This window comes from Microchirus variegatus (genome assembly GCF_963457635.1).
Source record: "Microchirus variegatus genome assembly, chromosome: 21".
Classification (NCBI taxonomy): domain Eukaryota; kingdom Metazoa; phylum Chordata; class Actinopteri; order Pleuronectiformes; family Soleidae; genus Microchirus; species Microchirus variegatus.
The window spans coordinates 5749110-5821198 of record NC_139822.1 but is presented as its reverse complement, the minus strand read 5'-3'; the positions used below and the strand labels follow the sequence as shown (position 1 = coordinate 5821198).

Here is a 72089-nt window from a genome sequence, read left to right as displayed (position 1 = left end):
GAGGATAACAGATGATTAAGCGAGACTGGAGATGAGCTTATGTGGCTGTTCCCCTAAATTAAACACGAACAATCAACACATTTGACTGATTTCTTTGTCTGTCAGCCTCCTACTTCTCACTACAGTACACTTATTCACTACCAGGGTTGAAGTGTATTTGTCACTCAGCTGCTGTCAGATGCAGAGGGAGTGGACAGTGCACATTGTAAGTCAAGAATGCATTTTTTTCAACTGTTTTCATTCTTGAGCAACACATGTATGAAAACTTTCCCACACAAGCTTCTAACAATATAACATAACAAATCTCCTGTGAGAGCAGATCAATTTAAACTCCCCTGAGTTTTAAATCATCCTCAATATATACCTCATGGAGGATTCCTCCAAACCAACCTGTGCACACTGGTAAAAACTAAAAGTGACTCACGAAAGTCTACTCCACATAAAGTGAAATTGCTTGATATATTTGGCTCAAGTCATTTGGGTAAATTTAATGGGGTCTGTAAGAAGTTAAATAGAATTACCACATGGGTCAACACTAAAAGTGATGCTGGTTTGGCTGCAGCGGCTCCGGCATCTGTTTAAAAGCTATGAGCCTGACACAAATGGAGAACTCTGGCTCGCCCTCAGACTCCTCTGGAAAGCACAGTCCACTCCAAACTGCACTCAAACAGGTGGCTGAGCTGTTTCATCCCCATGTAGTGAAACTCCTCATTAGGATTTAGGTCAAGATAATCTGTTGAAGTTTGAGACACAAACAGGATTGTATTTTTTTGCCTCTTTTTTTTTTTGAAGTTTGGAGATAAAGATCACTGAGATTAACTCAGCTTGAATTCAGGGAGTGGTAGTGTCAGGGTAGCGAGGTAACGTCAGTGATCATATCTGCTGTGGAGGATCAAAGCTGAAGAGCTTCAGGCCTAGAGGGACCTCGCTGCTCACCTCGCTTCACCTGTTCTGTCAGGTGTTTATAAGGTAGAGAGTAGAATAGAAGGAGCTTATACCAAGCTGAAGAGGGAAAGCAAGAAAGTGACACACAAACAATCCCCTTCGACCTTTGATACATTTTACACAGCGTTATGGTAATGAATGGTGTCATGCACGCAGTTCCAGATCCACCACCTATGTTAAGTTAATTGCTCTTCAAAAACAACCCTCATTGCCTGTGTGGTATCTCTGGACATGCCATGAATTTTAAAACCATTTATAGATCCTGATTCCCCACTTCCACTTTCAAACACACACCTGAAAGGACGTACCAGTGGTTTAGGTTATGACCACTCAACACAAACCTATACTTTAGTCAAAGCTCTCTTCCAAAGGACAACATTTTAGCACGGTTTCTTACCGTATACAGTCACATTATTGTCTTAGATACACACTAAGAAATAAAAGTATGAGACCGTACCTAAAAAGGTACAAATGCTTTGTCGCTCCAGCTTTACCCTATCGGGGTACAAGCACTGTACCTTTAAAATGTGTACTCGCTTGTTTGTATCTCTAAAGAAACTTTTCTTCACCCCTAGTGACAAAAATGTACCTGTACACACTGAGAAAGGTACAGTGCTTATACCCTGATAGGGTACAACTTGAGCGACAGCAAAAGGTACAGTCTCATACTTTGATTTTGACCGCGCCGCTGACGTTCCGCGGCCAGTGGAAATCCAGGGTTAGTGTGTAAATGAGCAGCAAGCAAGAAGAACAAATCTGCATGCGCCCACTATATAATTAAAGACTATCAAATGACAAATGAGTAAAGAGTAAATAAATATACCATTCAAAAATCCACTGATGCCTGAGAGCCCGTCTGCATTCTGTGTCAAAAGAGTTGCTTTGCATTTCCATTTGTACATACAACTGTGGTTCCATTCATATAGGAGGGTTTGCATCAATGTATTCATTATGTATATGAGTGATGGGTTGTATCTTGAGTAAGGGGTTATTTTCTTCTTCATTGTGTCTTCCTCAATCTAGGAAGGAGCATGATTTCAACTCGACTACAATGACTTCTACGACATGTAGCATGTACGTGTGCATAATATGCATAATAAGTCATCAAGTGTATATTATACACTTGATATATGCATATGGACATGAACAGATGAAGGAACTGATTTCACACAGACTAATAGGTTGTATAAAAAATTGTTCTGGTTTTGCTTTTCCATTAGTGATAGTACCTGGAACCTAACCCTTTTTTTGGTACCTGCTCTCTTGAGGTTCAAAATGATCTGAGCCGATGTGATATCAACAGACTGTCGACCACTGATTGTCAGAGAGTGTCGTCAATGGAAGAGGTGTGAATACGGAGGGGACCGTACCTATGTTCCCCGGGTCCTATGTTCCCCGCTTTGTATGTGACCGGGGAACATAGGACCCTTTCTCTAACCCTAATCCTAACCCTACCCTTTTTCAAAAAAAGTGTCCTATGTTCCCCTGTCACATACAAAGTGGACCTTTTTTGGGAAAAACAGGGAACATAGGACCCGGGGAACATAGGTACGACCCCATACGGAGTCCAACACAAGAATCAAACCAAACAATGCTGAACTGTAAATCAGTTTAAAAAACATGCATTTGTCTCTTTGGTGTATTTAGTGACAGCACTGCCCAAAGCCAGCAATCATGAGCTGAATTACAACCCTTTCAGCTGTATTTCAGTACAGTGACTGTGTCAGACAGTGTCTGTGCTCCGGTCATTGCAGGACGTACTGAACAAATCTGTGAACAAATCTTTTTTAACTCATTGATTGCCAATGACGTCTATAGATGTCAATTCAAATACAACAATTCTCTGTCAATGACGTCTGATGAAAGAAGAGTCTACTCTTTTAGTTTTGGTGTTTACATAGTCATAGAACACACTGTTTGTGGGTCTTGAAAATCAGTCAAAATGCTGTGAAACGCTTGGCAGTACTGCGCTGAAAATGGCTTCCAGCCAATGAGTTTGATTCTAATGATAAAGTTACACCGAAAACAACTGCTTTGCCCGTCACTAACTTGTGTGTTTGTGTTGCGAATGAAACGTCAGTTTTGTGCAGCCTTGCTATGACGACCCCGCGTTGAAGAGGTTCTTTGAAGTAATGGAAAACAACAATGTGCCTGATACCAAACAGAGTACAGTCAAGTTTTCTAGAACTGTATAAAGGAAAATTGCCTTGGGGAAAAATAAACTTCATTTAAATGGAAGTCTAAATAAAATGACCTGCATAGGTCCAGCAGAGAGCAAGGATCACTCACAAAACTATTCAAGAGATGACTGAATTTTCAAAACACAAATCTTTGGCCATTGTCCGTGGGGTTTTCCAAGCAAGAACAGATTTCAGGCGTCCATGTTCACAGATGTGACAATGATGGATCTTTTAAAAACCAGACACAGGTGATAATGTCCTGTGTGATTAATGACCAGTCCCAGTTTTTAGATTTCTAAGATGATAATTATACAATTTTGAGATAAGCAGACCACATTATTTACAAGTTAGAAATTCAATCTCAAAGATAATGACATGTTATTATGTGACTAGATAACTGGATAATAAACTCAAATCAACTCCCCTTTGCTCTATTAATGATCACTCACTTTAAAGTCATTTTGAAACTGAGGTAGCATTTCCTGTGATGATGACAGGAGACATTGGCGTGCAGTGACTCAGCCATTTAACACCAGATAATCGCCAGGTTTAAAAAGCACACATAATTATTTTGTCTCTGTTTAGTTGGGACACTATAATGCTGGTGAGGCTGCAAGATCCCTGGTTTAGTCTTAGTAAAACAGTCATTTGAACATAACGTTACAAGGAAGCACATCCTATTGTGACACATTAAACAAGAATAGTTGTGAAAAAATCTCCACGCTGCTGTAATGGTAGCAAGGGAAACATTATGTTGCAAGTATTTCCGGTTCACACACTTGGAGCCACAGTCTTTGATTTAGACTTGTAATTTATCGCTTGAGTGCCTGATGATCTCCTGTGGGCATGAGCGTAAACTGAGATAGTGATCACAGCATAGCAGCTTTAATGTGCTAACAGATGTCAGCCAAAGGTTTTCACACAGAGTGCTAAGTGTTAAGAAGTCAAGATACCTGGGTCAAAAAGGTAAATTAAAGAGGTCCTGTCGATGTAATTAAGCTTCAGACATTCAGTCTTGTATAAATTAGCTAAAAGTTTTGTTCCAGAAAATGACTTTGGTACACTGTTTTCAATATGACTTGAGTAAAAATACTTGTGCGAGGCACCATGGCATGGAGCTATATGCAGGCAACAAAGAGGTACACATGTGGTGTCTATGTATTATTAAAAATGTAAAAATAAAAGATGTGTGATGGAAGTGGGAAGTTTCTGGGTGTCATACAGTGTTTGATACACTTTAAATGTGACATCAACTCTTTGTTACTGTGTTAAATACCCCACACGAAAACTGGTGTTACATGGTGTTATTAATGATGTAGCACTTTATACATATCACTTACACCATTCACCATTCACCATTTACCAAAGTCTTGCCCATGGACACTATGGTACAAGGACTGGAGGAGCTGGAGTTTCATCCACTCCTGCCCTATTTTGTCTTTCACACAAAATGTGCCTGCTGATGCATGAGGAAACGCCAACTAGGTAATCATCATCTGGATATAATGTACACTCATACCAAGGTTTATCAGTTTACAAATACTCATTGAAAGTCATATTTCTTCCTGTAAGGTAATCATATCAGAGCTGAAATAAATATTTACTCTGTGTGCATCACTTTGTCACCACGTTGAGGTTTTTGTCCTGCCTGGGTTTTGTGTTTTCGAAAATTTAGTATTTCCTGTTTTATTTTGAAAGTTAACGCTCCTCTCATTTCAGACCACTTCCCCTTCCTGTCACCAGCCTGATCACCTTCCTTGATTGCTCCAATTGTTTTCACCTGTTCCCCACCCTCATGTATGTAGTTTCTCCTTCTCCCTTTGCTCAGTGCCAGTGTCTCGTTCAAGGGCTACCCAGAATGCATTGCGTGTTTTCACATAACAAAGATGGCGCCGAAAGCAGCGAAACGTGTACGCTACAAATTAAGTATTTTCTTTGTTAAAAGAGATATGAAAATTATGAAAACCATTGTATTATCTTAGTTTAGGCCCATATTATGGATTACTTACGTCATTGTTGCGTAACATTTATTTTTATTTTACGATCTTTTGTCAATAGCCGGCCGGTGCGCACACGCGATTGTTTGCTATCGTTTACTTTTCAATAAGCCGTGGTGTGTGGTAACTGTCAGCTGAATATGTCCGCGGTTGTGGTATTTGTATGAGTATCATCTTATAACTAACTGACAACCTAATAACTTGACTGACAAACGGATCGTAATAAATAATCGTGACGTAAATGTGTTCTTCTTTTTTGGAGTTGACAGACTGGACGCAGCTTTCGCGTTATTCTGCCCCCTACAGTCTGAAGACATATCTGCATTTAAGGGGCGTCCCATTTCTGAGTGACAAAATAACCCTCAACACTTGGTTTTGAGGGCCGGTTAAGATTAAGGGTTGAGCTTGAGGGTTAAGATAGGAATTGGAATTGGCCCTAAGACTAAGTTTTCATAGCCTGTTTATTTGTCACTCTGTCTGAGAATTGGGAGTGTTTAAATAAAGACTGCCTGAATCATCGTTACTCTGCATCTGAGTCCTCTCTAAACCCAGGCCTGACACACTTGGATTTCCTGCATTAACTCATTCAATCTAATTGACGTTCTATGTACAAATGTTTTTTTTTTTCCATTGTGAAATGCTGTCACAACCTCTAGAAGGCTATTAATCAGTGGCAGTGATCACACGTAATCTCAGTAATTGCTCTGAGGTGGGTGAAGGGTTGCAGCCGTGTCTGTAACCTCACACGACATTTACAGGTTAATCGGCTGTGGAGGCAGTAGGATATAGCCACACCTCCGAATATACAGGAGTTACCACATTACACTGAGCTATGAGGACATGCTGTGTTTGCTCAAACGCTAAGGAAAGAGCATCAGGGTGATCCTATTATTTATGGCTAAGATTAACAATAAGTGCCACTGTTGGTGTGTACATTTATTTTGGGAGAGCAGATGGTTGTAATTTACATCCAAAGATTGTTAGTTTTCCTATCTAAAACTCGCAGTATGTTTGAATTCTTCAACTTTCTGTGTCTTATGCAGAAGCACATCGTATGCTAACCACGTGTGCAACCACCCAACCCCAAATCATAAATGGGGGGGGGGGGGGGGCTTTAAAAGCTCTCCGGAGAGACCCCATCATTGTGCTACTGAAATATATACCCATCAAAAAACCTATTTCTGGTCTGGGTCTCTTGATGTGGTTGACTTTCTATTTTTGCCTCACCCTTGAATCTGAACTGAAATAATATTGTATATCCCGACCCTACTCCAGTTGCAAATTATATGAGGGGAATCATCTGCTGATAGGATGAATCAGAGCAGGGTAACCAGCACAAAGTCAAGCACAAGTCAAAGTGATGTGTCCTCAAACCCCTGTCCCAAGGATGCATCCCAAAGGTTTATTTTTACTCAGTTGTGAATGATTATGGCAGCAAACCACCATATGGCTGTAAGATTGAGTGGTCTTGGTGGAAAATGGGGACGGAAATTACAGAGTGAGAGAGCTGGTGTCACACAGGCCTTTCATTCCTCTTCTTCTCCATGAGCTGATTGAGTAAATACACAAGGTCTCTCTGGGACTGGGAAACGGTGACTGGTCGGGTTTGTGAGGATACTGGTCACAAGAATCACGTACCTCGAGAGGGAAGCCTGCTCTTTTTCAACAGCTTCCTTCTTCACATTACAATCAGTTTAGGGGTCATATCATTATTAAAGTAACACAGTGGAGGAGTTGCTCACGTGTTCCTCCCACAACGGAAGACACCAAACCAGAAGTTACATAGTGCAATACACACAACGCAGACAAGTCCAGGACCTACGGTGTGCTCCTGGACTTTGACCAATAGGATAACAGAGTGCTCTGACGTGGCTTAAAATACAGACATAAACATGGTGAAGAGGAAGAGGGATGATGCTGCTGCTGCTCACTTACCTGCTCAGTTCTCTCTGTCCTCTTCGTGACACCCAGGAACAGGTCCACATTTTTTTCTCAATTTTTTTCCGCGAGCATCGTGGAATTACACTAAAAACTTGAAAAGTAGTGATAGATTTGAAGGCAAATCACCCTTAACTCCACTGTCTTTTTATGTCTCCATGTCATCCTTTGGTTTGGAAAAAGCATTGCTGACTTTTCCTACATGGGCTGAATTTTAATGTCTCCTTTTAAAAACATTTCACAAGACTACATTCTAATGTGACCTAATATTATTTATTAGCTAAAACATGTAGCTGTTACATTTCCACACCTGTGAGCTCCTAAGCACTTTTTTCCACTGGATCATACACAGCACAGCTGAAGAAATGTGCCCGCTGAGTGTTTTGATTAGCAGTAGTTGGAGCTGCTTGTACACTTTCGTCTGCCCAAACTGTCACTGCGCATCAGGTTTCTGGGTCTTTCGGTGATTTAAAAATGCTCATGACTGCGCTGTTTGATGTTGACCATGTTGTACATGGCCTGATAGTCTTCAGGAGTTTGTGGTGGCGCAGGGCATGCCGTACATCATAAATGTTTTTACTTTGCTGCTGTCTATCCACAGAGCTTTTCAAAGAGCGAGTATAAACAGCAGCTCAGGCAAATTTAAAATGAGACGCAATGTTAAATCCAAAACCATATAACCTCAGCGAGCAGGGCTGTCCACAAACGTGAGCTCATTGATTTGACTGTAATTACTGGTACTCTTTGCATTCAGCCATTGTCAACTGTTAATCTGAGCGGAGTTGCCGTAAGGGGACAATGAAGCCCCGCTGCTAAACATCCAGTGAGTGACACTGATGTCAAACACATGTTTCCCCCCACAGCCCGACAGAAATAGACAAGCCTATTTAGAGGACTGGTTTGCATGCAGGCTCCAAGGACTGATGTTTGCAATCTGGGAGCCACAGCGGGTTTTTACATGATCAGTAATTCAAAAAGTGGTCAGCTAGAGAATTCATCCTGTGCCTCTTTGTTTTGCTGTTGCCATGCACTTGTGCTAAAATATCGTTTTGATGCAACTGGCCAGCATTAAGACAGCAGAAACTATGTCGGACTCCTTCCAAGGCCTATCAAATGTCCAGAGGAGCAACAGAAGGGGAAAACACAAATGTTTTCAGTAGCAAGGAGTGAAACCGAAAGGCGTTCTGGTCCACAATCAAAGTCAATTAGTGGGTTCTGATGAATGTGTCAATGTTTATTACAGCTCGTTCTGCCCAGATAACATCCAGATGGAACTTTGTTGGACTTGTAGCTGGTTAAAATAGTCATTTGACCGATGGTGAGCGCTGCTAAAGGTCTGCAATTGTCATTACCCAGAGTGCAAGGTGTCTTTGTGCTCCCAGTGCACTTGCCTTTCTTTCTCCCAAAATAAAGCAAGAACATAAGGTTACTGAAAGCTTCTACAGGTCTTTGAACTTACATCTAACAGCCAGGTGTCCTGTGCTCTCTCACAGAGGACAGACAAGGATTTTACCTTCTATTGTGTTGCAAGAAAAGAGTTCTCAATTTCCAGTCTGCCCCAAGCAATATTTATTTGGAGGGTTTTGTTGAAAGAGAGAAAAGAGACTTAGGTCTTTTAAAGGCTCTCGTTTTTTATGTGTATGATAAAGGAGGACCTCTTCTTTAACAGGAAAACTTCCGTCTCAAACAAACCAGTCACACGTGTATGTTTGTTTGACTTGGGGTTTGCTTTCCAAGAATAGCACCATCACTGACCTTTGTGAAAGGAAATCATCGCACATACAGTAACTCCACGTTCTCACATTGTCCTTGAGCAGTGCAGGGCATGTTGTTACAGTGTTACTCCACAGCCTGGATGAAAAACAAACGTGTAAATATTGAGATTTGAAGAACCACTGGGTGCATATTTAGAAAGCCATAACTCTTGTCTTTGCTTTCAGTTTGGATAAGAGTTAAAGGATGACAAACCTGCAAAACTGACGAAACAAACACAGCCCTGTTGAAAGCAGTGAATGCCTTTTTTTGTTTCAGATGCCATGAAAGTATGCAGGGAAGTTTTTCCAGCAGCAGACAGGGTTATATACTGACTTCCTGTTATTGTCAGTGAACAATTCCTGAACAACATGTAAGGACTGTTGTCTGACTGATTGATACAACTGTTTCAGCTGTGCCTTACATTTCTCCAACATGCAGAAAAGGATGAAAAATGTTTCCTGTGGGCTCAGCAGCAGACACATTACAAAGTAAGTCAAATCAAATGTTCTTTATATGGCACACTACTCCCAAAGTGTGGGCCTCGGACCTCTAATGGGCAGTGATGGTACTGCAGGTGGGCCGTGAAAGGTCTTTCATTCATTCATTCATCGTCTACCACTTTATCCCCCACATGAGGGTTATGGGGCTGGTGCCAATCCTAGCTGCCATAGGGGGAAAGGAAGCCAGAGAACCTGGAGGAAACCCACATACAGTTTTAAACTGCTGTAAAATATGTCCTATAGATTTGAAGAAATACGTATAAGATATAAAGCAAAGTGATTGTGTTTAAATTGTGTTTTATTTTTATTTTATCTGACCTGGTACAGCAAGTGTCACCATATTTGTTGATCCACCTCATTAACATCAATACCTCTCTGTCGCTCAAGAGTAGGGAATCATATTTGTTTCCCTTTAGTTCAGGAATAAAGTGAAGTGGTACTGATAATTAATCTGCCCTGAATATCTGTGTCAACATGAAAACAATAATATATACAGGAATTATTGATCCTAGTCTTGTGTGTGTGATCAGAGTCTTACTTCACAACATATATTATGTCAAGGCCCTTTGCACAGTAAGGCAGAAACTTACAACTACAACTACAATAAGTCATGTGTTGGCATGATCCAGTGAACTAACAGGTGAATAGTATGAGGGTCGCGGGGGTACTGTGCCAATCTCAGCTGACATGGCGATAGTACACTATAATATGGTGTTGGTGTGAATGTTCCTGTTGACATTTAAAAACAATGGTTTTAACAGATTTAAAACTGATCTGTTTTAATGTGTGAGTGAGTTTCTTTCCATCGTGACAAAGTTTTACTTGAGTGTAAATAATCATAATCGTCAGAAATGTGTTGGTGTTGGAATTCATGCATGTGTGCTTATTTAGTCCAGATTCAGGTTGATGATTTGATGTATTTGTGTTGTGAGTGACCAGGATGGACAGGAATAGAAATGCACTTATTCAAGGGACTGTTCAGGTCCAACGGTTTGGAGATAAAGTAAGAGAGTGAAGGTTGAGATGGTTTGGTCACGTGCAGAGGAAGGATAGTGATTATACTGGATAAAGGATGTTGAAGATGGAGCTGCAGGACAGGAGGAACATAGGAAGACCACAGAGAAGGTTCATGGATGTTGAAAGGGACAAGTATTTTAACCCTTGCTTCTCTTGTGTTGTCTAATTTTGTTATCTCTCTTAACTGTTTTTGCTGCTGTAACAAGTGAAGTGCCCCAATCAGGGATATATAAAGTTTATCTTAAGTGCAGGGGGTGGCATCTGTGGGGGCCTTTTCACATCTGTCCCCAAGGGCCCACTTGTTTATAATCTGTTCCTGTCAGAGGCACATTGTGAAATAATGTATAATGAAATAATAATAAACCTGTAGAGCTCGACTTAGTCTACTGGAAGTTAGTTTGTTAATTATATGTCACTTTTCAGTCGTCAACTGATTATCTGGTGACATTATTATCAAAATAAAGTGTTACCAATAATATTAGTCTAAATGAGCTACGTTTGATGTAAATTGTTTTTTGCAGTGGTAGAAGTGGCAGCTTTTACTTTCCTACAGAATATAAGGGCCAATTCCAATTCCTATCTTAACCCTCAATCGTGTTGAGGGTTATTTTGTCACTTAGAAATGGGAAACCCCTTAAATGCAGATACGTCTTCAGACTGTAGGGGGCAGAATAACGCGAAAGCTGCGTCCAGTCTGTCAACTCCAAAAAAGAAGAAGAAGAACACATTTACGTCACGATTATTTATTACGATCCGTTTGTCAGTCAAGTTATTAGGTTGTCAGTTAGTTATAAGATGATACTCATACAAATACCACAACCACAGACATATTCAGCTGACAGTTACCACACACCACGGCTTATTGAAAAGTAAACCATAGCAAACGATCGCTTGTCCGCACCGGCCGACTATTGACAAAAGATCATAAAATAAGTAAATCTTATGCAACAATGATGTCAGTAATCCATAATATGGGCCTAAACTAAGATAATACAATAGTTTTCATATTTTTCATATCTCTATTAACAAAGAAAATACTTAATTTGTAGCGTACTCGTTTCGCTGCTTTCGGCGCCATCTTTGTTATGTGAAAACATGCAATGCATTCTGGGTAGCCCTTGCTCCCAAGGGTGGTCTCGGAAAAATCTAAATATTGAGGGCGATACAGCCCTTAAACTTGCCCCCTCAATTTTTCTGAGAATCGGGACAGCACTTGCACTAGAGGGAGCACGCATTTTTGAGATTGAGTGTTAAGATTGAGGGTTAAGCGAGATCTCTGAAAAAACCCGGTCCGGTTACGTAAACAGCGGTTCTCCTGAACAGCAGATCCTCCTGCTCCGGGCACATCCTGTTGCGTACATTGAACCGCAGAAGAAGAATAACGTCCGTTGTGGAGGTGTTTCACGAGCGACAGTGTCTTCTGACTCTGGGTCTGACTCCGGGTCAAAGTCATAAAAGGGACTGCGGCGGGGAGTCGTGAAGAAGCTATTTTTAAACATTGTTAAAACAATGTTTTGATAATGAGTTAGCCAATCTGAAACACCGGCTGAGGAGAGCGTCAGTAAGGAGAGATTTCTATCGGCTCATTTACAGCAACTAGGAGGTTTTTGACCATAAAAACAAGTTAATGAATGTAAGTAGACCTCCATAACTAACACATATGTACAACAGGACCACTCTATAGGAGCTTCAAGATCTAGCCAATAGCATACACATAGTGGCTAAAAACATAGAACATATCAAAGTGAATATGTTGGAGTGATGGCACACAGTGCTGCTTGAGTGCCTGCAGACTCCTCAGAGGCATGCACAGGGAAACATAACCAGCACTTCACCAAAAAAAAAATATGAAGAGGGAACAATAAACTATTTTACCAAACTATTTTTTTTCTCTCTCTTCTTTTTAAACCTGTGATATATCTGTGGACCTCCCTCTCTACACTGCTGTCAGATATATTAGGGGAAAGGGGACCACCCACAGGTCTTACCCACAGGTCTTACCCACAGGTTGGGATCCACCGTTATAGTACTCCTACTTAGTCTGAAATAACATGGTCTGTGCATTATGAGGGGTTGCAGTACGTGCTCTACTGTACATGCTGATCTCTCAGACTTTGAACCGCGCTGCTGATGGTGAGCCACTTCCAAGGGGAAGACGGAGCAAAAACACTTTAATAGTAGTAAATATTGCAACTTGTTTAGCCTCATGTGCACTTTGACCAACTGATACAAGTAAGTGACGTAATACAAAGACTTTGATGAGGCAGTATGACCAACTGTCACGTACTGCACTGCCATGTATTAACCATACTATCTGAGTCGGATGTGTGGGCGGAAGACACTCCTAGAGAGATTACAACAGCGTCTCAAGGCCCAGCACGTTGTTGAACACTCAGCTATATGCACTTTAAACTAATATTGTTCTAAAGTCTACATAGGAGGATGGAAATTTCCCTCCACTTGAGGAATACCCTGCTGTAAAACCAGCCCGGACCACACACTGAGCTCCTGGTGATTTTCAACCAGTGTAACAACTATTTCAGTTCTGTCTGTGGGAGGAAGTCCTTCTCATTCTGTGGCTTCACCTATAGTCAAGTACCTTTTCTCCACATAACTGCCTCAAAAGTGACTCATTTGCTATTTGTGTTTCACAATTGAGGGTGACGGCCTTCACACAGATTATTACAGGGCACTGTGCATGCCTTAGAGGGGAACGACCGGTCTTGACGTCACGCTCCGATCAGAGTCCTAATGTGACGCCTGAGGATTTCCCTTGGTTGCTAGGTGCCGGGGTTCCGTTTGTAGATCAACACGGGATTCCTCAGGGTGCACCTGTGTTTGACGCTGTCACGCTGTCATACCTCTTTACCTGTTGCTTCATGACCGCTGTTAAAGTAACCATAGTTATTTTCCATTGCCCTTAACAACCAAGATATCTGCCGTAAAATCAGTGACAAACAGTTTAGGGTTGGTATGGCAACCAAACAATCAAGGGGAAAGGTGAAGAGTCACTTTTCACCTGTAGGCATGAGAAGGTCAAAGATGTATAACCAATGTCGTTAAAGCATAAATCACTGGACTACATTAATTTCCTTGATGTTTCTGCGATGCTTTTACTGATAAAACAGTAATTATAATCACAATTTATAACATTATCCAGTGTACTGTATATTACAAACATGTCATTTTCGAAGCTAGAAAATATTTATTTTGAAAATCTATGGAATTAAGAATTTGATTATCCTTTACTGACACTTTAGGTATGTTTTGCTCTTGTGTTGTGGCAGATAATATATAGTTTGAAACCTCTTTGTCTGATTCTCATATCATTGCAACAGCTGCTGACTTTCAGTTGGTTTCCACTTGTGGCTATGGGCTTTTGTTTTTCACACAAAAGATACAAATGCAGGCTTTACATTCCTCTTTTTAATGCCCCACTGCCATGCATTTACCACCGCGTGTGTTCTAACCAGAGCTGTGCTGTGGGAATTTTATGATTTGGAACTCGAGATGCTTAAATTATTAGGTTAGTAACAGTCATAATACTGTACATATGAATAGACAAGCCTATAAAAATGTCAGTCTCGTGGATCTTGATCCAAAACCAGAGCCTCAAGTGAACCCACACAGTTAAACCGGCAGATGTGGATGAGATAAATCTGGTCTGAGCCATTACTAGTCTCATACCTATCATTCAGATCACTGCTGGATAGGACGTGTCTTCACATGACACACAAGGGTGTCGAAGAAGTGTGCGACATTACACAGAAAATAAAACTGTTACAGCTTGCAGATTTCAGATAACGACTGGTTCAACTTAATGGGAACACAACACAGTGTAAGAGTCCTGTGTGGCAAATTGACATTACATTATTTTCATTAGGCAAAGGTTGAAGATAAAATGATTACAATTGAGTAAGTGCAAGTATAAGTATACGATCACCTGAGTGTGTGAATTTTGCTTTTTCATTACCCGGTTTTCCATGTGCTTTCGATTTAGTAGTTGTTCTTAGAAAATAAAAAAAAGTTTATTTTACACATTTTGTTTTAGTTAACTGTTATAATACATTAGCAGTATCAGGCACTAGATCATCATATTTATATGATGCTCTCTCACAACTGCTTTACACTACAATTTTGCCATTCACTCACACTTCCATACAGCACATCTATGGACAGCATGTTTTTTCATACTCATCATAACTCATCGTTCATATACACGCCTGGAATCGAAACCTTCAAACTGAAAGATGACCCGCTCTACCACTGAGGTACCGTCACACAGAACACATCCGATGTGTTTCGGGAAACAGATCAGGTTGTGACAGGCGGGTCAGCTCGATGGAGGCCATTTTCAACTGCCTTGTTATTACAATAGCCCAGAATGGACACATTTTGATGTGAAAGAAAGATGTTTATTGTTCCATGGCTTGAAAAAATTTTTTTTTGATTTTTTATTGTAGAAGAGTTGTATTTCTATCCTACTGGTTTTACGCATAAAATTGTTATAACGTTTCTTTCAAAAGTGATTTTATGACGAGTCAGCTTTTATTTTTCAGATTTTTTTGTGACCTGTCCTTTGATCTGTTCATGTTGCAAAACACTGACGTGATTTTTTTTAATAGACACACCTGATTTGGTGTGGCTTTATTAGATACTGTAGAGAAAACGGCAGTTGGGGAAAAAACAACTCAACTTGGCAGGTGATCTCTCCAACGTCATCAAATTTGCCAAACTCAATCATGACAGGAATGAAAACATGCCCTGCTTTGCTCTTCTTTAAAAGAGGAAATATTCTCCAGTTATTAAAAGCATTTACACTAAGCTTTGCAATATCACCATCTGCATTCATACACTTGAAAACATGAGCGTGGCTGCCAGGAGTTTCTTTCTCACTGGACACTCATTGAGCCAAAATGAAGAGATTGAAGCCCAATTAAGTGAAAACACACACCTGCAATCACAAGAAAAAACATGTGTTTACCTGAAGAATAATATGTACAAGTAGAAAACTAAGCACCTGCTTAGACTGACAGTCCCCTCACAAGTCAAACTGAAGGGATGACCTCATGCAGGACCACTGCAGTCTGCATTGGCACGAACAATGACCCGTCTGTGTTAGTCCATCCTACATTTCTCTTCTAACATGTCTGTGACTGCTGACCACAGCTTGAGTCACATCCTTCCCAGCTCTCCTGCATGTTTACAGAGTACTGGCTTTCAGCTGCCCATGATATCACAGGCCCGCTGTTATTAAGTGTTACACTGTGTGAAAATACCTCCAGGATGGGATGGTAAGAATCCCTCACTAGTCTGCTCAGGCAGGTGACTGTGGATGACACTGCAACTACAGTGACATCATAAAAGAAAAGGCACAAGCAGACTATGGAACAGTTTTCTCTAAATAGACATTTTAATGATTTCAAACAGTGTGGTTACAGAGAGGGAAAAGGGGAAACAGGTGTTGGGCTGGAAAAGGGGGCCATTATGTTTGCCGTGCAATTTGACGTCACAGCATTTACTTTTTTTTCTTTTTTTAGCACAGCTTAATGTCAACGGAGTGAAACTGATGAAGAAACGCACAATAAGCCGAGCCTGTAGGCGTCGCTCTGACGTGTATCAATGCCGTGGAGGTGATGATACAAAACAAAGGAATTTTACTCCTGAATTTACAGTCATCGAACTAATAACACTGAATCAAAGTTCATTAATATGTAACAAATATATACAGATAATCAACAGACCAGAAATGTGGTAGAACAAAGGCTTGTAAAAATATACTGACTCCGTGTGTTATGGACCTGTGTGGCGGTGATAACAGTAACTTTGAGAAATGTCACATTTGCTTACAAACCATTTGACCTACTGTGATAGATTGTGTACAACTCTGCACTGTATTGGTCGGATGTAAACATTACTCCTGCTCTCCTTAGCCTTGCTCAAATTAGGAGCCACACAGTAGTAAAACATCATTACTTTCTCTGTAACATTGCCTATCCAAAGGCTCCTCCTAATATTTGCATTGATTTGAAATAAAACAAATGGAACAAAAAAAAACTAGATAGTGACCATTCTCTGGTCTCATGACTGACACCTGCCATTGATATCACATTAGCAGTTCAGACTCCACCCCTCTGATTTCCACCTGCCTGTTGCGGGCTGAAGCGCAGGCTACTGGGTCCGGAGTTGGTAATCTGAGGAGGAAATGGACAAGCCTTAATCAAATGGACAAAGTGAAGAGGGAATCAGAGAGAAATCGAGTGCAAACGAGGCAGCTGAGAATGAATGGAATACAAAGGAAATGAGATGAGGATGTTTAGCAATTTGTGGCAACATTAGTGAAAAAGAACGACATGCGCAACCTTGGTAATCACAATATGAAGATCAGGGAAGCTTGGTCAAAGTAAGTTCACTTTCTCACATTTTGCAGGACATTGCCACATTGCTTCATGTACTAGTGTATCCCCTTTACATAGTACAAAGTTAGTTCCCACCAAGTTGCACCACATTGCCCAACTGTTTCCTAATACATGCACATATGGGCAATCAGCACAAGAAATAAGCGAACTCTTCACCTACCTCCATTTTGGGTGATGTAACGCACCCACGGCAAGGCCTGATACCCACTCTTTTCAATGATCTTCAGGTATCGAACCTGTCAACAGGAAAGAAGCCAAAACTAACATTATGAACATTATGGATAAAAGAGAAATAAGTGCAGTTTGTGTGTAATAAACCAGCACTTGTGCACTTCTTCAGATTGGCATTAAGGAAAGCCCAAAAAAATATATTTCCACACCCAATGCAATGTTGTACTTAGCAAACAACATGATGCCAGTCAAGTGGTTATTGCCTGTCATGAACTTTTAAGGATAGTAAAATCTGAATGACATAGTACATACAAATGGCTTGGGTGCTGTTCACATGCAGCACCTTCAGTGCATTTGAACTGTAAAGCTGCAGTTATGATTTACATTCGATGTTGCACACATTATATTAAGGCTATAACAATTTATTAATTACAAATTAAAAACTTGCTCTCTGCTTGTTCAGCCTCTGATTAATCGAGTAATCGTTTGGTCCATAAACTGTCAGAAAATGTTGAAAAATGTTGATTGTTTTTCTCAAACCTGGAAATTATGATATTCTCAAATGTCTCGTTTTGTCAATATTTCTTTGTCAAATGGAGCAAAGAAACTAGAAAATATTTACATTTAAGGAGCTGAAAAGTCAGAAAGCTTGATGTAGTTATTAAAAAAACCCCACAGTATATATATATATATATATATATATATGACTACTTTTTCAGAGCCACCTTGCAAACCCACAGATGTCAAGTACTTCATCATCAAAAGATTTCACATAGAGTTGTCCTTACAATTTCTCGCTACTTGATAGTTGTAGTAAGAGTAGTAGTGTTTATGAGGAAGTAGTAGTATCAGTCACATCGAGAAGGAGGAAGCAGTGACAGATTCGAGATACACACAGAGTTAATTTACATAACAGTATGTTTCGAGGCTTGGAAGCAAAAAAAAAATGCACATCAGCATAAATCTAGACAACTTTCACAAGCCATTAACTGATATTTCACCAGAGCTGTTACCACAGAGCTGAATGTCGAGAAAAGAGGATAAAAATACCCCGCTGTCCTGACCAGCACTGAACATGATTGCACATGTTTTTTCCCCACTCAAGTGTGCAAGACGAAGAGCAAAATGTACATATGGGGCAAAGATTTGAAGCATATGTTATATATTTATAGATATTTAGCTTAACTTTACCAAAAAACATTAAGACCCTGTTCAGACCTGGTATTGAGAGCCATAGTGACTGATATGAAGAAATGAGGATAGTTCAGGTGTAACCACAGCCAAATAATATTTACACAGATCAACACATTATTTATTTTCTCTAATGGTTTAAAACATAGGGCAGGGGAATGAACCTTTGTTCATAGGAATCTGACATTAACTGTTTATTTTACATGCGTAAAAACAAACATTAACCATAGTGACAAAGGTCCATCATAGCCTAAAAATGGCATTTGTGTGGTCATCCAGGACACATGCTAATGCCAGATGTGATCAGTCACATTAGACAGTCTGGATCTCTCAAAATGGATCTGTACAAGGCCTGAGACCTTTCTTGTCTGTATTATGTCACTGCAATCTCTATCAGTGTGCGTCTGGAGTACTTTGACAAACAGTCTTATCTGTCTTAATGACATGACCCCCCTCTGTCTAGAGGTATTGCCATGCAACGTCTCCATCATGCTTCTTCCCAGCTGAAAGCAGGGACAGACAGGGCAGGAATGTACGGGTCGAATGGCTGCGGGCCTTTGGTAAGGCCTCGGCACCGGCCGCCTTGTTATTACCTTCCACTACACAGTGAGGTCAGTGGCCACCAGACACATGATGACAAATACATAGACGTGGGATCACCGAGTCTGCCGGCGCAGCATTTCTCCCCGAAGCCAAGAGCCAAACATGCAGTCGGCCTGACCGTGGGTACACAGTCAGCAAAAAGGCATCAAAAGCCATCCTCTGCAAAATATCATTATGGCTTGTAAGATGAGAAGAGGAGAGGAGAATGTTTGTTGTATCTTGTTTGGAAAGTATAGACTACATGTGTGGTCTAGATTTATCAGGCTTTTGGTAGAAGCTATGACCTAAAAGCATCTACCAGCTTGTTTGGGTTCTTTCGACATCACCTAAAGAGAGGAGACTTGAAAATGTAACTATAGCTCTCCTCTTACTGCCACTTGGCCAAAGTGCTGGGTTCCTCCATTTCTAGTTAAATTTACAAGGTGCAGTTACGTGCATCATGCACACTTCACATGTGTGCTCCCCTACACTTAGTGGTGGAGTTAAGAGGGACTTTCTCATGCTTTGATATTTACATGCATCTAATTAAACTTCACAGTCTATTCTCACACATAGAGAGTAGTGTTACTAGCATTAGGGTCTAAAGCCAAGTCTGCTGTAAGTCTGTAATAAGGCTTGACACAAGAGTTTGATGGGAATATGGTTCTTAATAGGTTGCGTTTGTGATGGTGAGAGTGCACCACAGTGTGACTGCTGAGAAAAGGTTTTTTTTGGGAGCAATCTTTCACTTTTTGACTGACAGTCTTGGGAACTTGTGCAATTAAAACATCATGTGTACAGCAAGACATGTAGCATGTGAAAAACAGGGTTATTATGAGTTATATGACTTTTTAAGTTGTTTCAGTAACTGAAATTCGCTGCCACTCAAAAGAGCTCATGAATGTTATCATGTATATACTATATTCAAATGTATATTACACTGTGTAATCATTTAAATGACCCGATGAGCACCGAGTTATACTTGTAATAGATTCATCTTTAAGAATCTCACAATTTTGCTTGGGTCACAATTCAATTAAAAATGAAATCAAAATGACTTCCTATACAAAATTATCCTTTGATTCAGTACATAGAGCTGCTTATTTGAGGGTCTACTCTGCCGTTGTGTGCCAAGAAAAATGATGTTGTCATGATATCGGAGTAAAGTGTATGATTGTTGTAGGAATTTGGTAAAATTTACTATTTGGAAGCAAATCCAACAAAAAACATACAATTATTTTAGTTAAACTAGCAAAAGTATCCTGGGTATTACTAAAACTGAAGCCTTCATTTTCTACTACACTGTAAGGGTGCAGGATTTTTTACATGACTCAATTGTTGGACACCTCTTACTGCTAATGATTAAAAAAAATTCTCACTCCTCTCCCTGGAAGCTGTGAATATTTTGTGCAAAAAGTGTGCACAAATTACACAACAAAACAAAGACGATCTTAAACCAAAACACAAACAAGCAAGTCTAATCTGGATCCACAAATATCCTACCGGATTGTATTTAACCATGGATCAATTACATTTATTTATGTGTGGCAACAGCCACAACTATAACACTCACTGCATATTGATTTCCTATTTTGAAAACTGTTAACATTTTATGCACATAGGCAGAAAAGAAGTGGAGGAGCATTCAAATACTAGGTGTGCATTTGTGATCACCAGAGGTATATGTTAATATCAGGGCTAAAGATGGCCCATCACTTGTTGCACTGTACTTTAATTTCATCAATTCATAAATTGACAAAAAAATATCTAAAAGGAAGGAACAAAAATGACAATTTCCTCCAGCTGCCAAATTATCTAAGAAAAAGACAATTTACATGGAGATGATCAGCCTAATGACAACATTTCAATTAAATGGACTTGTTTCCCTCTCTGAGTGGGTTGCAATATGTCTGACTATTGCAGGAAATGTGGACAAGCTGGAAATGTCAGGTTTGTGTCAGTTGTAAGTGAATCATCTTTAATGTTGATCCCAGTCGTCTTATATACAAACAGAACACTTTAACTTCGAATCACGTTCTCTTTTGTCCAATTTGTTTTCATGGTGTGTTGAAAAGTGTGAGCCTTCATTTTCATGTCTTTTAAAAGAAACTGTAGTCTTGTTTACTTGGAGCAGCATACTTGGAGATGGTGCGAAACCTGTTTTTTAGCTAAATATTTTACTCCTCATTTTAAAAGTGCATGATCTCTGAAAGTATAGCAACTAAAAACAGTAAAAAATGTGTTCTGGTTAATAGAAAACCGATGTTAAATACTAGGAAACACACCAATGAATGCACTATGCACTATTTTTTGCAACTCCTTGTTTTAATACTTCTAAAAAATTTAACGTATGTTAAATAAGGTCAAGTTGATAGAAAACTGACATCAAAACAGTTGAAAAACACTTTCTTGAAACCAATATTGTGATATATTGAAATGTCGTTCGTCAAGCTGACTTGGGAAAAAAATGTTGTGTGTAGTGCTACACATATAACCACAGAACAACTGTGATTATACAGTATTGTGCTGCACATTGTGGTCAGCCAAAGTTTTCATCCAAACATGAAGGAAAAACATCAGCTTCTCTTTCAGCTTCATGGGAATCACTATCAAAATCCAGAGAATCTACTTATCTGTGACCAAGGATGACATTTTCTATCACTGTCATTAACGCGAAGGGAAAAAGGATGATGAGTAGGTGCTTTCTGGTTTGTTCAACAGCAGAGAAAAATAACAAACACTTGACTCTCAGTCCAAGACAAGAGTGCTGCTTTACTGCCCTCTCTGGCCAAATGAGGAGAGGAGTATGAATTGTTTGAATTCCTGCTCTGGGGAGAGTGGACATATGCAAGACTTAGCCGCATGCCATAAATTCTAAATCCATGATGACAAGGAAACAACTGAGAATCACAACATACTCAAACTATGTGTGCATGTAACACTGAAAGATAAGCAACAACAGGTGTCAAGAAGCTGTGAAACATGGATTCCTGAAGGCTTAATCAATAGAAACGATAAACAAGGTTTGTCCTGAGCTAAATCTCTAAAATTAGAATTCTATTTCAACTTAATTCAGTTCTGCGCATACTGCCTGAAACAGTTTCTAGCATCTTACTCTCTGAATTATTTTCTTATCATTGTCTGACAAAGGTCATGTACAGTTTGCGGTACGTACCTGGATGCCCGAGGTGGTGAAGTACGGGATTTCAAACTTGACACTGATTGGTGGTTTCCCCTCCTTGTCTTCAGCTTCCACACTTGGCAGACCAAAGTGGGCTCGCATCAAATACTCTTTCCCACCCTGTGAAGAGTCATAAGAGGAACACTTTAATATGAAACCGGAAATCTACTGTATATCCAGTGTTTTGATGTTTAAAGGGACAGCATGATTTGAGTAGGACTGCAGCATTACTATTTTCATAATAGTAATAGCTTATTACTATTAGGTGTATAGTAATAGGCTATACACCTATTAGACTAAGACATACTTTATTGTCATTCAATTATACTCAGTATACTGAACAAAATGTTGTTTTCCATGGGTGGGTGAGGTATCACAGGTGGTGTTTCTGGCTCAGGACACACAGCGCTCACATGCAGCACTGCAGCCTCCATACCACACAGATATGCAGCTGGTAAGAATGCTCTCTATGGTGCTCCTGTAGAATGTAGTGAGGATGGGTGGGGACTGGAGGGATCTCTTCATACACCGCAGGAAGTGCAGTTCTTCACCAGTGATGCCACGTTCACAGACCAGGTGAGTGTGTTCTTCCTGGAATTGACAATGATCTCTTTGGTCTTATCCACATTCAGGACCAGGTTGTTCTCTCCTCACCAGCCCACCAGCTCCTCTACCTCCTCTCTATAGACCACGTCGTAATTGTCTCTGATGAGGCCCGACACTGTTGTGTCGTCTGCAAATTTCACAATGTGGTTAGTGGCAGACTTGAGGATGCAGTCGTGTGTCATCAGGGTGAACAGTAGGGGCCTCAGAACACAGCCCTGAGGACAGCCCGTGCTAAGGGTGATAACATCAGAGGTGTTCCTTCCGACACACACCGACTGAGGTCTGTCCGTGAGGAAGTCCAGCACCCAGTTGCACAGGTTATTCTGCCAGCCGCTGTGGGATGATTGTATTCTATTAGGTGTGCAGACGAAACCTGTCTTTTTGTTTGGCACCCTGTTCTATAGCAAGCATATCTGCACGACCCCTACTCTAGGGGGATTGGTTCCAGCATCCCCCGCAACTCTCGTGTGGAGAATAAAGCAGTAAACAATGAACTAACGAACGAACAAACAAAAAACTATTTCAGTTTGACTAAAGTATTTGCATGCAAGTCGGATTTGCACACTATCCAGAAGTCAGTTAATTAGTCGCAACTTGTTTGAAGATGTTTCACTCCTTCATTCAACCTGGCATTAAAGCTCCCATAGAGTGGTCCTATCGCACATATATGTGAGTTATGGAGGTGTATTTACATACATTAACTTGTTTTTATGGTCAAAAACCTCCTAATTGCCGGAAACGAGCCGATAGAAATATCTCCTCACTGAAGCTCTCATCAGTCGCGCTGTTTCAGACTGAAATCTCACACCCAGAAGAGAGACTGTGTTTTGATTGGCCAGCCAACGTCAACTTTCCCAATCATCTTGTGATTGGCCAATACCTGGAAGTGACATAATCAGCACACCAGCTCTCAGAAGCGCAGCTCCCCCGTCTGGAACAGTGGATGCACTGCTACTCATTATCAAAACATTGTTTTAACAATGTTCGAAAATGGCTTCGTCACGACTCCCCACTGCAGTCCCTTTTATGACTTTGACCCAGAGTCAGAAGACACTGTCGCTCGTGAAAGACCTCCCCAACGGACGTTCTTCTTCTTTTGCAGTACAATGTATGCAAACAGATGTACCTGGACTAGTGCCCGACCAGGAGGATCTGCTGTTCAGGAGAACCGCCGTTTACGTAACCGGACTGGTTTTTTTTAAGAGATCTCGATGAGCCCGAGATTACAATACATTACAATGTGTTCAGACAGCGATCGAACAGCACTTCACCATCATGTATTTACAACTGGTATTAACATGCGTCTCCAGTGTCCACATCAAGATCTAATTGCTATCCGATCACACTCCTCTTTGCTTTTCAAAGCAGGGGAAGAAGTCGTCCGTGACAAGCGGAAAACTGACAAAAGCAGAGGAGAATGTGCAGTATTGACACTGCTGTCACACGTTAGCTGTACTCGAAGTACCTCTTTACACAATTAATCTTTTTTTTTTTTTCAGACATCATGTGTTTACACCTTCAAACTGTCCAGATATGCACTAATTAAACAGAGCTATTGATAATGTTATTACTAGCAACTGTGCCTTTTCTGCTAACATGCCAAAATGAACACTCAAAAAGGCCCATTTTCTTGCAGCTGTGCATGTTTTTGTGGTTTCAGCAAGTTTTTTTTTATCAATAAATAACAACCACATAATTTCTGAGTCAAGTGAAAAAACAAACTTCTTCCCAGAAACCAAACATTTCGTCATCAATTGTAAAAGTGTGTATGATGCTCATGAGTCATGCTCACAGGGAAGGACTTGATGGACCAGACGATCTCACTGTTTTCGGGGACCCATTTGACGCTGCCCACTGTGGTCTTGAATTTGGGTGAGTCAGCATCTGTTGGCACAGGAATGTGGATCTCGACGTTGTTGGCTGTGGAACGCCTTTTAAACTGACTCTTGGCCTGCCATGAGAAACAAGCAGGGCAAGTTTTAACACCCTGTCCCGCCTCAAAAGGGTTTCTAACAATGGCATAATGACTAAATAAGTATTATTTAATCCAGGGTTAGTCACATGCAACAATAAAACATACAATACCATTACGGTACACTGTACTGTGATGGTTAACACACCGGTCTGTATCTATAATGCACCTGTATCACAGCCCAGTCACATGGAGCTCAACATTGTCTTATTGTGACTATTCAGATAAAACAATACCTCATCTAATGCTGCTACAGATGACATGTCAACCAAAAAAAAAAGATGTTACCAACCTTGATCATGTATTCGATCCGACTGTGGGAGTGCTTCTCAATGACCGATTCAATCCAGATCAAGGGCTTCACCTAACACATAAACAACATGCTTATTTTACTAATAAATTAACTTCAAACAGCTTCTAAATGTGGCATTTAAAATAGCATGTGACACAGTCGCCACCATGTGGATAATTTGCATTATTACACCAATAACCACTGAGAAGTTGAAGGATAAGACCAATTTTGACACCAACAAAAACAATAGTATGTCCAGTAATCAGAGTTTCCTTATGTGCTCTAAGTGTTGTTGAGGAAAACTAGGACAAAATAACAGATTGCGACACATTGAGTAATTGTGCAAGATTTTTCAGACAGTATGTGATATGACCAACAATGACCATTAATGACAATGATGTCTGGGAGTTTAGCCACAAAATAAGATATCTTGTTTGACGTCAATAACGGTTTCTTCTTCTGCTATACAATTAAATTTTTTTCTCCTCTTACCTCATAGCCTTACTGGAAAACCCTATTGTGAAACATTTACCAAAACGCTTGCCTATAGCCTGACACATTAATGATTATATATGATTTTCATTTAATTTCATGAATATGCTTATGGTATATGAAATGCTTGTGGATTAGCTGATGAAGAATCTAAGTATCTTTCTGAAATAGATTCCATCAAACATCGTTTCATAACATTGTTATGCATAGTAATAATGCCAAAAATTAACGATAGGTTAACTGATACGGCAAATTCTTGCTTTTTTATAATTTGCTCGTTCCAGTCGCTCCTCCAGATGGTTTGCAATCAAAGATAAGCCTCCGGTTAGCCTTGAAAGGGGTGCAACTCAGTATCAGGTAAAACTTCAGGCTTTTGTGTTGTTCGTTAAAAAGATTAGTGCAACCGACAGCACAACAAGACATGTTGTGTTGTTCACAATAGCGATTTCTGCAACCGACATGCGCAGTAGAGAGAAGGTGACACGCGCGTGATGTAGGCTGCCAAGGGGTCTATAGGCTAGGACTTTTGTACGTCAATATTTAACCTGGTGTTGTAAAGTTGAAAACATTGTCCAGAAGAAAACAGATATATCCAGACATTACAGTTTGAAATAAATAACAGCTTGAATCCAAAAGTCTGGCTGTCAGGAATATCAGTTTCCCAACAGTGCTTCCCACAGGCTGCTTTGAAATTATATTTAACACAACATGGCTATGAGGTGCAATTAAAGACCATGCACTGTAATGTTCCGTCGTGATTCACCTGTCCAACTGACTATTGCTGATGCATAATAAATTCTGACCCTGGATTTCCACTGACCCCGTGATAGACTGTGTGTATAAAGGAAACAACAACACTTTCATTCTCCGACGTGGAAGAACTGTTGATCTGGTGTCATAAATGATTTTATGTTTCTCCACTTCAACAATCAGTCTCTCGTCGTACATTATGACTTTCCGAGACGCTCTGATTAATTGACTGTTGACCTGGCAGCCCCCGTCACAACATAATGTTGATGTGAAGTTGTGACAGGCTATATGACCTGCGTATTGTGTTTTATTTTGAAAGGGGGGCGGAAATGTTTTACTTTGAGTCTGTGTCGCACTTCCTGTCTGGTGGGATCTGCTCTGTTGAAATTTACGAGGTTCAGCAGCTGCAACGGCAAAAATAGAACTGCTACCTATCGATAGCGCTGCGGCGAGCCCACACCCACACTTACAGCTGATTCCACTGATTACATACATAGGTTATATTTTGTTGAAGATTTTTACTTTTGGTCAAAATAAATATTCATTATCCGCATCTCTCTTGAACATAATTGTTTTTTGTCAAGTCATCTGAGCCAGTCTTGACAGTTACCTAATCAGCTGACTGTTGTGGTTGGAACTGGTCTTACTCCATTTCGATCACATCGTATCATTTTACTCTGGTAAAAAACAAAAGCTAAAAAGTGGAACAGTAGGAGCTTATTATATATTATTATATATATTATTATTTTGTTACTAATTTCTAATGGAAATGCAAAACATATGAACTGTACCAAACTGAACTGTTCCATTCAATGGAAACACTGCTTTAGTGTTACAGATACATCATATTCATTTAGCCTAAGAAGAATGAGGTGGTTTTATCACTGACTTACATGAGTGTTGAGGCGGTACGACATGAGCTCAAACTCGCCATCGGGAGGGATGAAGGAGATCGTGCGGTCGTTCTCAAAGCGAGACAGGCGGACACACTGGTGAAACTTGACATCTTCCAGCTCGACTGATTTACTCTTCCCTCCTTCATGAAAACATTAAACAATTTTTAAAAAGAGAAAAATACCAAAAGGAATGTACAAGCAACAACTGAATTGGGATTAATAGGGTGTGATGTAAATTGCACAAGCAAATAGGCCAGCCTAAATCATCAGCAAAACTACATCAAATGCGGAACTCACGTCCTGTGTTTTCAAACAGAACCTTGTCATTAAGGCCCAGACGCAACTCAGGCATTCCAGACAGGAAGACACGCATCTTAATTGATCCAACGATCTCACTGCGTAACACATTACCATTGGCACTGACCTGGAAAATAGCGATTTACATAGTTAGTTAGTGACTGAGTAATTCATAACCTTAGCTATACTTACCTTTCTTGCATGTCTCACAGCACTTAGTAAAAATTTGAACATGAACACCTCCACCTCTCTCAAAGTCTCACCCTCCAGGGCGGAACGGCAGTGGCCATGTGCATGCGTGATTCATTTGCAGCCTGGACACAGAGTGCAAAGGTTCTCCGCTCTGCTCTGACTATAGGCTTGGACTGCAGAGGTTACTGTGCTTTGGGAGGTGATCCCGGCAACACACGCTGCTTGTTGAGCACAGAAACTGCAGAGTGATACGCGCTTTCACGCGAGAGTCTCCAAACAACACAAAAAGTCGGCAGATTTAGCAACAAAGTCACCATGTTGGCAACACTGCTCTGTCAGAGATGCGCGCGACTCGCAAGCTGTGACAGCGATCGGCGAGGCGCGCGAGAGATGAGAGACAGGTAGCTCTGCGAATTGTTTTTTTGGTCCGAATTTTTTAATTGGTCATACTTTTATCATAATAATATGAGAATTAAATAATGATGAGTTTCAAAACCTGGTGGGTTTATCTTATGTTTTAGAGTGCCATAAGCTTATTAGGAGCAATTTAAGATTACAAAAGAAAAGTGTAAAAATGCAAGAAAGGTAAGTCATTTAACATACATTTTAAGTTCATCCACATGTGAATAGCTATTAATACACACGTTCACACTTGGCATATATTTCCACATGAGTCTCGAGGGATAAAACCGCTCACAAAAAATTAATTCAATGCATGGGGGGTGAAAGGTGATGTTGAAATTGAGCAAATACAACTGAAGCCAAATAACATCAACATAACATGTCCTAGACCACCTGTTTTTTGTTTTTTTTGTCAAGTGTGCACAATGCATCTTGGATGCATTTACACTTGTATTCAGAGCTGTCCACTGATGAACAGATCTCCTAAGACTCAAGGCCAAAGAGAATAACCAATTCAGTTAATCAGGACACAGAAACACACCAAAATCATCTAGTGTGACACTAATATTGTGACACACACATACAGGAAGTACATAAATCATGTGACTGACATTCCTTAAGCAACACAGTGCTTCTAAAACAAGGAGCTCCTACCAGGAGGTTGACTGACTCAATGACGTCCAGGAAAACCTCATTCTTCCTGTACTTGATGCCCTCTGACCTCCAGGAGACAGCATTGGTCACTGTTGCAGGGGGTCGTGGGGCACCGGTGTCTAGCTTGTGCCCCTCCTGGGTTATGTATCTGTAGCGACAAAAATGTAAACACTGATGCAAAACTGGGAAAAAAAATAAAAGGAAATTAACTGTCTGTGATGGTTCCCAGAAATCATCAAAAGAAGAACAGAGACTGTCATGGTTACTGTAGTCAGAGGACATTGGGGGGAAATCCAGAGTTTGCTTGCCATGTTAACCACAGTCCTTAAATTTAAGTCATTTCAGTTCAGTGAAGACAGTAAGCTTCTTATGACTTGGATATATGGAAATAACAGTGACACAAAACAACGAAGCTGGATCAGCATCCGCCAAATGTATAGACTCAAGAAGAAACTAAACATAAGGCTGAAAAAAAAAAAGAATCCAGTAATATACTTGAATAATCACTAAGTACTTTACTCACCCAGTTTTTAGAATACATGTTTGATTAATTCAACCAATTCAATGTAAAATATTTCAGATTTTTGCTCCTCTATGACAGTACAATCACCCGATATCGTACAATAAAATGTGTTTATTTGTGTATTCCCATGTATAATAATTGTTAATTAGGTCTTCATTTGACTGTGTGTGCGTGACTGGGGTACAGTCATTTTATACATTTAAGGACTATTGATTTTAACTTGACATTTTTTTTTATTTTAATGGACCAAAATACCAATCCTGGGCTCACGGTTGGTGTAGTGGTTGGCGCTCTTGCCTTTGCAGCAAGAAAACCCAGGTTTCCCTGGGTTCGAACCCTGGTTGGTACAAGGGCCTTTCTGCAAGGAGTTTGCATGTTGTCCCCATGTGTGCGTGGGTTTTCTCCGGGTTCTCAGGCTTCCTCCCACAGTCCAAAAACATGCGGATTTGGGGATTAGGTAAATTGGTAACTCTAATTTGGCCATAGGTGGGAGATTTTGAGTAAATGGTTGTTTGTCTCTGCATGTGGCCCTGGGATTGACTGGCATACTGTCCAGGGTGTATCTGGACGCCCTATGTCAGTTGAGATAGGTACAGCAACCTCACAACCATCCGGTGGAGGATAAAGTGGTAGATAATGGATGGAAAATACCAATCCTAATCCAAAGTTTATTTAATAATATCAGCAATCAGTGGTATAAGCTGTACACCAGAGAGTTACAGCAGTTTTTAATAATGACTCCATCCACTTTTCAGTGAATTTCAGCATCTTCCATCGAGGTATCATTTTCCATTACTATAGTACCTCCACAACGTGAGCAGAGTCATAATTTTATGCGCAAAACACACAAACTTGTGACTAGTAAAGCAGTTATTCTTGGGGCAGTGAATCATTAGAATCAGTTAATTAAAAAGATTAGTTCACTACTTCCTGCATGACCGAGCACAGACTCCATCTGACACAGTCACTGAACTAAAATACAGTGGAAGGGGTTGTGATGCAGTTCATGATCGCTGGCCTTTGGCAGTGTGGTTGCTAAATACACCAGACTCCTCTATTATATATATTGAGATTTATAAGTTTTTTTTCCCCTAGTAATTTTTCCTTACCCTGGTCGAAGGTCTAAGGACAGAGGATGTTACCAACCCTGTGAAGTCCCGTGAGACAAACTGTGTTTTGTAAACTGTGGGCTATATAGACAAAATTTGATTGATTGACTGAATGAATTTAGAAAGGTCTGTGTTAAATGTTGGAGCTTAACGCATGTTTTCAGGATTTTCAACTTGCGTAGCGCGCAAGTCGTCATAAGACACCATAAGACATGAACTTTTTTAATAACCATAGTTATTTATCTCATCTTATCCATTGGATGACTATTTTATTGTTTGAATCCTTGCGAGTACTTGTCTGTGTCCATGTTAGCTGCACACCTTCTGACTGCGAAGCGCAAACGTGAGCACATCACACTGATATTGGCCTCACTCTACTAGCTACCAGTTCGTTTTAGGACTGATTTAAAAATGATCTTAATTGTTTTTAAATCATTAAACGGGCCGGCACCTCAATATCTGGCTGAACTGCTGCACCTACCCAGCCCAGTCAGCGCACTTAGATCAGCTAATCAGATGCTGTTAGATGTCCCAAAAACAAAGCTGAAGTTGGACTCCCATTGTTTTTTTGCTTCTTATATCTTTTACAATGCTCTGTATCATTTTTAAATGTTATGTTTTTATGCTTTTTATTTATTTTTAATTTTTTTTGTATTTTATTTGATGTCATTCTGTACAGCACTTTGGTCAACCTCGGTTGTTTTTAAATGTGCTCTATAAATAAACTTTGAGTTGAGAGGCTCAAGGTCTGTGTGTAATATGGAAAGGCTTCCTCCTTTTTACGGTAAAACAAATCTACAAACAGGTACAAACAAAGTCACCCTAAACTGCCAAGGTAATACAGTTAACTGCATTGAGGCTGTGGCTGAGAGGAAACTCACTCTTGCAGAATCTTGCTGTCCGTGGTCTGTGGATAACCAAAGTCCATCAGCTCGTCCATCAGTTCATAAATGATGACGAAGTTATCTCTAATGCTCTCCTCCTCCAACTCTTTGAAATATTCTGAAAAAACCTGAACACAAATGTTGATGTATAAGCCCATTTGTCAGATTCTGTCAATGTACAGACCAAACCCAGTAAAGCATTAAATCTTACCTGAACAATTTTGTACAAGAAGGAAAAGACCAGCGAGACGCTCGCATTTTTCTTGGATGTTGCAACCACTGATGTTTGGTGTGTTAAGAATTTAGACAATATGAGTTTAAAGTCACAAAAATATGTAAACAGTAATAATAACAATAAGAAGAAGAAGAATGCACCAGGTGTTGAAAGGTTGCCTACAGTTACAAGAAAGGATACAGTAGAGGTTATTGTGTTTGATCCACATGAAACGGACTCCTCCGTGGGCCAGGATCGGGGAGAGTGTCCCCTCCTCCTCTTTGTCCATCAAAAGGGTCATGAAGTGTTCAATCTCTGACATATCCACATCTCCTCTGTAATTCCGGCACACCAGCACCTAAAAAGGAACAAAAAGTATACATGAGGCTAACAATCGCAAAGTTACCCCATGTTAGCAACAGCTGTATTACCTTTGGAAGGACTGGATGCCAGGGCCTGCACGAGAATGCAGCTTTAACCTCAACCTGAACTCCGAGTTGACTAATTCTGAAATGAGTAATCCAACTCAACTCTTAATAAATTCTGAGTATACTGACTCTTGAGATGAGGACATCTGAAGTAACTGAGTACAAGTTTATTATCAGTAATCAGAATAAGAATCAAAAATACTTAATTGATCTCCAGGGAAAAATTGCTTTTGTTACAGCTACTCAAACCAAGAACAGAAAATAACAGAAATACAAAGCTTATACTAATATATAAGGTAGGATACGCTTAAAACATATTATCGCATATGGACCATGTATTGCATACCATGCCTTTAAACTACATTAATTATTATATGCCTTTACATTCACTGTAATGATGAGCACTCAGAAAGACACAATATCTACATGAATATCCCAACAATGGCCAACAATCACACCACGCGAATTGATTATTGATAGATTGGTGTCTAATAAGTCCAAACATCACACAAATATTATGGTGTAATAACAGTGTAAATGCATCATACATGCTTCAGTGTGTGGGAACAACATGACAGTCATCTCCATGTCCTGCATGCAGCAATGTCTCCCACAGGTCTGTGGAATCTAGCTACAAAGAAGTGGTTGGTTGGATGCTGAGACATATTTAAATCCTCCTGAGCAATAACTTATATGCCGAATTTACCCAAGGGCGATCGGGACTGAAAGCAAGTTGCATGTATATAACACAGTAATTATTTTTGCAGATACGTAAAAATCAGTGAAAGTTGATCATTTCAACGAGGGTTTTGGTATTTGCTCAACATTTCCTGCTGCTAGCTGCTGACATCACCTGTCGGCCACTCAGCGGCCTTATCTTTTTTCCACGTTCCCCTTTTGTACGACACGTTCCCTTTTGTTTCGATCAAATGCACAGGTTTAATTTACAAGACAAATGTTCAATCACAGCGTATCAGCCCGCACTGACACTGACATGTTAGCTGCGTTGCCACATCATAATCTGTCAATGAGGAATGTGTTCGCTAGGCTAACGCTAGCTTAGCAACGTAGTAGCATATCCCGTTATCTTACCTTTCCTTTTAAGTCCAAAACATATACAGCACTCGCAGACATCTTGAACTAATTTCTACGAGCTAGATCAGCTCGCCTTTAATACTGCACAGTTTTATAATACGTAAATGAACTCTGAAAACTGATTTCAATTCATAATACTGAATGGGGCAAAGCGACTCTTCCCGTTTTGCTGCACCAACCCGCCCTCAGACGAGCGCCCTCTAGGACGAGGAGGAATAAGTGCAAGAGAAATGTACACAATTCTTCAGGAAATGCTTTCTTTTTGTTGCATTTTGTTGCAGACCAGAAGCGGCAACAGCGTATTACTGCCATCCTCAGGTCATTTATAGACCTCAGTTTTAGTGTTCAATCAATTTAAGTTAAACATTTTATGCAAAGAAGAAAATGAACAGACATTTTTTTTTTTTTTTTTTTTTCAAGGTGGCTCATGCTGTGCATTGACTATGAGTTCAGCTTCTGATTGCTCTGCTTTCATTTTCAGTGTGGTAACCCTATAACTCTACACACATTCACCCACCAGCAAGAATAGAATAGACTAGAACTTTATTGTCCAGCATCGTTACACATGACACCTAATTAAAACAAAAGTCCTTCTGCCTTTCTATCATCTCAAACCATTCTCCTCTCTGGCACCAACAAGGCATTTTTAAAAGCCTTTGAAATGGCTGTGAATGAAAATCCCAGTCGAGCAGCAGTTTCTGAAAAAGTAAGACCAGCCCGTTTGACAACCATGAGACATTCAAAGTTATTTAAATCACCTTTTTTTTTTTTTCAATTCTGATGGCAAGTTTGAACTTCAGCAGGTCGTGTTTACATGACAGCGTAACATTCCTGAGATGCTGCCGTGTGATTGGATACATTGCTGTATTACCATACACATACCAAGTTAGACACTTTGTTTAATGCAGTTAAATAAATTGGATCACCTTTTTCCAGCCTTAGGGCTATTTGAGCTGCAGGGAATTGTGGTAAATAATGTGTTTGATATTTTCTCAGCTTGGGAGCAAATACATTATAGATTATTTTCAGTACAAAATAATTGATCATTTAATTTTATGAGGGTAGTTTATGCTGTTGACAACTTTGTTTTTGTCCTGTAGCTTCCTCTACTGGAGAAGTGCTGGCAGCAATTTATAATTTCTTTATGTGGCAACTGCCCTTGCAACATGATGATCGCCACACTATAGTCTCAAAAAATCAACTGGGAGCAATAGTTGTTGATTCCCTGTTGCAAAATGTGAGGTGTATAACTGTGTTTAGATACTCTAGTATTTAAAAAAATATTATTTTCCCCAGTGTTTTTGTTCTAAATGTTATTTGTTTTAATCATTCTTTCAGCATTTTCTGCATGCACTTCTACTTTTTAACATGTGCCTTGCCTTTCCTAGTGAATCATAATCAAAGCACTCGGAGAGCGCAGACCTCCGCCAAGGCAGCTCAGCCGCCCCCACTGCGGATCATGCCCAAAATGCTATCACTTGTTCCTGGTCCCATTGTGGACATTTCCTGAAGATGTAATCGAAATCTGTCAATTACCAGTGGCGTGCACAGTATATGGACCTCTTCACAATTCCTGTCACCGAGATTGGCAGTTTCTATACGTCACTCATAATTTCCTCTAAGGACACTCTTTGGGACACTGTCTGCAACTTTAACAGCACCCTTTTTAATTGATAAAGAACCCTTAGGAAACAAAGTCGCAAGGGCACGTTATTGGGCCTTTCAGCACAGCGCAGTTGACTCTTCAGTAGTGTATATTTTTAGATATGTGAATCAGCATTACATCAACTTATTTTTCTGGAGTTGATTCTGTTTGTCATAGATACAAATGGGCTGATTTAAGGAGTTAAATATAACAGACTGCAATACACTTCAGTCCATTCTGCTCAGCATTTATGTGTAGCTGGGGATCACTGGGTGTAGTAATTTCGATGGTGCCTGCAGCTTCCGGCATGTGTCGTCGTGTGCAGGACCTTTGCTGGTAAAGTTGTACAGCAAATATGTGGGCACTTGCTGTTTAAAATGGCCGACTTCCTGTTGGGTCAACGGCGTGTCCCTAAACATGTCCAGGGAAGTTCCCTTGTCTCACATATCATCGATCATCGTTTCGTGCAGACCGGTCAATGTATGGCACAGTTACATTTAACTTCCTGTTTTGAGCGTTGCATATCCTGTAGTGAGGTCACCTTTTACAGACATGTTCAGGACTGGAGTTTTTTTTCAGAATTTTATTTATTTTTTTTTTTTAAAAACACAAAACTGCATACATATTTTCTGGATGTGTTCCAGTAAAGTGAAATAGAAATAAGTATCCTCTATTGTCGTTATAGCATTGCTAAAACAACAAATCTATTGGCCTAAGACTTCTGCACAGTACTGTATTTGATGAATCAGATGTGTATTGGAGTTGCAAGGGTATAGTGTATTTATTTGTTTATTTCCAACATGATGATATCATTTTCTTTAATATGTTTAAATCAGTTTTCCTCCATTGGGGGCTGGTGGTCCCGAGCAGCCTTATGCCTTGGGCCACCTGTGGAGAAGCAACATGTTTATCTGGCCCGACCCCTTATTTACATTAAAGCGGACCTAGACCGGGAGTTCCAATTAACACTGTTTTTTAGTGTGTATCTGCGTCATTACCTTGTTTAAGAAGCCCTGAAGGTGCAAAACAAACAGTTCAGCCACTGCTGAGAACGCTGTGTTTATGTAATCTCAGGCTCAGCGAGATCTCTGAAAAAACCCGGTCCGGTTACGTAAACACCGGTTCTCCGGAACAGCAGATCGTCCTGCTCCGGGCACTAGTCCGGGCACATCCGATTGCGTACATTGAACCGCAGAAGAAGAATAACGTCCGTTGTGGAGGTGTTTCACGTCACCAGTCATAAAAGGGACTGTGGCAGGGAGTCGTGAAGAAGCTATTTTTAAACATTGCTAAAACAATGTTTTGATAATGAGTAGCAGTGCATCCACCGTTCCAGAGGGGGGAGCTGCACTTCTGAGAGCGGGTGTACTTCCGGGTACTGGCCAATCACAAGACTCTGGCCGTTTCTCAATATCCATACTTATGCGTACTCCCGTACTTGTGAAAACGTCATCAGCCTCAGTCCAAGTTCTGTTCCATTTCTCAAGAACGCAAGCAGCGAGTACGGTTCTCATACCCGGAAGTGTTCTCGCTCCGCCCATTTTACCAAGTATGCATCGGGTGGTGACTTGAGCGTACTTGGGAAAGCCATATATCCCAGAATGCATTTTGGCGGAACATAGCAGGATAAAATACTAATTTAAACCAGAAATAAATATTTTTCTGTGTCCCGGAACGCAGTTTTAAATTTATTCATTTAGAACCCAAACATGTGGTTTGTGTAATAAGATATGACGTATTTATAGTATGACAGCAGTACTGTAGGAGGTTATCAGCTCCGCCTCTGCGGACGCTCGGTGCGCACAGTGCCCGGCACAGAGCAGCGTTACCTCGGCCTGTCCTGATGAAATATTTAATATTTTAATATTCAATCCTTAACATGGTGTAAGTCAAGTCAATATTCCTAGTGACCCTTCATGCTATGACCTCATTATAAACATAGTAAACAACAGAAATGAAACTCAACAATAATAGTGTCACCTGTAATAGATTAACTCCCTTTCATCATACCTATACCACACAAATACAATTTCTTTCTTTTTAAATTGTATATTTATATTGGCAGTACATTATTATTGTCAACTTATATCACAGATTATTGCACTAAATGGAAGATTCAGTGCAATTTGTATGTGTAAAACTGAAAGTGTCCACATATCCCTTGCATGACATGGACTAATTGTGAGTTTGCTAAAACTGTTCTAATTTGTAGTGTTGGTGGTAGCATACATATACACTCTAATCTGCTGCTCCACTATTCCCATGGTTTTGTGATTTATACTTAGCAGGACTTTGACTCTGCTCCCCAGGCAATCCTGTGGCTTTCGGGGGAGTTTTTACCATACAAGGAGAAGAAGAGAAGAAGAGTTTAGCTCAGTTTCCTGTGGGCGGGTTCTAAGTTCTCTCCCTTACCTCCTCTCCCTTTCACTCTGTTCTTCCTCTCTGGCACTGCTCCAACCATCCCTCCTGCTCACTGCACCGCTCACTGTGACTTGCCATCCAAACTGAGCAAGTCATCACTTAAAGAAACAGTCCAAATTAATTGGTTAACTTAAATTAGAAAATGACTCTTATCCGAGCAGTAACAGTATAATAAGCCACCGTCATGACAGACCAAATATGGCAGGCAGTCGCTTCTCTTATCACGGCAGGCCATTATATAGTATAAGCTTGTGTTAACCTCAGGATTGTAAAACTATGCAACTGCCAACACTTTCATCAAGTTGTGCCAAAAGCTCCGGTTTCGATCTTTTATTGAAAAGAATAGTACATTGTACAAATGTGGGATAAATAAAATGTAGGTTTGTAACTGTGCATTCTTCACATAATAGTATAATGCTTACCTCACTGTGAATGCTTTAGTTGTGTTAATCTGGAACAAATACTATTTATTTTTCAAAATTTGGAGATGCACGGTTTTCAAGACAGTCAAATTTGCACGAGAGCACCAACATTATGCTCAAAGTCAAAATACGTTTCTGCAAAATTCTGATTGCGCCAAGCAAGTACATCTGAGGCAATGTCTGTAAAAGAAATTACAACAAATATAAAATGGTGCATATTGCAGTAGTCACACTGCGCACGCACTCATTTTTGACTGCTCTTTCACAGGGAGCTGCCACCAATCTCCAGCAAAAGTTAGGGTACACCCTGGACAAGCCTGTCCATCGCAGGGCAAATATACAGAGAAGAGCAACCTGGTACAAACAGCAGATCATGAAAAAAGATCTATACATTTTTTAATGGTCACTATAAGTGTCCTTGACTTTATTTTTATCTGGAGCAGCTGGCACAGTAGAGCTGAAAGAAAAGAAGACAGGTCCATCAGTGTCTCTTTTGCTATACCCATGCCCTAACCTGTACAGTATGTACTGCTGCCTGTCTTTTTAATCCAACGAGTTTTATTCCGGGTAAAATAAATGTCTCTGTGCATGTGTACCCATTCTCAATCATTTAAAATCAGTATTAGTGTAAGGAGGCTGTTCATATCATGAATGAGGCTCATTCCAAGTATCCCACGTTTATACTGCACCACAGCAGGTTGTAAAATCCTACTAAACAAAGCTTTTTTTCTCACAAGTTACAGAAAACATGTCTAAATAAAGGTCTGACCAATAGTAATTAAGAGGATCTTAACTGCAGTAGATCTATAGTTAATGTCTGTGCAGCTCAGCTGCAAAGCTCTGGCTCTCTGGTGTAGATCTCATGCAGGCTCGTTCCCCCAACATTTTCTTTGGCTGGATATTTTTCCATACAGCCTCTTTTCATTCCGTGGTAGAATGAAAACTATGTGCTTTCTAACCAACTCTGGTATTAACATCAATTTGAACATTCCTAAGTAAGTACATAGGCATATAGTTATGCAGCCCACAGGGTAGAGAAAATAATCTAAAGTTAAGTGGTATTACTAATGTGAACAATGTCCTTTTGATGTCTGGGCTCTAGATTCTTCTTCTGCTTCTTATCTGATATTCACTCTCTGTTCTGTTCAAAACAAAAAGGCTATGAGCCAAATAAGGAGACAGTCTGCATATTGCCAAAATATAAACATCTACCTCAAGCTGTTGCTCCAAGAGCTTTTTAGGGGTGAATTTTAGGGAGGGGGGGCACAAAAAGTAACGGTGGTGGGGAGTGGCAGAACGGGTAAAGAGTGGGAAAGGGCTGTCACTGGGGATTGGGGCTGTCTCCAAACCACCAGTCAAGTTTAAATCACAAGTTCTACTGACGCTCAGTTTGCATCCTCCTGTGCTCACTCCCTCTGAGCTCCCCCTCTGTCTCCCTCCTCCTCTCCTCATCTGCCAGTTGCTCTCCCCGTCAACCTTGCGAGGTCTCTTGTGAGGACTTTGCCTCTGACTTTGTCTGTAACCGCTTCACACCTGAAGAGATAAAAGATTTTTTGTTCCCATTGAAGAGCGTGCGAGATCCTGAGACCCAACCATCACTGTCACAATGGAGGCCATCAAGAAGAAGATGCAGATGCTGAAGTTGGACAAGGAGAATGCCATCGACAGGGCAGAACAGGCAGAGTCTGACAAAAAGGCAGCAGAGGATAAATACAAGCAGGTGAGACGTGAAGGACTGAAAAAGCAAAATATCCTCTCATATAGCTTTAAAAGAAAAATCTATCAATATTACAGCATATTGACTCTCACACATAAATATATTGTATTAATGGCATACTTGAACACCAAAGCAACACAATGAAGCAGTGTATGAAGTATATGTAGAAGTACATGAATAAATGCATATACTGTAGATATATACTCTGCTATACTAGCAGTATGAATAGCATTTACTATACCAAATCTATCCAAAATCAAGTAGTTCAATAAATGTATCTTTGACTATAAACAACAAAAAACATTTACTTATTGCAGTACATTTAAAGCATGATAATATTTTTGTAAGAGGCGCAATTTGTGATATTGTGGTAATTATAGTAATTTTCCACCTTGTTAATAATAATAATAGTACTGTTTGGTAATAATGAGATAATCTTACATTAATACAATATCATTAATATATTTCATTTATTTGGTTTTGTGAATAAATATAGATTGATTCTGAAGTTGAACTTCATTCTGGTTACGAATCTGTTGTGTCATGCCATGACACAGCAACAGTGGTTCAATGTGACACCAAAGGACTATATATTTTGTGGCTATTAGTTTATAAATTGTATTTTTTTTTAATATAAGGAGATTAAAGTCTGACATAAAAATGAAAAATAGAATGACGAACACTTGGGAGAACTGTAGAGGGGCTCAGAAATCAATGTTAAGCATTTCCTAAAGCATCAGATGCCGAAATTTCAGAGAGCAGCTAAGACTAAACCCAGGGGTCTTGTCTTGAAGTGAGCTGCAGGAGGAGGTGGATGAAGTCCATTGAGACACAAATATAGTGACGACTGCTGGACATTAAAAGATTATGTCAAACTTTGCTGTTGCAGGAGTCAGAATTTGTATGCAGCGACTGCTGCTCTGTGCTTATTTGAATCAAAGTCTGCACCATATTAAAAGAAAACTCACAATTCCAAATATCTGCAGAAGCACTTTTGGCTCGACATTGCTGGAGCCTCGAATTACTTCATTTTTGGGAGCTGACTTAATTATAGTACACATGTATCACTTGCTACAAGCAAAGTAGAATCTGGAGAAGTAATAGGCTATTTGCGGTGAGTAAAAAAGAGGCAATTATTGGACTGTGAATGGTATAGTGTCGTCATCACGGCAGTGTGAGGGGAATGCTTTACAGCAGGGAATGCTTAACAGCAGGGAGTTGGAGAGGCTTGGACACGTCAAGATCTACATTAAAGTAAGTGGAAATAATCCTTCCTTGGCTGGGTAATGCCCAGCCTACAGCTTGCCTTCCATGTCAAGGAGCGAACAGCATGAAATCCAGGAAGATTATGCAGAGCACTTTGTTTAGATAGAAGCAGAGCTGAGAGACGCTTTCTTTGCTATTCTTGGTGCAACGAGATATCAGAGGCTGATGAAAGGCTGAAAATACGTAAAACTGAACACTGAACATTGGGCCACATGGCGGAATCATGGCTAGCACATTGCTGTGTCATAGCAAGAAGGTCACCGGTTCAAATCTTGGTTCCACTGAAGGCCTATCTGTCTGGAGTATAGAGCCCTGCGTTGGACCCTGCCTTGTTATGCCCATTGTCAGATGGGATTGGCTCCAGACTGGAGAAACCCTCCCAAATGACCTGGTTTACACAAGGACACTTGCGGGCAAAAACTAAAAAATATTTTATCGGAAGTGTCTTTCATTTAGACAGTGACAGTGTTTTTGGGGCTTAAAAACACAGAAATCTGAAACCACCCTCCAGAGTGGAAAACTTGAATACGCTTCGCCATAACGTTTCCGTCTACACTGCCAAGACGCAAAACTCTGCTCAGATCTGCTCTCGTCGCGTACATATGCCAGTACAGGGAAATAAACAAACAGCTCTAATAAACTTCCAGGAGTCGTTCCACGAAATGTACAGGATATGTACAAATAGTATTACTGAACAGAGATAAGATAAGGGTTAGATAAGAGAAGAAGGAAGATTCTACGCATGCGCTCAGACATGGCGGTATTGTGTGATAGTGTATCATAGCACCACCTAGCCGCCTGGCATGCATACCCAATTGAATTCCACACACTTTTGCATCACCGTATGCATGCAGATTTCATTCCGAAAATGCTCGTCTAAACATGGAATAAAAAGTGAAGACGCGACCCCACTTTTGCATCCTCTGTTCAGACCATCATTATGTAAACATAGCCTGAGTCTGATTAAAAAAACATTTCAGTGATATTGTTTCACCTGAACAAAATGTCCCAGCAACAGTCTTTTGCTGACTCTTAAAGGTCCAGTGTGTAGGAATAAGTGACATCTAATGGTGACACTACAGATTGCAACAAATGGAGGACGCTTCCACTCACCCCTCCCTCTCCCAAACTACCAGGCTCTACGGTGGCCTTCTCATACCAAAAAGGATATAAACGGTCTTTCACAGTGCTCTCCACTCTTATGTGGGTCATTCTACGAAAAGGTGCCATTTTGCATTCTGAAAATCTGATTTTCAAAGTATTATTTTTATTGTTTGATTACTTATTTGATTTAAGTAGACCCTTACCTGTCAGAAAAACATGTTGTGCCATTAATTAATTAATTTCCTAAAAATTTTAGGAAATAAATTAATAATCAATTATGCACATGTGTTTTGTCAATCGCGTTACCAACACCAAATTGTATTTTAAAAGTATTTGAAGTGACACTTCAGAATAAATCTGGTATATTATGAAAGATACATTAACCTTGTTTACATTCAAAGTGTTTAGAAATGAAAATAACAAGTAATATAAGTGATTTATATGATATATATGATATTAGAGGCAGGCCTCTATTTCTATTTGAGAAAAACAGACTACTAGTAGAATGAATAAAAACGAGATTTTGTGCCTATTGAACCTATAAAATACTGGGTTCATTTGTTGAAAAAGTACAGTTACCATAACATATAGTATGCATACTGAACACCAACAACAAATACCGGTAATTCAGGCTGCAGAACCTGACAAAATAACAAAACCTATTCTCACTTGAGTTTTCAAAAATAGTTGCGATTAGACTTGGAACAAAGATTTCTCTGTGTAGCATAAACAACGCACTGTCACTGACTGAGGGGAAGTGGGAACATTATAAAGGGGAGAGGAAATCAAGGGCAGGTGTGTGTGATTACTGAGGATCACCAGGTGCAGTGCATGAGGGAATTAAGGGAGTGTCAAGGTGGATGCAGTGCCAGCGCGACAGGAAGCGTGAGTGATTACCAAAATAAAAAGGGAAGTGAACCTAAACCTAAACTTTAAACATAAACTAAAACACTAACTAAACAACAAAACACTAGCAGATCTGCCTCTTAGTGACAAAATTACATGTTTTCATAGAATGACCCATATGAGTGGCGCCACACTTCCTTGTTTGCATTACTCAAGGTTGCATCCTGCGCAACATATTTATTTATTATTTTTATTGACTTTCCAATGTATATCTAGTACATTAATATCTTCCAATAAACCCTGGATCTTTAACCACCTTTACAATTAATGGTTTTACATTGAATCTCATTTCTGCACAAATTAATTCTTACTAAAACATAACAGCAACTGTGAGCCAAGCTATAAGATTGACACATTACCTATCCTCTAAAACTTTGGCATGCGTTCATTGCCAAATGTGTGCGTTCAACATTTAAATAGTTAAATCTATTCAGTATTGACCGATAAGGTCAGTAAGGTAAGAATTAGGTCATAGTAAACATGTAAACATTTTACCTTATAGCAAAGATTCATTATTGATTAATGAAATTAAAATTAATAAAATACTAACTTGCTAAAATCCAATAAATACTCAAAATAAGTGGAAAGAGATTAAATTAGTATAAAATCCAACTAAAGATGCAGACATATGCATAATACAAATACAAATAATATAGACATTTTATGCAGGTTCTGCAGTGGATCTGAAATTATGCAATAGCTGCTTTGTTCTGGTATGAAGTAGAAACATTTAATACAATTCATAAATATAATAAGAAATACATAATCAACATACAAGGGAAGGAATACATAAGCAGTAATAAACCAGAAATTACACCTACCATTATAATCTTGTTCAGGAAAGCCTTTGTTATGAAGCAAATAATATCAGGCTGTCGGTGTGCAGAGCCACTTTATATCCCAGTGGAACATTCCTGTGCCAGCCTTATTTCCTCACCCCAAAACATTCTGAATTAATAATTTTCTATGATAAGATAAGAACATTGTCACATATTTTTCTTCTTTATATACTTTTTCTTTTCTGTATATTCCCTTTTCCTTTTTGCACCAATTTCCCTCCTCCATAGTCTGATTTTGAAGCAATCACATCACATTTTTGTTTTTTATGTAAATATGTTAATAGGTGGGTGCGCTCCTTTTCTGTATTGTACGTGTATAAATGAAATGGAAAAACATATATATAATTTCCTGCTAACCATGAACATTTTTATCAGATCATATTAGCATTTAGCTAAAAGCACCATTGTGGGTAAAGTGTAAAGTGTAAAGTGTGTATAAGATCCTTGACCATGGCTGTTAACTCCTGTTTAAATGTAAATGTTAGCTGTTGCAACACACAAAAATAATTGTATTTAACGTATCTTTTTTAACAAAACTTATTATGATCAGTTATAAATAATGTTAACTGATGAGCACCTGTCTGGAAATGTATAATATATCTTATTAACTTAATATATGGTTTCATTCAGTCTCTATTTCTGTGTTTCAGTTGGAGGATGAGCTGGTGACTCTGCAGAAGAAACTGAAGGGAACAGAGGACGAGCTGGACAAGTTCTCAGAGGCCCTGAAGGAAGCTCAGGAGAACCTGGAGCTGTCGGAGAAGAAGGCCGAAGATGTGAGTTTAACAGGAAGATGCCATCTGAAATACATTAATCACATTACAGTGGAACACCACATTCTCATAAAGTATCTATATCCACTTTTAATGCAACATTCATTTTAGGATTCAGGTCTTTCTTATCAAATTGGAGAATGAGTGAATTCAGTACTTAGTAAAAGTGTTGTTCTCAATGCTCACTCCTGCAGAAAAGGCATGTCTGGACTCACCTTAATAGTTTAGCAGCCCACAGAGGGATGACACAGTGCAGCAGTGATTAAACTCACATTCAGAAAATATATGGGACGTACATTTTAAGATTTTCGTCTGAATCTAAGAAATTAATGGTATCACGTTTACAAAGAGTGTACTTTTCAGAAACGGTAAAGTCTTTGGACATTTTCCTACTTTAACACTGGAACACAGTGTACTGTAGAATCACCAGCTAGAAGCAACCAGTCTGAAAACAATCAGAACATTACTAGTTTGTATTGTTGCGACTCACTATATCTGAGTTATTGGTGACTCTCTCAAATCAGCAACTGAACGACTTCTCAAGCACAGACAAAACCAGCCTGTGGCCGAGCAGGAATGCCAGGAATGCAGCTTAAGCAAACAGAGAACCTTATACTGCAGTGTCTAATGAAATCAATGCTTTGCCCCCCCACCCACTTTTTTTGAAGGTGGGGGAATGTATTACAACCTCCTCTGTCTGGACTCAATGGTTACAAGCGTTCACCTTTAAAGATGGACTCAGCCATCTATTGTTTTATTTGTCAAACGGTTTTCTCTTCAACAGAATACAAATGAGATTCTGTTGAGACAGGCAGTCTGGATTAGTCATGAGCCATTTCACACTCAAGTCACTCACCTCAGTTATGACTAATATTAATGTTACGACATAAGACATCATTTAAATCTTGAAACAGGCTGTTTTGCCAGCTGTGGATGCCTTTTCATTGCTTTTTTTTATGTATTTGTATCATTTTAAGGAAGATGCATTATAGATATCCCCTTTTCTAGCACAGGGCAGCGAGAGCTGAAGGAATAGAACCAGTAAATATTTGGCATTTTGCTTTTAACAATAATTGAAAAGATGTCACAATGATATTTTTTTTGCATTTTCAAAGATGTTTATTAACTCATAGCTCTCATAATTTAGTTAAATACCTAAAATCACAATAAATAAGTGCACACGGTGAAAGTCGACGACTTATGACCTGTAACAGGTGATTAAAGGTCAGGTAAAAAAAAAAAAGTCTGTTCATCACTTCTTACTATAATGTATGTTGTGATGCTGCTGATACATAGAAATGAAAGATACGTGCATGAAGAGAAACCTTGACTTCACTCTAAAGGTGAAGAGGAGAAGAGGGGAGGATTAGGACGCGACACTGCTCTCCAAATGCTGCAGGCCAGTTCTGCCATTTCTGCAAAACAAGTCAATTTACATCCCCAAGCAACTGCATGGAAACAACAACCCCTGCTGAAAAGGATTATTGCAGTCCCCACCTTAACTTCTACTTGGACCTTTTGTAATCTGTGTCTACTTCATAACTGGCCTCATAATCTTTCAATCACACGTTTCCTTTTTCTTCTCTTTTCACACTCACATTACACATCCATAACCATGATTCAGGGGCATCTGAACCTGACAGATGACTCAAGCACAAACGTTTCCCTTCATCTGCAATCAGAGCACAAAAATGCAGCCTGCGTGGGCAACACCTTACATTTGCCATATAAGGACCTGCTCAGTTCTCAGAGTGTCCTCAGAATGTTCTCACAATGAGGGGCTTGGAGCCAAATGTGTTCTCAAAACCTGCTAAACATACACACGCAGGTCTGTACAGATATTCTTTTTAGGACACTGCACTGGCTCCCATTTATTTGGGACTGTTATCACTAAACTTAAAAATTACAATACAAATCTAGCTCTAAACTTCCTAAGCAATGCGGTTCTGCCTCATTAGGACCATATTTTGGTCTCTATGAGGACTACTGGTCCTGATATAAGAGAACACACACACACACAGCCTGGTTTCCACTACATCACATTACATTACATGACTTTCTTTCACTTTCTGGAGATTTACTCTAATCTTACCCATAACTATGTGTGGCCTAACACGAACCTTAACCTGACCATACGACATGTCTTCACCTTGTATGGTCAGGTGAAGACATACACCTGACTATACAGGTGCATGTCTTCCTGTATGGTCAGGAAGACATGCACATTCAAACTCCTTTCTGCAAGGAGTTTGCATGTTGCCCCCGTGTGCATGGGTTTTCTCCTTGTTCTCCATCTTCCTCCCACATTCCAAAAACATGCAGATTTGGGGATTAGGTGAATTGGTCACTCTAAATTGACCATAGGTGTGAGAGTGTGAGTGAGGTTGTTTGTCTCTATATGTGGCCCTGCGATGGACTGGCGAACTGTCCAGGGTGTACACTGCCTATCGCCTATGTTAGCTGAGATAGGCACAGCACCCCCCACGACCCTCCGGTGGAGGATAAAGTGGTATGAACCCATAAGGAAGACACAACCCCATAATGTGATTCAGGTCCCCCACAACATGAGCAATACACACCTTTAACCCAATTCTATCCTTAACACTAACCCAACATAACATGAACCAAAATGTCCTCACTTCCTGTGTTGTCAAAATATATACACACACACACACACACACACACACACACACACACACACACACACACACACACACACACACACACACAAACACTTTCTATTGTGGAGGAAAAGAGCAGTCCCTTCCCCTCCTAAATCCTGTCTGATGTCATCCGGGACAGACTTCTTCACATGATTGGAGGATCTCACCATAAATTTCCTGAAAACTTCATCCCCCACTCACTCACTCCCAGCTCTGCACGGCCCTGATTTCCTGCCCGGGAGAAAGAGAGAGAGAAAGAGAAAGGGAGAGAGACAGAGAGAGAGAGAGAGAGAGAGAGCGAGAGAAGGAAGCACTTTTCCTCACTTAACTTTGCAGCTTTGACGCCAAACAGTCTTTTTAAAGGATAACAGCATATCGGTGCGGGCTGCGTCCCCGTCTTTGGCCTCTTGCTTTTGCTTCAGACGAAAAAACAGAAGTAATTCGAGATCATGGATGGAGTGAGGAAGAAAATACAAGCGCTCCACGGCCAAGTTGATAGGGCGGAGGAGCGTGCGGCGACTTTACAAAATGAGCTGGATGTTGAACGACAGCAGCGCGAAAACGTGAGATTACTCATTAATTTATTCAACCTGAGCTGCTTGATCTATCTATCTATCTATCTATCTATCTATCTATCTATCTATCTATCTATCTATCTATCTATCTATCTATCTATCTATCTATCTATCTATCTATCTATCTATCTATCTATCTATCTATCTATCTATCTATCTATCTATCTATCAATAGCAATACAACCTTTAAAACCACTTTCTTCAAAGGTCACTCAGGAGCAAACACATCATCATTTTATTGTGCTAATTATAATTACTGACACTGATTTTAAACTTTTTTTGGGGGCACATTCATGGCTTGGTTTTCACTATGAAAATATGTCAGCGACCTACATTAGCAGGTTGCACTGAAAACCAACCAAAATGAATGATTTTACATTATGTGTGCAGCTCTGACCAGCTTCTGACAGCCTGTCCCGGTGCAAGCATGGCTCTTAGATAACCTTTGACCTGTGACCTGTCTCTCTGTGTCTCCCCTCTTCTTCTTCTTCTTCTCTCCTCTGGTGTGTTGCTGCAGGCTGAGGGCGAGGTGGCAGCTTTGAACCGCAGGATCCAGCTGGTGGAGGAGGAGCTGGACCGCGCCCAGGAGAGACTGGCCACAGCCCTGCAGAAACTGGAGGAGGCCGAGAAGTCTGCTGATGAGAGCGAAAGGTGACAGTCCACATGGGCTCAGGCTAGCTTTACTTAACAACCATCTGAACACAAACCGTTCGCACTTTATATTTCACGTTTAGACAAGCGTCTTTGGGTGGAAATCTGCATGCACACAGTGACCCAAAAGTGCGTGAAATTTTGATGTAGTATGCATGCCAGGTGGCCAGGTGGCACTGTGAAGCACTGCCATACAACAACACCAGGAGTGCGCGCATGCGTTGAAACTTCCTTCTACTTCCTTCTCTGTAGTAGCGCCAAGTAGCCCACAGTCGAAAACCAAAACATTAACTCGGCTTAATTGCTGAAATGACTCATGCATAGGTATCAGAGCAGCTGAGGCAACTTGAACGTCCGACTGATGGATATAATCCGACACTTTTTTTGCGTTTTTAAGCGACCAAAACGATGTTGCCGTCTAAACGAAAGGCACATCTGATAAAATATTTTGTCGGTTTCACCCAGGAGCGTTGTCGTTTAAAGCCAGCCTCAGTCATTATGTCTACAGTAGTGCATCAAGTTCAATGTTGTTGTTTTTAAATTTTTTAAATGACCACTTTTTAAAACTATTTCAACAATTTTGTCAGTTTTTGCCACACAAAGTATACAAAAGCCAATAAAACCACAAAAGTAAACAGAAAGGGTTCATATGCATGCAAATGCATACATTGAATTGAAGTGCATACAAATGCTGAAAATAATGGCTATTTTTCTTTCATAAAAATAGCTTATTGGCTGAATAATTTGCTTATTATGTGGATGAATTAACTCACTTCAGTGTGAGACTGACTATGATAAAGGATGGTTTTTGGTTGCTTATACCAAAATTCCATCTGTGAAATAATCTCCCTGAGTGTGTGTATATAGAGTATTACATACAGTATATGTAGTATATTCATCTACCACAGCTGCAAGGTGCTTTGAAAACATGAAAAAAGAACCCTAAAGGTGCTTGGAAAAGTAAATAAAACAGGTTGGAGAGAGAGAAAACAACACACACAAAGAATGTGTTGTTCTCGCTCTCTTGTATCTCATTCATCATGCTGTCTTTTTTTTAAATGTCTTTACCCCATTAAATACATTCAAGCTGTAGATAGACGATCATTTAGCTACAAATAACTGTATATCTAAATATCATAAGTATCATGTATTAATCCTTTTAATCAGGTTCCACTATGAAACTCTCTGCAGGAACTTTTGTATGCTGTTGTTAACCACAGCAGGTGGCAGTGAGAGTAAAGTCATCATATTGTGTACTGTACTGTAGAGACATTAAACATCTCCACCTTTTCTCTCCTTGGCCTGTCAGTGCCAGTGCAGTGGTTATGAAAATTAGAAGTTTTAAAGCTTATGTTAAAAAGCAACCTAAGACAATGCAAACCTTCATAAAGCAATTAAACACAAACGCTATTTTATTTGACTGTGGAGGGCAGCATTGTACCTTTCAGTGTACAGCCTTCTGGGAATGATGATTATTATTAGAAGAAGCTGTTTCTTTAGGACTGAAACAAGACAATTTAGAAAGTGTTTTTTTTATTATTGTAAAATATTCTAGTGAATTAATCTCACTCGTGGCTCAATATAAGTGTCTGAGATGCCATATTGATCCGGTTATATCAACAATGTTATGTTCCTGTGTGTCTCCTTCGTGTTTAGAGGCATGAAGGTAATCGAAAGCAGAGCCATGAAAGACGAGGAGAAGATGGAGATTCAGGAGCTGCAACTCAAAGAAGCCAAAAACATAGCTGAGGATGCAGACTGCAAATTTGAGGAGGTTCGGGCTCAGCCATCTCACCTCAGCAGACATTCAAATTGTACAGGAGTGATTAAATCCAAATGTAATTTCATGTCTTTGAATCTTAGGTCGCCCGTAAACTGGTGGTCCTGGAGGGAGAGCTGGAAAATGCAGAAGAGAGGGCAGAAACTGCAGAACTGTAAGCACAAATACATCAATCGGTTCATCAAGCATAATTCAGTTATTATCGAGATGTCATCTCAGCTTCACAGATATACTCAGAAACTGTTGCTATGAACAATGTTTCTGCTTCATGCAGCAAATGTAACGACCTTGAAGAAGAGCTCAAGAATGTCACCAACAACCTGAAGTCACTGGAGGCTCAGTCTGATAAGGTAAATGTTGTTAACATGGAGAGGCCAAGGAGAGAAAAGGTGGAGATGTTTAAATTAAGGTGTGTGGTGTTTGACTGCACTTGTTCTATCAGCTTACTGCTCAACCCTCAAGCAACTTCTCACGTTAGCACTTAACAGTTGTTCAACAATAAAAGGATTTGTCTAATCCAATAGTATTACCTCACCACAATTTAACATCCAAAGTAAAGTAATTTACGGCCTAAATGTGGAGCATTGTAAGGCAAAGCAATCATTAAATATTAATTATTTTGGCTAATAATGACAGTATTCAAAAAAGAAGCTAAAACCAGGCCTCCAAAATGAATGGAATAAAGTAATTGCAACATTATACATAACTGTACTACCATCTGGTGACCAACAGAAACACTCAAATTGCCCGGGGGCCACTGAACTTTAAGTCAACTGGACAAATTAAATGAAAAACAGGGTTCTCAAGGGTCTTTGAAAGAAGTTTTTGAAAATCACCCCAAATAGACATGGATCGTTAAAAGCGCTTACATTTTGTACAGAAAAGAAATGAAGTTGATATTTAGGTAAATGTCTAGCTTGTTTGTTACGACACCATTTACTGTTTACTATTTGTATGTTACTTTGTCATGTTACTGTTTCATTGCTTGGTGTACTGTAAGCTTCCAAAAAACTATGACTGTAATCTCTCTCCACAGTATTCTGAGAAAGAGGACAAATATGAGGATGAGATCAAAGTTCTGAATGAAAAGCTCAAAAATGTAAGTTCATATCTGCTCAAGCTGTTGTCTCAGAGGGAACGTATGCAGCGTCTGGAAGACAATATATACTGTATGTATTATTTATTGTTTGTTTGTTTTGAAGGCGGAAACCCGTGCAGAGTTTGCTGAAAGAACAGTGACCAAGCTGGAAAAGACCATAGATGACTTAGAAGGTATGCTATGAACCACACTGTTTCTGCTCTCACTCTTGGTTACATCTTTAAAGATCTTAATTTACCTACTTGAGTTCTCCTTTTTCCTGCCTTATTTCCTTATTTCCCTCTCAACCTCTGGCACTTGCTTTCTCTCCGTGCTTGGACCTGCAGATGAACTGTACACTCAGAAGCTCAAATACAAGGCAACCAGTGAGGAGCTGGACAATGCACCTTGTAAAAACTTGCACTTGCATTGCACTTTCCTTTCCCTTTGTATCTCTTCGCCTTATGGGAAACACCTTACCTGCCCTCATCTCTCTGCTTTTTTCTGCTGTTCTATTTTAGTAAAGCTCAATAAAGATATTTCTATGTTATCCTGTCTTCTGTCTTTTCTATTAAGCTTGCTTTATATTTCTAGGTTTTTACATTGTAAAAAGTGACCTGTTGTACTTGTTTTATCAGCTGATCTGTCCACTAACTCAGCCTTTGTACTTTTTGCTGCTACTCTTCTTTTTTTAATTGCAGAGAACCTAACAGATGCTAAAGGTAAAAATACAGAAATGAACCAAGTCCTGGAACAAACACTGCTGGATCTTAACAACTTGTAAAATGCCAAGAGGGACATCAAGCAATAAACGATATGTTCTGCATGGGTCTCTATAATTCCACTATTATTCCTGATTGTTCAAACACATGTACCCCCATTTTTATATATATTTATGTTCCCATTGTCTTTTTTCTGTTTCTTTTTTGTTTTAAAAACTGTTTTTGGGACCAGATGATGTAGTTTCAATGCTGGATGTCCGTTAAGCCAAACTCTGAGCACAAATAAAAACTGACAATGACGGTGACAACAATGTTGATGAGTTGACTGTGTTTTGTTGACTCGCTGTCTTCTGTGTGGTCGTGCCCACTTCTGCATGTTTGTTTCTGCGTATCCTGGAGGCATTTTCAACACACAGCCATAAAGTGTGGCAGGAGGAGAACTCGCCCTTTCATTTACATGTGCTAACATGCACTGGGCTTTTTCTTTGTGTGCACTTTGTGAAGACAGCGAGTTCCCCAGGCACAAAAATGGAAATGGTGTTAAACACAACAGTAATGTCTAATGATTTATTAGTTACATACAGTACAGGACATAATAGAAAAGAGTAGTAACTGACCTCATGGTTGAGGCTTTACTGTATGTTATCCAAGGTGATAACTATATTCAACTCTTTTATACTTTCTTCTTTACAGATAAGCAACAAGTAACTAAACAAACTAATTATACAACGTGTGTTCTAAACACAAAGTTGAACATTGTTTGTCCACAATGGAAAACACCTTAAAACAATATCATCAGTTCATTTTTTATCAGGAATATAATTTGAGAAAGTGTGTGCTGACACTTAATATAGAGATCAGATCTTTGTTTACTCCACTCATGTTGGAAGTTAATGGACCAATAAATATGTGGCAATGGTCATGGTAGAGATAAGTGGGGAAAATAACTAACGGAAGAAATAAGGGAAGATGCTGTATGTGGTACAATATATGTAAAACACAGCGACTACTACACTCTTAGAAATAATAGTTCCAAAATGGTCCTTCTATACAAGGGCTGAGGTTCTATTTGCTTATGAAAAACCCTTTCCCAAAGTAAGGGCTTGTTCTTGGTAACACTAATGGTTCCGGTAAGAACCATTTTGATCCAGAGAACCCTTCAAAACCCCTTTATTAAATAAAGGGTTTTAAAGGGGTTCTTGGTATAAAGGTTCCACCTGGAGCCAAAAATTGTTCTCCTATGAGGACAAGCCTAAGAACCTTATATGGTTCTACTTAGCACTTTTATTTCTAAAGAGTGTAGCTTCAGACTGGATACAGTATCGGTCCGATACTGGTCAAAATCAAATAAACATATGAAATACGATACATTCCAAAAATCTGTTATATTGCATGATTCACGGTCCGTGTAAAAATCGAGATTAGATTTGCCTTTGTTTATTTCACTAACGTGGAAAGAATAATGCACAGTAGCCCCGAGATTCTAAAATGACATGTCCAAGTAGGTCAGGATTTAATTCATTTGAGTTTTAATCCTGGATAACACACTGCATTTTATGTACCAGGTTCATTATGAGTAGCACTGCTGATCATAGCCTTTATTTTTGTAGCATTTTTCAAAATAAAGTTAGGAGTTAACAAGATTGGAAGAAGATAAGCAGCCATTTAAATTCAAAGAATATATAAAATAATACATTTAATAAAATCATGTGCTGAGAAAAACAACATGACAGTTATGTTAGTAATATTATTGTTATTAGCAGTAACATTAGCAGTATCAATAGCAGTAGTAGTAGTAGTAGTACATGTATGTTCATATATGGAAGTAATGAAAAAATAAAGTTCTTGAATAAAAGACGTATAACTATGATATTGTAGTGAATTAAAGTAAATATATGGTGGATTTAAAATGATAAAAATTGTCTATCTATCTATCTATCTATCTATCTATCTATCTATCTATCTATCTATCTATCTATCTATCTATCTATCTATCTATCGTTAGTTAGTTAGTTAGTTAGTTAGTTAGTTAGTTAGTTATAATTAGTAGTTGGATTCCGCGCCAGCAGGGGGCGTCATTTCGACTGATCACATCAGTGCTTCGCCGGGCGGGATTTCCGCAATAATACCAAGTATGGCGAAGACGTACGATTATTTGTTTAAATTACTGTTAATCGGTGATTCTGGTGTCGGGAAAACATGTGTCCTGTTCAGGTTTTCAGAAGACGCCTTCAATTCCACGTTTATCTCAACTATCGGTGAGATTCTGCTCAATTTTAACTGTCTCTGTGTCTGTTTACACTCGTCTACCTCAGAGGCCCCGTCTACTTGCTGGAATGAAAGTAGTTTCTCTTTGTCATTAGGTTCTCAAAGAAAGCGTTATTTTCTTAACATTTTGTGTCATATATAACAGCCCGGTTAAAACGGTGGGTACATTAATAAACACCGGTGCCTGTGTGTTTTATAGGTTAATATTTGCTGAGCTGAGATATATGAGTTCATGCCGGTTGGCTCTCGGCAAGCTAGCACTAGCTCTGACGTCAACTACTAGGCCCCGTTTACATCCTGGCACACACCGGAAAGGCTGCTCCATCTCACGCTATATATGGTTATTATAGCTTTATTAAACCGTCATTATATTTTTATGCACATATTATTACAATGGCAAGAAGCCGAGTACCTGGTTCAGTTCATTCATGTTGCTTATGTGTTATTGTCTGTGACACAGCATTGACATACGCCAGTGAGCCAGCTTTATGTATGATTTGCACGATTCTCCTTCTCCCCTGCAGGCATCGATTTCAAGATTCGGACAATAGAGCTTGACGGCAAGAAGATAAAGTTGCAGATATGGTGAGTTTTAATGCTTGCGGCATGTGACAAGATGGCAGTGCTTTGTCAGTGTTGCTGTGGACATTGAATCCACCCAAGGCTAATTTCCTGAGGCTGTCCTTGTCCTCCGTTTATTTAGCTTAAAAGTAATAATTTACAGTTGTAAATTCAACCTGTTTTGGTGGAGTTTCTACTTTCAGTAGCAAAAATCCCACGTGGATGGCTCAAATTCCTCTAACTCTTTCATCATGTCATGTGTCAATAGTTTATCATATTGTTGCAGAGGACTTGTATTAGTTCTTTTGTTTTATGTGTCCAGAGACCCCCCCACCAGTATTTGTCCAGATATTGACCTTTAAGCTATTCTTTGTTGCTGACATCCGTTATTTTGGTTTTACAGGGATACAGCTGGGCAGGAGCGTTTCCGAACAATTACAACAGCTTACTACAGAGGAGCAATGGTGGGTGTCTTCATGGACTAATATCCCACTGGTCAAAAAAACTGTTTTAACTCGGTTTTAACGGGTCTTTGACCAGGAGGAATGTTTGTAAAGTCACCATAAAGGGATACAATTATCTCGTCTTTTTTCAATACCCCACAGGAAAATGTGTTACTAACCACCTTGCAAAATTTGAATGATTAAAAAAAGTCATGTTTAAAACTAAGGTTTCAGATCATGCAATATTCTGCATTCTCTGATCTCAAAAGCTAGGGGCGAACATAAACTCACACAGACAAAGACGTTGTTTGTCAGTGTTTGTACATTACATGGATGCAGTCTTTTCAAACTTATTGTTCAACAAATATATAGTGAAGCGCATTAACCTGTGAACTTTAAATATGCTGAATTTAAATTGTGATAATTATTCTTACTGACTTTTGCCCAGCACTACATGACATGAATTCACTTTCCACAGGAAGCCATGTTTATTAAGCAATATCAATCTCTAAATTAAATCTTGTGATTTACTCTTTAACAGGGCATCATGCTCGTCTATGACATCACCAATGAGAAGTCATTTGATAATATCAAGAACTGGATAAGAAACATAGAGGAGGTATTTACAAATATGATCTGATATATGTACTTGGCACATTTATCAAATTAGCACCATGTAGCTTGGTGTTCAGTAATTTTTAATTTTTTTATTTTATCCAGCATGCATCATCTGACGTCGAGAAGATGGTCCTTGGCAACAAGTGTGACATCAACGACAAGCGGCAGGTTTCCAAAGACAGAGGGGAGAAGGTGAGTTTGTTGTAGTGAAAACGGTTCTTTTTTTAGGGTAATATTTTGTCACTGATACTGGTATAATGTAAAACAAAACAATAAAACAGTTTTATAAGTCACTCCCATTTTCTTTCAGCTTGCCTTAGAGTATGGAATCAAGTTCATGGAGACGAGTGCAAAGGCCAACATCAATGTTGAAAATGTAAGTAATGATTCTGCACTGAGTTCTAATGCTGTTTCCACCATAGTATGGTACAGCTTGGAATGATAAAGCCCTGGGTCAGGCTTGCATTTCGACTGAGACCAGTTCCTTTACTTAGTAGGCAGGACAATGGATGACGACAAGTGTTGGGGGTAACAAATTACAAAGTAACGGATTACAGTAACTACATGACTTTTTTGGGTAACGAAGTAAAGTAACGCATTACACTAAAAATATCGGTAACTACACTACTTTACTTGACTATAGTAACACGCTTTTCGGCGTTACCCATACCATGTTTGCCTGTGTGTAAAGTTCTGATCTGTTTAAGTGATGTGTGTGCATGCGTGTTGGTTGTGTGTGTGCTTGCCTGGGCACTGTTGTCATGGAGATCGATTTGAATGACGTAGCTGCTGGTGCGAAGGAGGGAAATGGAGATGGATATGGCGACGCCGGGGGACAGGCTTTTACTTTTAGGCAGGACATCCTAAAGATGCCCGTTTCTCCCAGTAACCACCAAAACGATGTTGTGATGACTCATGCAAAAACAGCACTTGCCTGTCTATACCCGCTTAGAGTCTGTCACAGATCAGTTTGGACCAATAAAACGATTCCAACAAGATGTGAGTACACGGTGGAACAGCACCTATTAAATGCTGGAATGTCTCTTTCCGCAAAAGCGAAACTTGGCGGCAAACAGCACAGATTAGGAACTCCCGCGACAGAACTCTCTTTTCTCTCTCTTTGAGCAGTTTACTTAAGTGATCAGCTCATCTGATGCATCTGTTATTCCCTTAATTACAGCGCTAAAGTGTCTTCTACAGAAAGATTGAGACCACGGATTGAAAATAATGAAAAGTGCACTCTTGAGAATCTGTCGACGCATTTTACTAAGATCTACTCGGATCCCCTGTATTTCATCGGGACTGTACTCGATCCTCGTCATAAAGATCATTATGTATGTGTCATATATGGATGTGTGGATATAACTGGCATAGAGAAATTATCCAGTCTGTGTTGGATCATATGGTTTTACATGCCATTATGTATACATTATACGATAAACACTATGTGGGCAGGCTAAGTGATGTTTGTCCATATATCTACACGGTAAATTAAGAAACAGGAAAGTAAAGTAATCAGTAGTGAAGTTACTTTTCAAATCCAGTAACAAGAAAAGTAATCCCACTACAATTTACAGAAGTAATGAGTAACTAATTACTTTTTTTGAGTAACTACCCCAACACTGACGACAATATTGAACACAACACAACAGACAACAAAACAAACAACAGTGGAGGATATTCTGCAGGCGGTTTAGCTCCACCCTGACTGTACCTTACCATTTTACCTTGGTACCACAAGGGAATTGTGCAAAATAATATTATTTTGGTACTATTCCTAATGGAAACACAAAAACACAAACCGAACTGTTTCACTCGGCGGAAACACGGCTTAAGATATTATATAGATGCATCACAAATGTGAATTTTTTTGTTCTCGTTCACAGGCATTTTTGACCCTCGCCAGAGACATCAAATCAAAAATGGACACAAAATTGGTAAGATGGAGTTTGACAGTGTGGGAAAAAATACATGTAATTAGCAAGTTTTTTTTTTTTTTTTCTTGATTGGGCAGCAGCCACTGAAAGACTGTTGTACTTGACAAAGCAGTGAAATGTCTGTTTGTTGTTTTGTTGCAGGAGGGAAATGCGCCACAGGGGAGCAGTCATGGAGTCAAGATCTCTGAGCCTCAGAAAAAAAACAGCTTCTTTCGCTGCAGTGTACTCTGAGCACCGAGGCCCTCCAATTCTGGCTGCCAGCTGGCTGGATATAAATGGACTGTGCGTGCTTTCAGCACTTACCCCCTTCCCAAACCTTTCTACCCAGACCGTGGCCTGTCCTACCAGTCAGTCCAGACAAACCATTCTACTCCCAGTGAGTGAAGGACTTCCTCTCTTCCTCTTTCGAAAGCTTCCTTTGGTGCATCTCTTCCATTTTGTTCTCTTCATGAGTCAGGCCAGTTGAATGGTGGACGACTTGACCCCGGAGCATTGTCCAGATGTTCCATATCACACAGAGACAGGTTCTTACGTTTCATGTTAGTCTTTTTCATACAACCCGTAGCACAACCGAGATTGAAGAATCATATACGTTTTTGCCATGTTTAGGGATTATAAGTACAAATGTAATATTTGTGGCTTTTCCCCTTTTTATGTGACAAATCTCCTTCAGAGACTTATTGGTTTGAAACAAAGCTGCACAATATTTTTTAGAATTTCGTCACAAAAAAACCACTTGGAGCATAATGCAGTCTTCAATGAGGGAAGAGCTGATCTGACGCGCTTTCTGTTTGTTTCTACTCTTTTTTTTTTTTTTTTTGATGCCTCCAAAAAAGAAACATTATTAAACACACACCTCCTGCAACTCTTCCCAGCCTCTCTGCAAAAGCTGTTAAAAAACAGCACAGACACACTTATACACACCTGTTAATTTACATCTTTTTCTCCTTCAGGGAGTGAGATCCATATCTGGTAGTAACTTCCTGAAGTTTACTCCTTAAGTACCAACATTTTATATTGAATGGCAACACATCTCTCAATATTAAGAGGTACAGCTGAAGTTTGATAATCAGTCAATACCATAAAGGTTCAATACCCAGTTCAAAGTTTGGTCAATACTAAAAATAAAGTTTTCTATATAATTTGTCACAGTTGGTCACAAGTCCCACTTAAATGATTTGTGTTGAAACAATATCCAAATTTACATATTATTTGTGAGTCATTCATTAATGAATCAATTGGTTGGTTGGCTTTCAAACCCTGGAAGGTGATTTCGTCAAGTGTCTTGTGTAACTTGAACAACAGTGTCCACCCAACCCCCACAAAACATACATTTTACTGTTGCGGAAGACATTAGCATTACATTATTGTTACATTTGAGAACGTGGAGCTAAGAATGTTAAGTACTTTTGCTCGAAAAAAAAAAAATTAAGACCCTGATCAAATATCAGATTATCCCTTGTTGATTCTGTGAAAAAAAGAGTTATATAAGTTTGCCTTATTTGATTTGATTTGCATCAAGGTTGTGTTGCAGGTCTATTGGCCTCAAGCTTAATGACGTCTCTGGTTATTTGATCGGTGATTATATTATCAGCCCTTCCCTTTGCTTTCTAAGCAGCTCTTCTTGCACTTTAACACGTTATTTGTGTTTTGTGTGTAGTCTGTGGTGAGTGATAGTTTGCAATACAGCAATACACTTAGTTATACTAAGTAAAAAAAAAAAAAAAAAAGGTTCAGATTGAAGGAGCCTTGGTAATGTCATGGGAATAATTCAGAAACTTTATTGCACCTAAAAAATAGTGCGACCCCACTGTCCTGTATTAAGTTCACTGAAAAACATCCCCCTAAACTACCTTAACAGCTAGATTAATATAACAATCTTCTTTTTCTATGCCACTGTTTGACCAAACTATAGTTTGGTTTACATAAAAAACAGCTTGACCCAAGGTGAAAGTCCTGTTAGTCCTGTTGGTATTAATATTATTGTAGATTTTCGTATATGTGTCTGTTTCACTGTGGTTTTGTATTTGAACAGGTAGGTGGCACCAGAGGCACAGTTTGCATCATAGTTGACCAGATAAACTCCAGTATGAACCGGTATTTAATTGAGACCAGCAGCCACAGTGAACGAGTGATACAAAACATATCCCCTCGTCTCGTATTTAATGTCACCATTAAATCGATCTGTTTCAGCTGTTCCTCATTTTTGTTATTAGTCTGGAAATTCAAGCTCTTATATGCACATTATCAAGCAACAGGGAGGGGGGGGTCTGTTTTTTTGCTTGCCTGCACCTTTTTAAAAATCAAATCATCTTGAGACCTCATGACAACCATGCCCATTTGTCTTAACTTAGTTGTGTCATAGGTGAGCTATGCATTGTGAATCTTGGACCTGTGCATATTTGTGTCACGTACGTTTCAGACATACTTGTTGACTTGTACAGTTGAATGTGTGTGCTTTTTTATATATTTTTTTCTTCAATTCACTGAGCCAAAAAAAAAAGCAAAGCAGGATATACCATGTTTGTAGGAAGCCACGTTATGCGAATGCAAGTGGAATTCCGCAGGATGGGAGGTTGAAAGTAAGAACAATCTGCAAGTTCATAATGTAGTGTCTCGTGAGTGATAATGTAGCTTTAAGTCATGAAGACAAACAGGGAGGCAGACTGTCACGGCAATCTATAGCTGTATCATCGTTTGCCCTAAATCAAGCTTCCTTGTCTTTAAATCATATCCTTCTCTTAATACTCCTGTCACATGTCAAAATATACGGAACACCCCTTTTTTTTTTACAGATGTATTTTCATTCCATACATTGTGAAGTAAAAGTACACAGGGAGAATAATACAATACAGTTTAGAAAAAAAAGAGAAAAAAATCAATTGTGGGGAAAAAAAACATTGTAAATATCACAGTGGAAAAAAAGAGGTCTACTTAAATTGTACTGTACTTTCTAAATGCATATGAGAATGTATCTACAGTTTTGTAGATATGTGTACTTTTGATTTAATAAAAGAAGATGATAAAAAAAAAAGTTTATTGACTGGCTGTCACTACATTTACTCCCAGTGTGGTGGGAAGCGACAAATGGCTGCTTTTTATTGTCCCGCAATGACCCGTGGGAATATTCTTGCATATGCTGTTTGCTGTGGTGTAACTGAAGCCCTCGGCATATCAAACAAATCTGTTGATCATTACTAATGAGCCTTATCTTGAGGGATTGGCTGATGTGTTTCCGCCCGATGATGGTTGTGCCGTCACACCTTGACTGGTGTTTCTGCAGCTTCACAGTTAAAAGCAGTGATACTAATGGTAAAGTTGAGAGGAGTCATGTTTTTTTTGTTTTTGCGCTGTGTGCTTTGTAAAGGCTTCTTTCAGGTCACTTTTTAAAACTTTTTTTTTTTTTTTACAAAATAAGAACAAATGAGCTGAATCACAAGTCAATGAGATAAACGAGAAGTAAAAAGCATCAGCATCACGAGTCCATCTGGATTGAAAATAAGAAATATACAGTCCGTGATCATCCCCCCCCTTATATCCTTATGTGAAACGTGCTGTGAACAGAAAAAGAAGAAATTCCAATTGTATTTTCCCACGTAACAAAATAAAACATGAAATGCACATTAGATGACATTATACTTAAAGCTGCAGTGCATAACTTTTGGAGATCACTTTTTGTGATTATTCTACTCTGATTGGATCTTGTTAACAATGATGGAACAGTATTTGTTTGCTGCGACCTTCATCTGAAAATAGGCCCTGTGAAGCAAAACTATCTGAGTGTTTGTGCCTGTACAGCAGCAGGGCAGGGGTGGGCATGGGCAAGACGTATTTATCCCATCAAACTGCTGAACAACTTTTTTAGAACAGTGGAATTTACTTTTCAAACTTTTGGTGGGAAAACACCATATTCTGTTATCTTTAACCAGCTAGTATAGCTTTAATAGCTTCCAGTGTGCAGTGTGGTAATTTCTTGACCAGAGGTGCCGATGTGTCCTTGGGCAAGACACATAGGCTCCGTCCCAATACCTCCCCCTTAAAATTTCCCCTTGGTTTTGAGTGCCCTCAACCCTCAACCCTCTTGTTGAGGGAAGTGGTATTGGGACACCACTACATGCAAATTAGCGTAGTGAACGTAACGAACGTGCCAACCTACGTCACACGTTGACAATTCTACCAGTGGAGCGTGTTACTATTTTCATTTAGGAAAAATGCTGGCGGAACAGCTGTTTGTTTTTCTCCGGCAACGCCGTTTTTTCCCTGTCCTCGTAAACGCTATATCACGAATTTGATTGAAATCTGACAAGTCCAGGGTACTCATGTTCAAGTGAATGCCGGTACACACATCCAAAACACTGACAAAACTACCCAGATGTAGAAGAGCTAGCTGGCGGCTGTTTGCCGGGTGCTTCGAGAGCGTTTGCCCGTCATGCAGCTCTGCGTGGCGGGCGTGCTCTCATGGGGCGCTTGGCGGGTAGCCGCTCGCTAGCTAGTAAGCTAGCTGCTTTCATAAATCGTCACTTATTTTCTGACATTAGTGTTCAAAGCTCAACGGTCCATTGGATGTGTATCAAACCAACATATTCCAACACAATTCGACATTGTAACGTGCTTATTTGCGAAAATATATTATAACGAAAATGTTCCTCGGCAGATGTGGCCGCCATCTTTGTTTAAATCAATGAGCCGGCTCGCTGAATTCGGAAAGCATCATAGGTCATTTCATCTTCCACTAATTTTTCAGAGCTCACTACATTTTGAGGGTTGATTATAAGGGGAAAATCGCATTTCCCCTTGCTCCCCCCTACAGGTGAACGCGCAATAATGTAGGGTTAGGGGAAAAATGTAGGGTTAGGGGGTATTGGGACAGGGCCTTAACATTGCTGCTGACAGATGTGTCGGCAGCGTGTGAATGGTATGAAAGATGAGTGATAGAAAAACACGCTGTACATAAATGCGCTGTTTGAAAGTGTGAGTGAATGGGTGTGAATAGGCGAAAGTCAAAAATGTAGTGTAAAGCAGCTTTGAGTGATCATCAAGACTAGAAAAGGGCAGACCACTTGGAGCTGATCGACTTACAAAAGTTTGGGCACCCCTGTAAATGTTCAGGATTTTCTTTTATAAATCATTGGTTGTTTGAATAAGAAATTCCAGTTAAATATATCATATAGGAGACAAACACAGTGAATTTGAGAAGTGAAATAAAGTTTATATGATTTACAGAAAGTGTGCAAGAATTATTTAAACAAAATTAGGCATGTGCATAAGTTTAGGAAAATAAAAAAATTGTGCATCGTCCTTTTGCATATAACTTGCAAATAACAGCCTCTAAACGCTTCCTATAGCTTCCAATTAGAGTCTGGATTCTGGTGGATGGTATTTTGGACCATTCTTCTTTAGAAAACATCTCCAGTTCAGTCAGGTTTGATGGTTTCCGAGCATGGACAGTCCACTTTCAATCACACCACAAATGTTAAATAATATTCAGGTCTGGGGACTGAGATGTCCATTCCAGAACGTTGTATTTGTTCCTCTGCATGAATGCCTTAGTAGATTTCGAGCAGTGTTGAGGGTCGTTGTCTTGTTGAAAGATCCAGCCCCGGCACAACTTCAGCTTTGTCACTGATTCCTGGACATTGTTCTCCAGAATCTGCTGATATTGAGTGGAATGCATGTGACCCCAAATTTAACAAGATTCCCAGTCCCTGCACTGGTCACACAGCCCCACAGCATGATGGAACCACCACCACATTTTACTGTCGGTAGCAAGTGTTTTTCTTGGAATCCTGTGCTCTTTTTCCACCATGCATAACGCCCCTTGTTTTGCCCAAATAACTATTTTACTTTAATCAGTCCACAGCACCTTATTCCAAATGTGCTTTAGCATACCTTATGCGACTCTGTTTGTGGCGGGTGCAGAGAAAAGGCTTTTTCTGCATTAATCTTCCATACAGCATCTCCTTGTGTAAAGTGCGCTGATTAGTTGAACGATGCACAGTGACACCATCTGCAGCAAGATGATGTTGTAGGTCTTTGGAGCTGGTCTGTGGGTTGACTGTGATTGTTCTCACCATCCTTTGCCTCTGCTTATCTGAGATTTTTCTTGGTCTGCCACTTCAGGCCTTAACTAGAACTGTGTCTGTGGTCTTCACATTCCTCACAATGTTCCTCACAGTTGAAACTGAGAGCTTAAATCTCTGAGATAGCTTTCTGTATCCTTCCCCTAAACCATGATGTTGAACAATCATTGTTTTCAGGTCATTTGAGAGTTGTTTTGAGGCTCCCATGTTGCCACTCTTCAGAGAAGATGCAAAGAGGAGAAACACTTACAATTGGCCTCCTTAAATACCCTTTCTCATGATTGGATTCACCTGTGTATGGAGGTCAAGGTTCACTGTGGTTACCAAATCAATTTTGAGTTCCAATAATTAGTGCTTAAGGTATTGAAATCAATAAAATGACAAGGGTGCCTAAATTTATGCACATGCCTAATTTAGTTTAAATAATTCTTGCACACTTTCTGTAAATCAAATATGACTGTGTTTGTCTCCTATATGATATATTTAACTGAAATTTCATATCCAAACAACCGATGATTTATAAAGGAAAATCATGAAAATGTGCAGGGGTGCCCAAACTTTTGCATACCACTGTATGTGTAAATTAATTTGACAATTAATTCTTTGAACGTAATGTACATTTGTTTGATTCAAAGTTATGCACTTCAGTTTTAAAATATAGAATGAATGTATTTCTATGTTTTTTACAGTTTCTCTTTCATATAGTCAATGGTCCATGATTATCAGTGGCTTACCTCAGGAAGTCTGGGGCTCGGACAATCATATGCTGGAAGTCCTCCAGTGACAGACGTCCATCATTGTCCATGTCTCCCTCATCGATCACCTTCTCACACACCATCCTCACCTCGTCCTCCGTCAGCTCGTTTCGAGTCAGTTTGTTCAGCGTCTTCTCTAGGTCTGACTTGCAAATGAAGTCGTCATTGTTGAAATCTTTAATAGGAGGAGGAAGAAAAGGAATTATAAACAACTCAAAGTATAACTAAACTCTAAAGTAATCCACATATCTACTGCCTCTCTGGTCAATCACCAACTACTGCATTAAAATTTTGCCATTGACTTTCTTAGTCCACACTGGCATCAATGGTCACCCTCTTGTCCAATCAGCGAGAGGCTCAGACTCTTCCTCCTCCCAAACCCCTGCCACCGTACTTTCTCCACTACAGGAAGCTTGATATAAGCAGCGACTTGTTAAGACTGAAACTACGTTACAGGATTTTCAAATCAAGTACTATTTAGGGTTAGGGTTAGAGAAAAGCAAAAAAACTAAGACAGAATCAACTTTTCTAAACAAAAGTATGCTACATCCATTTCATGGTCAACTCACTCTCAATCTTTATTGTGGGGTTCTGCTCACGCCCCAATCGCTGTTCAGTCGTAAATATCAAACATGTTTAATACTTATGATTTAAAATCTGGAAGATTCTGACTATCACACCACAGGATCATTTGGCCAAATCTGTTCAAATCAGCCTAAAATCAGAATCGATTTTCAGAAGGGCCAATTGGGAACAAAAAATGGTGTGGGGCGGCAACTCTGTGTCAGATTTCACTACAAGATCATGCCCCCTTACTGCTCCCCACCTCACTCAGCTCTCAGCCCACTTCTTGGTAGTTTTAAAAATTAAGCTTTGGGAGGAGTTAGCTGGAGAGGAGGTCCTTTAGTGATGATTTATATGATTTATTGATTATTAATCAATGAAATTCACATAAATACTGTATATGATACTTGAACCAAACATCATCAGGTTTTGGACTGCTGATAAATTTCCTGTTGGCACTGGGCAATGTTATGGCCACATATTCACAATTTCCTGACATCTATCCATTCATTTTCTACCATTTAATCTCTCACATTGGGGTGGAGGGTGGAGCTGTGGACTATCTCAGCTGACATAGGGTGAAAGTCAGGGAAAACCGTGAACAGGTCGCCAGTCCATCACAGGGTAAACACACAGAGATTGACATATTCACAGCTACAGTTGATTAAGAGTGTCCAATTAACCTGATCCCCAATCTTGCGAACCAGGAGAGAACCCACGCAAACTTGGGGAGAACATGTAAAGTTCACACAGATATACCTCAGGATCCAAACCGGTCCTGTTCTAGCTTTGGGACAACAATGTTTTCCACTGCACCAACATTTGTCTCCTTTTCCTGACATTTTATAACCCAAACAATTAATTAAAAAAAGGATATGATGGGTTAATTAAAACATTAATCATATTTAGGGGTACTTATGGCAGTGGTTCTCAAACTTGTTTTTTACAAAGTACCATCTGAGGAAATATTGAGCTCTCAAAGTAACACCATTATCACCAATGTCAAAATACAGTGGTGTTAATGATCTTACTTTTTTACAGCTCACTTCAACTAAGATCTTGAGTAAATGTTTGATTAAACGCTTCCTCATCAAAGCTGCTTCAAGAGACAGGTAATATCAGATGTGTCTTCATTATCATGCAACTGCATGTTTACAGAGTTTTACTACTTTACTAGTTGCTGTTGTTTTGTTGGCAGTGTGTATGTGGCTTATTCATTTGTCATCATTTGTTAATTGGTGGGAGGACACTGGTGCTGAGCACAGACTGGCCTTTGACAAGGGCTTTGCCTCTGTAATGGGCTGGTTAAACATTAATAACACTCGCATCATCTACCATGCTTACATTAACCATGCACACTGTGTTGTCATACAGATGGAGCAGAGATGCTTGTGACTCTTGTTTAAAAATGCGCAATTGACACGTTTCATATACTGTAGTTAAAACCATCAAAGAGAAAAGAGGCTGGTAGTTAATGTCTATAATGAATTTGTTGCTTTGCTCTTGCTCTTTTCATGCTATAGTTACATATGTTAACCACAGTCTGTAGTTGAGAGACCATCATTAACCTGACACTTAATGACTTTAAAAATGACTCCACATAAAATTGACCTAATATTTTTGCATGATTTTGCAAAGATTTGGGCTGGATATGGGTTTTTCTAAGACTGATGCTATAGCCGATATATAACAGGCCAATATGTTTGGCTGACCCCCCACCCCTCCACCTGTCTGATATAACATTATAGTAATATCAAATTAAACATCGATCTTTTTTCTCTCAATCTGTCTGTATTTTGAATACAGTGCAGTTCACACAAATATTCTTAATAGGAATTATGTAAAAACTAAAATGAAACGTAATCAAAAACTAAAGTTTTGGATGAAAACATTTTGAAAAGGTTTTAGCCAGAGGTGTAAAGTAAAGACTTACATTTACTCATGCTACTGTAACTGAGTAGGGTTTTGTGTGTACTTTTTAAAGTATTTTTTAAAAATGTGTAATTTTACTTTTACTTGTAGTAAAGTAAGTATTGTACCTCACTACATCCATTACTGAGTAGAAATAAATAAATAATATATATACATGCACTGGAAACTTAGAGAGTGAATGATGAGGACAGGCGAATGATAAGGACAGGTGAAAGATGACGACAGGTGAATAGTGAGGACACAGGTGAATAATGAGGACAATTTTACTTTACTTTTACTTAAGTATATTTTTTTGGAAGTATTGTACCTCACTACATCCGTTACTAAGTAAAAATAAATGTTGGCCTACATTTAATAAATAAATAAATATACATGCACTGGAAATTTAGACAGGGAATGATGATGACAGGTAAATAATGAGGACACAGGTGAATAATGAGGACAGGTGAATAATGAGGACAGGTGAATGATGACAGGTGAATAATGAGGACAGGTGAATGATGACAGGTGAATAATGAGGACAGGTGAATGATGAGGACAGGTGAATAATGACAGGTGAATAATGAGGACAGGTGAATAATGAGGACAGGTGAATAATGATGACAGGTGAATGATGACAGGTGAATTGATGCTAATGAAGGTCCCTGAGTGAGTGGGAAAGTTAAAGCATTTGTGACCTTCAACCCATTTTGACTGATGCATCATGTGTTTACATTTATACTTTTGCAAGCACTTTCATTTGTAAAGGTTTTCCTTTAATTGAAAACAATTAATGTGAGATTTGTTGCCCTTGTCCTTTTTGCACAACACAAGAAAGAACCCTAACCTTGTTAAAACAAGTGAGTAACTTAAGTAAGTAACGTAAGTAACTAACGTAAGTAGGTAACTTTTACTATGAGGACATTTTTTTTTGATGGTCAGAGTCTTCCAATTTTTTTTTTTTTACTTTAACTTGAGCACATTTTGTAGACCAGTACCTTTACTTATACTTCAGTAGAATTTTTTCAAAACAGTGGTACTTTTACTTGAGTAGACTGTTTCAGTACTCCTTCCACCTTTGGTTTTAGCAGCTTGTAACTAAGTGACCCAGCATTTATCAAGTTTTTTTAAGAACAAAAATATGTAAACTTGCACAAATAACAAAAAATCTGCCATTTGATTAAATTACAATTGGCCAATGCCCGTTATAAAAAAGGACAAACATTGTCTTCCTCTTGATTTAAAATGCATAAATACAAGGTCATTTCGCACCATCTAAATCTGTGGTTGGTGTTGACAACAAAATATCTACAAATCAGTGTATAAATGGTCATTCCTTGATATGAGATTGAATTAAATGATGTGACCTGTCTGTAGATGTTTGATCTTACCATAAATTTTGAAAGCGTAGTAGGCCTTGAGATCACGCGGCGCCATCTCACTCAGGACCGAGAACATGTCCAAGAAGTCGTCCAGTGTCATGTTTCCTTCTCCGTCCTCAGAAAAGACCTCAGCAATCCTCTGGCGAAATGGGTTGTCCTATACATAGAGGGAGGGGGGATGGGGGGGGGGAGACACCGAGGACAGGTAGGACGTGACTTCCTGTCCCTCCAGTTTTTTCATCTCACTTTTACGAAATGACTATGGCATAACTAGTGATGACTCCATACCACTTTATAATGTCCGATACCAACTGATACTGACATCACTGCCTTGAGTATATCTACCAATTTGTATATCAGTTAAAATGACACTTATCTCCTTACTATTTCTTCTTATATGTTAAAATGAGTCCACTGCATACCTCACTCACATTCAGGTCACATGACATTGGTGGTGTATAATCTCACTTTACAGCCTGTGCTAAAAGGGTAACTAAACTCCCTCTTCTGAGACTAACTCCACCCAACACCTGATTTTGAAAAATGCCAAGAAGTGGGTGAGAATTGAGTGAGGGAGAGGAGGCAGCAGTGCAGGGGGCATGGGAGGTGCTCAGTTAGATGTGCTTCACACCGAGCTTCAAGCAGTGGAGAGAGAAAGGGGCCGTCCATATGCATATTTGTGTGTGTGTGTGTGTGTGTTTATAGGTCACATTCAGGCTTTACAAAAGTTATGATTAATTTTATATCATATTTTTAGTAGTGATATAAAGCACCAATAATTGTGCAGAAGTAAAGCAATTGACGAGCCAAGTAAACTTTGAACTGTGGCACATTTACAAATTTCACAAATTTAATTTTGAGTACTTTTTGCTCAGGTGTGTTTAAATAGTTGGTCAATTTATATATATATATATATGTATATAAATATACATATATATATATATATATATATATACATATATATATATATATCCCAGTGCATAACCAGTAGTTTTTAGTTCTGTTTTTTTTTCAGTTTATTAATTTTTTCTTGTGCTAAATGACCAAAACACCTCACAGTTTGAACAATTAAGAATGAGAATTAATTAATTAATGTGAACAGAGCCACTCTCTCTTTCTCAGGACATGTCAGTGACCTGCATGTTAAACACACCTGCTTCACTTCTATGTCACTGTGTAAAGAGCCACTTAACTGACCCTTTTCCAAAAAGAGTGTCCTCAGGGACCTGCCTGCATTCTTTGAGTTTAAAGGAGTCAAGTAACATACAGTATAACCGCTCAAAGAATTCTGTCGATTAGTTGGCTATTAATTATGGATTGGGAGCACAGGGAGAGCGCGGGTCTGCACGGTGTGTGTGGACCAGTGGGTCTACCTTCAGCTCCGGCATGCTGCCAATGAGCTCGTATGGTAACTTCACATCTGGGTGGTTGGTGTAGTCAAGGGGAACAAGCTGCGGTGCCAAATCCCGATACCGGTAGAACAGTCTAGGAAAGGTTTCAGAAATTGACCTTCAATATTGAATTACCACATATCATAAGGTTATAGTTAGTAGTGAACTTTTTCCCCCCTCTCAGCACTGTTGAGTTTGGACACATAAATCAATCAGATAAAGTTCTGAAAGAGTTCCCATGAGTTCTCAATAGGCTGCCCCACAGCAAGACAGGTCTGCTGACATGGTAGTTTAGAGTTACAGAGTAGTATTGTGCCGTACAGAACAAAATTTACCTGTGTCGGGTGTGTTACCCGCAATGAATATGATTTAGCACAGTATGCTCACCTGAGAATTTCCTTTCGGGTGAAGTAAGTACAGTCCTGCAAATGCAAACAGATCAGTGCAGGGTAGTGCAGAGTCCACGAGGACATTAAAAATACTCTAATGCAGGGATCTGCAACATCCTACAGGCCAAGGACTGATGGAGAGATGGAGCATGGACCCCCCTACTATATACATGCTGCATATTGTATAAAATAGTTTTTACATACACATACATTCCATGTATAAACATACCTTATTGTGCATCCAATACTAAGCTATTCAAATAATACACAATACACAATTTGAAACATGTGAAAGGTACAATGAGGAGGGTGACCGTGCCACTGCTTTTTATAACTTGTTAACTGATATCAGTGCCAAGTTCAACAATGTCTGTCAGTTGCATGATAATCATGCACACAAGCTATTCACATTGATCTTTTTATTTTAAACATCAAAAAAATTGGGATTTAAAAAAATATATATATTTTTTTTAATATAAGTGAATGTCTAATCCATCAAAATGAATCCCCTACAGTACATTTGCAGACTCCCTCTCCCTCATGGACCCTCTGTTGAAGACTTTAAACCCAGTTAAATGCAATATATAGTCAAGTACATTATTGGTTCATTATTAGCATTCCATTAGTGTGTCCATCGCCAAGGTAGGGTTCATTTTACTATCTTTGGGTGGATCATCAGATATTTAAAATCTTGGACACTGTGAAATTAATATGGGTCTATTTTTAGAGCAGGGTCCTAAGTTACCTTCCACCGAGGGTTTGATATGCAGTCTATATATAAAATAAATAAATAAAAATTCAACATTTTAAACAACTGTAATGCACCTGAAGATAAAACACAAAATCAACAAGCTTTACCCTAATTAAATGACACCTGGAAGGCAGGTTCTTGATCTTTCAAACTGGAGAAATATAACCATGCTTTGCAAAGTCTTGAGCAAAGGAAACTAACACAAACCTGATAGGCGTCTAGCTGCTGTGTCGTGAAGATGGTTTGCTTATTCCCCATGTCTGAGCATGACAAACTTCAAGCTTCAGGTCCATTGCTGCTGCTTCAACATGGGGGTGTGTGGATGTCAGATATGAAATACTGGGACAAAGGGAGGCCAGAGCCAAAGAGGAGATCAGGTGTCGGGCTGCCACTGGGCCATTTGGTCCCCATTATAATGGCAACATTTTCTCGTTTTCTCCATTGTGAATAGCAGCCCCTTTGACAATGAACACGGGCTGTCCTTCAGCATCATGCCAAGTGGTATCAACCCCCTTTAGTGCCACTCTAAGGCCAACGCCTCAGTCAGTGCTCAGGTTACACTCTTTAGAGTCATGGCTTCCTAGGAAGCAAACTGAGTTATCATTGGGAGAAAACTTTAGTTTTTATAACAGAGAACTTAGTAATTGAATGTGCTTTTGCAATAATGAAGTATATTTCTCATCTAGTTCTACGTGTGGCGCTACATATGGTCACTGCCATATCAGTGCTTTAAGTGGAAGCTCATGAGAAGTCCCGGTACGTCATCATTAGCAGCCAGTAATGATCACTGGTGATGGTATATCATAGTATTACCTCCCAATAAAAATATTATATTATGCCATATTACATAATATATTATATTATATTATCCCCTCCTTGAACTGCCACATCGTGGTGGAGGGGTTTGAGTATCCATATGATCCTAGGAGCTATGTTGTCAGGGGCTTAATGACCCTGGTAGGATCTCCCATGGCAAACAGGTCCTAGGTGACGGATCAGATTAAGAGCAATTCACTTACCCCTTATGAGAACAAATAAAATGAAGTCGTGTACGTCGCCTGGATTGGCGTTACTGGGACCCCACCCTGGAGCCAGGCCCGGGAGTGGGGCTTGCAGGGTGGCCGGGGCTTTGCTCGTGGGACCCGGCTGGGCTCAGCCCGAAAGAGCGACGTAGGCGCCTCTTCAAGTGGGCCCACCACCTACATGAAGGGCCATAAGGGGCCAGTGCAGTGTGATTTGGGTGGCGGTCGCGAGCGGGGGCCTCGATGGCTCAATCGTGATACAACTCTATCTATGGGGACATGGAATGTCACCTCGCTGGGGGGAAAGAGCCTGAGCTTGTGCGGGAGATAGAGCGGTACCGACTAGAAATAGTCGGGCTCACCTCCACGCACAGTCTGGGCTCTGGAACCCAACTCCTTGAGAGAGGCTGGACTATCTACTACTCTGCAGTTGCCCAAGGTGAGAGGCGGCGAGCTGGTGTGGGCTTGCTTATAGCTCCCCAGCTCAGCCGCCATGTGTTGGGTTCCCCCCCGTAAAACGAAAGGGTCGCGTCCCTCCAACCGGGGACTCCATAGTTCTGTTGGGAGACTTCAACGCCCTCATGGGCAATGACAGTGTGACCTGGTGGGCATGTCTGACCGGGAGGAGACCCAGGGGAAGACCCAGGACACGCTGGAGTGACTACGTCGCTCAGCTGGCCTGGGAACGCCTTGGGGTCCCCCCGGAAGAGCTGGAGGAAGTGTCCTGCGAGAGGGAGGTCTGGGCGTCCCTTCTCAGACTGCCGCCCCCGCGA

General features: G+C 39.7%; 4 protein-coding genes across 6 annotated transcripts; 2 read left to right on the top strand and 2 right to left on the bottom strand.

The window, feature by feature from the left end:
* Window positions 1–15783: 15783 nt before the first annotated feature.
* Window positions 15784–32832, bottom strand: ap1m1 (adaptor related protein complex 1 subunit mu 1). Its single transcript, XM_083907527.1, has 12 exons — window positions 32680–32832; window positions 31361–31517; window positions 31157–31224; window positions 30943–31073; window positions 28430–28577; window positions 27182–27308; window positions 26882–27024; window positions 24747–24818; window positions 24275–24433; window positions 21871–21996; window positions 16912–16987; window positions 15784–16526 (listed from the first exon to the last, which is right to left on the bottom strand). Exons 1-12 carry the CDS (start codon window positions 32719–32721, stop codon window positions 16504–16506), a joined length of 1272 nt encoding a protein of 423 aa, XP_083763653.1. The 5' UTR covers window positions 32722–32832; the 3' UTR covers window positions 15784–16503.
* A 5923-nt stretch (window positions 32833–38755) lies between these two features.
* LOC310942206 (tropomyosin alpha-4 chain-like) lies at window positions 38756–51526 on the top strand. Of its 2 annotated transcripts, XM_083907530.1 has the most exons (9): window positions 38756–38890; window positions 43653–43778; window positions 47531–47664; window positions 49321–49438; window positions 49528–49598; window positions 49719–49794; window positions 50481–50543; window positions 50647–50716; window positions 51224–51526. In XM_083907530.1, exons 1-9 carry the CDS (start codon window positions 38777–38779, stop codon window positions 51304–51306), a joined length of 855 nt encoding a protein of 284 aa, XP_083763656.1. In that variant the 5' UTR covers window positions 38756–38776; the 3' UTR covers window positions 51307–51526. The 2 variants fall into 2 exon arrangements, with proteins under 2 accessions (XP_083763656.1, XP_083763657.1); XM_083907531.1 differs by lacking the exons at window positions 38756–38890; window positions 43653–43778 and adding an exon at window positions 46758–47001.
* Window positions 51527–53367: 1841 nt separating this feature from the next.
* LOC310942207 (ras-related protein Rab-8A-like) lies at window positions 53368–59994 on the top strand. Its single transcript, XM_083907532.1, has 8 exons — window positions 53368–53502; window positions 54037–54097; window positions 54477–54537; window positions 55058–55135; window positions 55237–55326; window positions 55445–55510; window positions 57021–57071; window positions 57213–59994. The coding sequence occupies exons 1-8, from the start codon at window positions 53379–53381 to the stop codon at window positions 57300–57302; spliced, it is 621 nt and encodes a 206-aa protein (XP_083763658.1). The 5' UTR covers window positions 53368–53378; the 3' UTR covers window positions 57303–59994.
* Window positions 59995–60603: 609 nt separating this feature from the next.
* cib3 (calcium and integrin binding family member 3) lies at window positions 60604–70552 on the bottom strand (the record flags this gene model as incomplete). 2 transcript variants are annotated; one of them, XM_083907533.1, is made up of 6 exons in its annotated part: window positions 60604–60625; window positions 63886–64081; window positions 67773–67920; window positions 69137–69248; window positions 69542–69576; window positions 70502–70552. In XM_083907533.1, 6 exons carry the CDS (start codon window positions 70550–70552, stop codon window positions 60604–60606), a joined length of 564 nt encoding a protein of 187 aa, XP_083763659.1. The 2 variants fall into 2 exon arrangements, with proteins under 2 accessions (XP_083763659.1, XP_083763660.1); XM_083907534.1 differs by lacking the exons at window positions 69137–69248; window positions 69542–69576.
* Between the last annotated feature and the right edge of the window lie 1537 nt (window positions 70553–72089).

Coding starts and splice junctions, on each gene's coding strand:
- ap1m1 (XM_083907527.1), bottom strand. CDS start 32,721: ATGTCTGCGAGTGCTGTATATGTTTTGGACTTAAAAGGAAAG. Junction 28,578..30,942: donor GACAGCAAGATTCTGCAAGA/GTGAGTTTCCTC, acceptor TTGTCGCTACAG/ATACATAACCCAGGAGGGGC. Junction 24,819..26,881: donor CGTACCGCCTCAACACTCAT/GTAAGTCAGTGA, acceptor TTTATGTGTTAG/GTGAAGCCCTTGATCTGGAT.
- LOC310942206 (XM_083907530.1), top strand. CDS start 38,777: ATGGAGGCCATCAAGAAGAAGATGCAGATGCTGAAGTTGGACAAGGAG. Junction 43,779..47,530: donor CGGAGAAGAAGGCCGAAGAT/GTGAGTTTAACA, acceptor GTGTTGCTGCAG/GCTGAGGGCGAGGTGGCAGC. Junction 49,795..50,480: donor TGGAGGCTCAGTCTGATAAG/GTAAATGTTGTT, acceptor CTCTCTCCACAG/TATTCTGAGAAAGAGGACAA.
- LOC310942207 (XM_083907532.1), top strand. CDS start 53,379: ATGGCGAAGACGTACGATTATTTGTTTAAATTACTGTTAATCGGTGAT. Junction 55,136..55,236: donor GGATAAGAAACATAGAGGAG/GTATTTACAAAT, acceptor TATTTTATCCAG/CATGCATCATCTGACGTCGA. Junction 57,072..57,212: donor CAAAAATGGACACAAAATTG/GTAAGATGGAGT, acceptor GTTTTGTTGCAG/GAGGGAAATGCGCCACAGGG.